This window comes from Carassius auratus, chromosome 13, assembly GCF_003368295.1.
Source record: "Carassius auratus strain Wakin chromosome 13, ASM336829v1, whole genome shotgun sequence".
Taxonomy (NCBI): Eukaryota; Metazoa; Chordata; class Actinopteri; order Cypriniformes; family Cyprinidae; genus Carassius; species Carassius auratus.
Window position 1 is genome coordinate 55,438 of NC_039255.1, and position 72,089 is coordinate 127,526.

Genomic DNA, 72,089 nt, shown 5'->3' on the forward strand with positions numbered 1-72,089 from the left:
AGAAATATCTGTCTAAGGACAACAAGAATGTCACTGTTGCTAAGGAAACAGAACAAAACATTGTTTTTTTTGTTTTTTTTTTAATCTGACCACCTGGAATGATCTTTGGATCCCACTAAACTCTCAGTAGGATCCTCAGGCATATTGAGATGGAGAAACATGTGAGAAACACATATTGCAACACTTCACAGACCATGGAACTATTGACTTTGGTGTGTGAAGTGCATTCCTAAAGGTTGTTTCCATTCTCTTGGCATATTGTTTATGAAATCTGGCATTTCTTTTTGTAATATTAGACTGGTGTTGACGTACATCTAGTGTTACTGTCTTATAGTCAGAGGACATTATCATGACTTCCTGAGAAGTCATACTTCAATATAAATCAAATTATAAAATGATATATTTATAATGCAAATCTAATGGATTAAATATGAAAACGAAATGCAAATGTAATGAAATTTTAATTTCATTCCATTTATATTTTTTATTTACTGTTCACATGAATAAAACATTTCTAGTAAACTGCATGGTTTGAAGTGTAGGAGTATTCCATTTACTTTTTACTTCAAAAACTTTATTTGACAATTGTATTGAAATGATGCCAACTAATAAACCAGATGGTGGTGCCAGTTAATACTGTAAATTAGTTTTATTTTCATATGAAATTAACTTTGTGCATCTGTTATTTGGTGACAACAGCAGTTTTGGCATTTTTCAGACTTTTCCTTTTTCAGACTGGAAAAACAATTTTAGACAGGACGAAGTGTGTAGCCAATCCAACTATGCAGTCCTGCAAATTTACTGTTTGGCCTTAGAAAGTTCTGGAAAACTTCAAAATTGCCTCTTTACCACTTTGAAAACATATTCCTTGTCAGATTTCTTATGATTGATTGATTAATTTCAATTTAGTTAGAGATTTTTGCAAGTAAGTGCAGTTGTTATTTATGCGTCTCTCTATCTCTCTCTCTCTCTGTGTGTGTGTGTGTGCCACAGGACTGGTCAGGCTCTTTGCCAACAAAAATATATTTTGCCTAACTGTTGACTTAACAACAGGAGGACATGGCTGCAATGTGATCCAAATCATGTTCGTCCCAAGAATGCAGGAAATGAGAATTCTGAAAATGCAAAAATAAAATATTATTAACTTGGAATTGTTAGAAAAGCAAATAAGCATTTAGAACACAGAGATCTAGTGAACTTTGTAACTTTTTCACCCAGACGTACAGAATTGGATGCAACTTATATGGGCAAGGCATGTCGTATTGCTTCATGAAAGTATTTGATGAGACAATGGACTCATGATATCTCATTACTCTGGCTGTTAATGTGTTTTAGAGAAATATGATGATTAAATGTTTCTCCTAAAATCCAATGACAACACTGCATGGGACCAAAGGAAAGCAACATCCACTCTCTAAGGAACACACAATCAGCAAGAGGAGAGAATGTGGTTTTGGATCATTTGATAAATGGGATTTGATTAGTCAAAAGTCAAGTCTGGCAGAATATACTGTTGCTAAAGTATTAGTGTAAGATGACGAGAAGACATTTGGCGCAAAATGAAACACTAGAGATAAATGTAGCAGTAGAAAGACATTAAATTAGTTTTTTCTCTCTCTCTCTCTCTCTACCTGTCGGCAATAATCACAAACATGACTTCTTAGCATAAGGAGAAGAGGTGGGCTTGTGGACTTTACACTCCACTGTAGGTCATCCAAGATCTAAAGATGTTTCGGTTACACTTTCTATGAAGCCTGTATTTATAACTCATTATAATGGTATTCTTAAGGCATTATAATGAATACATAATGCATTATGAAAAACCTTATAATATGTTATATCAAAAATATATATGGTAGAATCTAGTATGGTGGAATAAGTCGACTTACTTGCATATAATCAGTTTATCTGTTGGTTGACCATCAAAATAAAGCGTTAGCAAATATTTACAGTAGCAGTAATACTCTAAAGACTTCTAGTTGATATGTAGTTGTAGAGTTACTTATCAACAGCTGTCTAAAGGGTACCATCAAAATAATAACTGATGTTACAATAAAAATATAGTTTAAAGCAAATGTGTCATATTACACATTCATCTGATCTGATATCTGATCTTATGGCTGTTTGACAGAAATTGTATGATTATTATTATTATTACTTATAAGTGGTCTTTGACTGCTTTAAGTAGCATCAGAAAAATGACAAGATATGAGACTTATAATACATTATAACTATGAGAAATATAATCATTTGTAAAAATGGATGCATTGCTTAAAATTCAGTTCTGCTGTCAAATCAGTAAATTACATTAAAATATATTCCAACAGAAAACAATCATTTTAAACCGTAATATTTTTTTTTTTTTTACAATATTAATGTTTTTACAGCATTTTTGATCACATAATTGTGGCCTTGAAGAACGTAAGAGACATATTGCAAAAACATTAAAAGCAGCTTACTGACCCCAAACTGTATTGTATATATGCACTTACATTATTGTATTGTATACATGCAATTACAGAGCAACAAAATCAATATTCATATCAGTGTTTTTGTATTGCAACATTTGCAAAATTTCTACTTTTCAACAATTGAGTCACGCCACTAAAAAGAAACATACAGCAGAAGTGTTTACATGATGTCAGGGAGAAATGATAAATGTTTAAAGATTTCCTTTGACCGCATCCTTTGCACAATCCTGCTGCAACTTGTTAAATGCAAAAAGTCAATTAGACATTTAAAGGTCTAGGAGGAACTTTGGCAGATGTGTTATTATATGGCTGCTGTAAACCTATCAAAATCGGCATTGAACAGACAGTGACAAGCATCTTTACCAGGAAAAATAATTCATCATGACATCTGCTGTGACTGAAAAAGAAAAGAAAAAGAAAAAAAGAAAAACTCAATGACCTGTGATTTCCTTTTGCAAAGCAGGGATGTAGTTGGATAGGGAAAGCTGAGGCATAAAACTAAGGGCCTTCGAAAGGCCCCTACGGCCCATTTCAAAGGAAACTCTAACGCTAATAGAACTTGCATGCACGTATCTGTATCTATTAGGCCAGAGGAAGGGGTATAGATCAGAACATCTCCATACTTGTGCAGACAGAAACCACATCTTTAAATATATTGTCATGTGATATAGCCCTTAAAAACAGAGAAAAATCATTTTTCAATGGCTTACAGTGAGCATTTGATGTATCTGTTAGAACGATCTCCCAGCATGTGTTTCTGTCAGTCTCACCTCTGGAGGACAGACACCTCACCTACAGATATCTGGCTAAACTTTCTGTATTATGATCTGTAAATTGGCTCACCAGGACATTCTAAAAGCCAGTGCAACCCAGATCCCTTTTTAAATTAAGAAATCATTATTTCATCAGGAGGTCATGAGCCAGATGCAGTTCACATGTAACAACACGGAACAATACCCTTGGCAGAACATACTATAAATCAGTCAAAGCTGATGTATGTGCACTAAGGCATCACTGCCAACCTGGTAAAGCACACATAAGTGTGCACAAAAGTCTGTGTGTTTTGGCCAATGAGAGCTATTAATCTAATGGAATCAAAGGTACAATGTACCCAAAAATAAAAAAATAACTTTTTACATTAATAAACCCACTATTAATAATAATAATTATCAAGAAAAAACTTTGCTATTTTAAATCGTAATAATATTTCAGTTCACTTTTTTCTTTACCCTGTTTTTTTAGTTAATTCATCTTCAGCCTTTGCGAGCATAAGAGAGAAAAAAAACATACCATGGATTTTGAACATTAGTGTATGAGTTTCTTAATTGAATAAACATTTCAATCATGACTTTAGCAAGATTTTAGCATGCTGATGGATCTGAATGTTAATGTATTTGGTCTTGGCGGAAAGATATGCTACGCTGCTGCTGTTGGTTATTGCTGTTGTTGTAGATTATAGTACAGGAACTGCTACTGCCAGTGAATAAGGTGATATGGTGCTGTGAGTATATAAGACATACTGCTGCTGCACAAATAGCATATACAATAACCTGTAGAAGATCTATACAGGTGGAGCTGGGAAAGGTGGAGGGTTTAGATAAACTTTGAAAATGTGCTGCAGGAATCTCTAGTGAATGCTTGCCAGCCATATAAATGAAAGGTAGTAAACTCATTGGCTGCATATGCAGCATGAACCAATCAGCTTGTGCCAAGTCTTTTAACTCTCTGAATATAATCAGGTACGCTAACAACCCGTCAGCCTGTGCCATCTAGAGTTTCATGACTGAACTATATATTTCAATCATGACAATGCCCTGAAGATTTTAGCATGGTGATGGATATGACAGTGTTAATGTAATGTAAAAAGATAAGCTGCCAAGTTAGAAATGCTATAATGCAACGTGTGTTTATTAAATCTTTATCACTGTAAATCTCCAGAGTGGCCAGACTATAAATAGAGGTTTGTATGCATGCAGCATGGAGGTTGTAACCTCTACATTCACTCCTGGAAAACATCCAAACTGCCCACATCGAGCAGCTTACCCTGGGGCGACTAACAGACAGGGCCTTATTAATCTCATTCAGGCTGGGAGAGTTCACCAAAGAAGAAAAAAACACTCATTATTGAAGTCTAATGTAGAAGTGTAACACTAATATTCCCACAGCAAGGGAGTGAAATTACACCAACGTATATTTAAAATCCATGGAAACAGCATATACAGCGGTTTAAAAAAGTTATTTTTTCTTTACTAATTAGCGCTGTCATTTTAACCAGTTAATTTAGTGCAATTAATTATACAATAAATTGCGTATTAATGACATTAAATGTAATTAATCATTTCTTTCTGACTCATATTCCACAATTCAAGTACAGACTTTCACAGGAACTTGAAATAGTTTCTTAACAATATGTAAAAAAATCTTAACAACATGTAAAAAATAACAGGCAATGGGCCAGAGATGCCATATGAAAATAGAACAAAAACACAATAAATAAATGAAAGGAATTGAAATTAAGCCCTACTGTGCCGAAGGGATAATACAATTATGGAAATAAAACATACATTGACTTCTAAAGCCTCTTTTATAATCAGTTCCATAAATGTATATTCTACAATAATGTATTGATCGTCTATGGATTATTTTAATTTTGGTGTTTCATGTTATTAATAAAACAAATACAATAATTATTGTATTCACAGTGGTACTATTAAAGAATTGCTGACCAACCTTAGAGTTTGCATGCATTTCACAATGTTTTTTTTTTTTTTTTTTTTTTTTTTTTGGTAATTATGCGAATAAATTTATCCAGAGAATATTAAGAGTTGGGGTACAAATCTCTCAAACAAAACTATAACAATATGAGCTCAACTTTAGGGCCATGTGCTTCACAACAGTGAAATGCTTTGTGTAAATGTTAAAATATCAAAATTATATTTATTCCACAGACTGATGGATCTAAACAAAAGGATCCACCTGGAGACTATCATTGAACATATATGGAAAATACTGTGCTGTGATGCATTTACATCAAACAGAAATGACAAATGTTTCAAAGCCAGCCCAGATGAGACGACTTGAATTTAAGATTTTCAGTAATGAGGCACCAAGAGAACTTTGCACTTTGCTCTCGAATCAGCTGTCATATCCATTCAATTCCTTACAAAAGGTGTAAGTCATGGCTCTTTAACTCAGAGCTGGAATTCACATCATGGATTCTAAATACAGAATCCTTGCGAGAGTTACATGAGGGCCAGATCTCCTCCCTGTTCCCGGAAGCAATTTTTATTTTATTTTTTATACTTAATCAAGAGCTGAATACATTTTGCATACTCCTTCTTAACTGGTCTTTTTGCACAAAAAAGCCACATTATTTTTCTTTTCCACTCTTATGCTTTTAAAAAGGAGGTCCAACACCATATGAATAATGGGGGGAGGAAGGAATGGAACAGGAACAGCCAAAATATTAATAACTCTCCCCTTCTCTGGATTAACTTGTCCGACATTCCCTTTCCTTCTCCTGCTCTCCATCTTCTGAAAGATCTGCCAACGTCTTGATGCTTTGAAGTCAATTATGCTTTCCAAACTGTTATAGCACATCCCACCCTGCTTTGGCCCTTTTCTGCATGCAGTGGGCCAGAATCTGTGGGGCCTCATTATGGCAAAATGGTTGATAATCACATCAGTGTGAGAGCAGGGAAATAACTCTGCTCTCCTGCTCTGTGGGCTCACACAGATATGCCCTATGCTCCTGACCGGCTACAAACGCCCAGAAAGGAAAACACTGAAGGTATGTTATCATCTAAAACATTTTCTCAGATAAAACTTTCCTCTTTGCCGCTGTCTTGCCATCTGGAGGCCACACAGTAATCAATATCAGGAGAGCTATCACTCACTGATGTCAATGGACTAAGACTCTCCATACTGTAATATGAGGGGAAGATCCAACGGTTTGCCAATTTTTATATCTGTTAAACATCTGCTTCAGCACAGCAAATTAGCCCTCTGCAGGGAATAGCCAAGTTCTGGATGAGAAAACTTAATAAAACATGAAAAAATTTTATCAGGCTGTTTTGTTTTCAAACATCACTGCCAGGATTTCATAGCTGCAGGAATACCTGAACTACTTTGCAAAGGGTTTGTCTTGCTTGCTGGAAACTTAATGCTCTCAGCAGCAGTGAATGATTGTGTGATTTAACAAAAGGAAAGTCCAGGCCATTTATGCAGGATTGGAACGAAATGCTTCTGTGTGGAGTAAGGGTGAGAATCATTGGAAATATGGAAATACTGAAATGCTGGAACACTACAACTCTGGAAAACTGAAAGACTTATACTGTGCAAAACACACACACACACACACACACACACACACGTTTGTTTTTGTGAAAAGTGGGGACATCCAGTAGCAGATATCCATCATATCAGTATAATGGTTTTTATACTGTATAAACTGTATATTCTATGGCCCTTCACCAACCCTACACCTAACCCTAACCCTCACATGAAACTTTGTGCATTTTTACTTCAAAAATCATTCTGTATGATTTATAAGCGTTTTGAAAAACTGTCACTTTTATGAATAGAAAAAGGAAATGCATATAATCACTGAATCAAGGAAACAGCGACACAGTAGTTAACATGTTTACATCACCCTGTTTTATGTGCATTTTGAAGTATCACATCAGAAATGAGTGATAGTGTAAAAAAAATCACTTAATTCACAAAAAAGTTTTTATGCTCACTTGTTTTTTGACTTGTCAGACAAAATGGCAGATTCAGCTTTATGACTGGTCAGACTGCCAGTCAATCAAACTCCCAGCGAAGGGTCACTTGGCCTCCCAGAACTGTCTTACATGCCTGCTGTTTGCATCCAATTACAAAAGCTATTACATTTATTTTGTTTTGTCTGCTCATTCTGAGGAGCAAGTAATTATTACGTATGAAAATTATTATATCCAGTAGCTTTTCCTACTTTTCTAAGTGATATTTAGTGCCAGTTTATCAGAAAGGAATGTGCAGATGTTTAATGCAATATTGAATTGCATTGAATTTTTTTATATTTTTGGGAGTGCCCCTCTCTCTCACCTTTTGGGACTCTAATCTTATTTACTGGATACTGAGATATGTTTGACTGCTCACCATTTTTTCATTAATGACTTCTGGGACCTCCCCTTGTCCGTCAAAAAATATGTTTACTGTTAGCTGCTCTCACAGCAGCGAAAAAAATTGCTAGTCAACCGTTGGAATCCTTGGACAGACGAACCTGTGTATTGGCTGGACATTATCTTGATGGAGCTCTCATGAAACACTGAAAAACTGGATCACAAAGACACTAGAAACACACAAAAAAACATAAAACACTGGACTACTGGAAAGATAAAAACCATTGGATCATTGAAACACATGGGGACCAAAAACAAACATCCTGAAACTGAAACACAAAGTCACTTCAACAGTGCAGGCACTGAAAAAAAGTGAATCAATGACACTGGAAACATAAAACACTGGAACACTGGAAAGATAAAAACATTGGGTCACAGGAAAAACTTGAGACACAGCGATATTTACAAGTCAACTAGTGATACATTAACATTTTAGTTACTACTACCTAAAATGGAAAAATGATTAACAAACCACTAGAATGAGCAAACTGATGACTGACATGGTTTACTATCCGTTAATCAATAATTACAGAATCTTATTTGCCTCTTGAAGAACCACTAACTGTTGCTCATTAAAAAAGAAAAAATCACTGCTAATTAATTAGTTTCTAATTAATTTACAATGGTTTCTCCAAAATATGTCTGAAATGTAAACAATCATATTTTCCTGACTTAAAACAAAGATGTATCTTCAGAGAAGCAGGACAACATCCCTCTTGTGTTCTATCAGGAATAAGGGTAAATGTAACGGTACATGTATTCATCCTGAAATATCATGGTACGGACAGCCAGAAATTGAATGCAGTCATTAGTAGGTGATCAATCTAGAAGGAGGTGCACATGGTAATGCAATGCTAACTGTCACAACACAAAAGAGCAAAAGAAGAGACTATCTACGCACCAACCCAAAACAAGAACAGCGAGTTCAGATGGTACTCAAGCGCTCCAAGAACCGTCTGCTTGTTTTAAACCAACCGGCTATAAATCGGAACTGGTTTTTAGTTTTATTTTTGCCTCTCTCTACTTTAGAATTGCACACAAATCGCATTCCAATCATTTCCCTAAATGTAATTTATGTTAAATCTGTTAAGTCTGTGAAGAGGAGAAAATACAGATCAAGTTCACTGTTCGCAATGCTCAAAATATAGAAAGACAAATACTTGGCGGTTAAATGTAATCTACTTCTGAGAGGAATTTACCATCTTCAGAAATGTCTGATGGCATTTTCTTTTCCTCTAACCTCCATATAGCTAATGCATATTAAAGTAGTGTTTTTATGCACAGCAGAAACACTATATCACTACTGTTCCATAATCGCCACATGCTAATACAGAATAAATCTGGATTTTCAATTAGTCCATCTTCTGTTTTTGTTTTGTGCATGTGTCTTATGTAGCACAATTTCATAAATCTAAAGTCAGACCATTCTGTTTTTGCTTTAAATCTTGAAATTGTACAATTTATTTATAGTACAACCCGTATCGAACTGTGACCCCAAAACAGAACCATGACTTCTGTATAGCATTACACCCCTACTGGTAGAGTTTTAATACTAGCCAGACAGAGAGAAATATGGATCTATGTACTGTAAGTGTCTGTTTTCATAGGAATATCTCTTCTAATCATCAGTTATTTGTGTACATTATGGACTGACTGAGGTGTTGGAATTGCATGTAATAGTAAAATAAGCCCATTAGTCAAGGCACTGTGACCGCATTCTCCTGGAAGCAAGTTGGCACAGTGACATCAACTCAAAATCTATTTAATAATTAATTTAAACACACTTATTTTTCGGAATGCACAGACATGTATCTAGAATACATTCTGACATGGAAACAAATCATGTCATTAAGTTTTCATTAACTTTTGAATTACATACTGAAATCCACGGTTATTGAACAATTATTAAATGGAATTGCAAATGAAGTAGAAAGAGCAGAGGTTTAAATGGAAGTGGATCATGAATATGAAGTTAAAGACTGGATGAACACTGTGCTTACAGAAGTTCAGATCCCTTTCAATTTAGGGAGTTTTTCTTTTAAACAGAAGGCTATAACCATTGGGGCATTTTTGAAAAAGACTGACAGAATGCAGCACCATCAGATATAATAAAATCTCCTCTTCTAGAAAGAAAAAGTTTTGATTTACTCTTTTTGCTATTTACTCTCTAAATATTTGTATATATATATATATATATATATATATATATATATATATATATATCTCCACACACACACACACACATATACATACATGCAATACCACATGCACACAATTCTAAAATAACAAAAACTAATCAATACATTAGACCTTGATAAACAAAAGAGAGAAGATTCTTCTTCTGAGAGTGTCATCCAGGACATTGGACGATCTTTGTTGTCTCTGGGTTAATTTTTTATAGAATGACATCTCATGGCCTCCACTGGATTTAGGAGCACATTTTATGAACTAAGTGTCCAATCCCACAGGTCAGAAAGAGATCTTTGATAAGATAAGTACACTTCTCAAACATGAACTTCTAGATGACAGATCCAGCTCTGATTGGTGTAGCTGAAGTGCTGAAGTACTGAAGTGCTCAGATCACTTTTCATGAAGAGCTCTAAATTAGGACTCTGTCTCAGTCATGGTCCTGCTGAGATACAAGACACTGACTGATGCTCTCACTTCAGAATAACAGATTACATAACAGTTTCATATCCCACAAAGGCTTCATTCTGCTGGGAATATTTTTGAAATTTCATCAGATAAGAAAGACCTCAGTGTGGGATAGCCATGTTTTTGCGACAACAGTACAAGGCCTCAGCGCAAGGACTAGTTCAAGCTGTGACACAAATCTGTAGATTCTTGATCTTGCAGATTTAATAATCAGTCAACAAAATACTTTTCAACTTGTTTAAGGAATAAAACAGAGCAAAACAGTTAAATGTTAGGCAGTAGCATTGTTTCAAATTGTGTATGTTAGCAGTTTAACTGCATTTCTCAGAAGCATGGCTGTTGTGTTATTTTCTTTTTTTTTTATGTCAGTCCTTTTCAGTGATCAAATAGGTTAGCAAAACATAAATCAGTGACAGGATATTACAGTCAGTGAATCCAAACCTGAATTCTGCCTGCCAGTAATGAAGAACACACGCAGGGAATGATTCTGAATAGTTCAACAGTTAAAATTCGAATATCTATAAGATCTTTAGACCTTTAAACTTTCAAGAAAGGCTTTGTCAAACTAACTTTCAAAGTTTGTCTTAAAAATTGGAATTTAAAAAGCTATCTCAAATTAATTCTGAATGTCAAACAACCCTGTCAATAAATATTATATATATATATATATATATATATATATATATATATATATATATATATATATATATATATATATATATATATATATATATATGAAGTAGTGTAGAAGTAGCAAGCTATGTACAGTAGCTTGCAGCTTGTAGTGTAGTAGACTGTGTAAACTAATGTAACTATTGCTCTGTGAAATTCTGTAGGTGAAATCCAGTCATTTCATGCAGAGCTTTTTATTAAATTAAATTAAATTCAATTTGATTTGTATAGCGCTTTTTACAATACAAATCGTTACAAAGCAACTTTACAGAAAATTATGTTTCTACAATATTTAGTAGTAGCTAGTAGTTTGTGCACATTTGACAGGATTTTAGAAAAAATAAAAATAATAATAATAATAATACAAGACGTAGTCAGCTAGACGATGAACTATCAATATTATTAATTAAGTTATTATATGATGCAGTCACACATTTAGCAATAATTGTTAGTTCTGTTTGTTGATTCAGGGTTAGCATCATCTGAGGTCCTCTGAGGGTCAGCATCATCTCTTCTCAGGTGTTCCAGACTGGAGCTTGTGTAAATCCTAGCCGTGGCGAAACATAGAAACAAAATAGAGACATCATTAGCATAGCTGCTGATCCAACAAAGTAAAATTAGTTTAACCCAAGCTAATGAATAAAAATGCACCTTTGATCAGATGCAACTACACTCACAATTTAAAAGATACATTATTCGTATGCTTGGCGAAAGAGATGTGTTTTTAATCTAGATTTAAACAGAGAGAGTGTGTCTGAACCCCGAACATTATTAGGAAGGCTATTCCAGAGTTTGGGAGCCAAATGTGAGAAAGCTCTACCTCCTTTAGTGGACTTTGCTATCCTAGGAACTACCAAAAGTCCAGCGTTTTGTGACCTTAGGGTGCGTGATGGGTTGTAGTGAGGTAGAAGGCTAGTTAGGTATGCAGGAGCTAAACCATTTAGGGCCTTATAGGTAAGTAATGATAATTTGTAACTGATACGGAACTTAACAGGTAGCCAGTGAAGAGACTGTAAAATTGGGGTAGAATGATCATATTTTCTTGACCTCATAAGGACTCTAGCTGCTGCATTTTGGACTACCTGTAGCTTGTTTATTGACGAAGCAGGACAACCACCTAGAAGTGCAATACAATAGTCCAGTCTAGAGGTCATGAATGCATGAACTAGCTTTTCTGCATCAGAAACAGATAACATGTTTCGTAGCTTGGCAATGTTTCTAAGATGGAAGAATGCAGTTTTTGTAACATTGGAAATATCCTTGGATCCTTGTGGCACTCCATATTTTACTGATGATAAATGAGATGACTCCCCATTTAAGTAAACAAAATGGTAGCGATCGGACAGATAGGATCTAAACCATCTTAGAGCCTGCCCTTGAATACCTGTATAGTTTTGTTATCGATCTATGAGTATGTCATGATCTGTGGTGTCGAACGCAGCACTAAGATCAAGTAAGACTAGAAATGAGATGCAGCCTTGATCTGACGCAAGGAGCAGGTCATTTGTAATTTTAACAAGTGCAGTTTCTGTGCTATGGTGGGGCCTAAAACCTGACTGAAATTCTTCATACAGATCATTTTTATGCAGGAAGGTGCTCAATTGAGCAGACACAACTTTTTCTAAAATTTTAGCCATAAATGGAAGATTTGAAATAGGCCTATAATTTGCCAGTACTCTAGGATCTAGTTGTGGTTTCTTAATAAGAGGCTTGATAACCGCCAGCTTGAATGGTTTTGGGACGTGACCTAAAGATAAAGACGAGTTAATGATATTGAGAAGCGGTTCTTCGGCTACAGGTAACAGCTCTTTCAGTAATTTAGTGGGTACAGGATCTAATAAACATGTTGTTGGTTTAGATACAGTGATAAGTTTATTTAGCTCTTCCTGTCCTATGGTTGTAAAGCACTGCAGTTTATCTTTGGGTGCGATGGATGAAACTGAAGTGTTAGACGCTGTAGAATCTACATTCGCTATTGTATTTCTAATGTTATCTATTTTATCAGTGAAAAAATTCATAAAGTCATTACTATTTAACGTTGGTGGAATATTTGAATCAGGTGGCATCTGGTAATTTGTTAACTTAGCCACTGTGCTAAATAAAAACCTTGGATTTTTTTGGTTATTTTCTATGAGTTTGTGGATATGCTCTGCCCTAGCAGTTTTTAGAGCCTGTCTATAGCTGGACATACTGTTTTTCCACGCAATTAGCAGTTGATAGATAGATCAGGCAGGTTATTTGCGAATCTTTCTTTGGTGGCTGGAACAATAGTTCTGCCCAGACGGTATCGCTGCGACATATAGTTAATATCAGTTATACACAGCATGCACGATACAAGGAAATGGTCTGTAATATCATCACTTTGAGGTACAAGATCTATAGCAGTAAGATCGATTCCATGCGATATAATTAAATCTAGTGTATGATTAAAACGATGAGTGGGCCCAGTGACATTTTGCTTGACTCCAAAGGAGTTTATTAGGTCAGTAAACGCAAGTCCTAATGTATTATTTGCATTATCAACGTGAATATTAAAATCTCCCATGATTAGCGCCTTATCAACTGTAACTAGAAGGTCTGAGAGGAAATCTGCAAATTAATTTAGGAATTCTGTATACGGCCCTGGTGGTCTATACACAGTAGCCAGAGCAAGAGATACATTAGTTTCTTTTGCATGTCTGACAGAGTAACATTTAGCAGAAGTAGTATTTTTACAACTTTTGAAGCTGGTCACACGGATTCGCAATGTTGAGCAACCAAAATAGTGCTTTAGGGTACCCTTTCATGACAGGATTTTACCAAAAACAGAATTTTTTTTCTTTTCTTTTTTTCATGTGCCAACGACAACATTGTCAAAATGATTCACATTTACACCAATCGACCAGAATGACCATAAACATTGAATTATGCATATCAGACCGGGCATGTGACTTTGTAAAGAAACACTATTCACCTGTGCACACACCTATAGGCTGAACACACAATACACATAAAGACGTCTGCATTTTCAACAATTTTTTTTTTTTTTTTTTTCTGTAGCTTACTCTATGATAACAGAATCGTTTTCAAAAACGTGCACTTTAACCCATTTTCAAAAGTTTTATGTCTCAACACACCTTTGTAGTGAAAATGAATGGTCAAAATACATAAAACATTTTCTGTTTTTAGTTTAAAATTGTGTTGTATAAAAGCCCACTTATAGATTGCTATGCTACTGACAGTGGGCAATGCCTTTACTGACAGCAAAAGTTCTGTAATTGCACCTTAAATTATTACTTTTAGCTTAACTAACTTTCATGTGGAGTGGTCAGTAGCAAGACTAGCTACATATTTTGAGTAGTACATTCAAAACTGACTAGCAATAGCTTAAAAGCATCATTCTCTGGATAATGTCCAGTGAGAGTATTTGATTTGACATTTTTACAGACAGAAAAATATGACTGTGCAATTGCTTCAAATTGCTCAGAGTATTCTCCTCTAAAAGTCCATTCAACCTCAGCAGTTGCTGCTCTTGGAAAGTGCTGCATTTTGAAAAGGAAACGGATCAGTGAAACACAAGGCCACACATCCTGAAGACAAAAACATCACCCTGATGGTGGCCAGTTTAGCGAAGCAAAGGGAAAAAATAAAAGAGCATTCACATTTTCATCAATAAGGTTCTGTGTATTCTGAATATAAACTGTCAGAATGGAGCTTAGAACGCCCATCAGAACAGGCTGGATTAGTTTGGGTTCAGTTTCCTGCTGGTTTTGACGAAAAAATTACACCAAATGCTGGCTCTCGGGAAACATGTGCAGCTGTGACTGATCAAATGCCGTACAAAAGCATATTCAGTAATTAAACGTCAGAGTTCCTATGCTGATGTTCAAATGGACAGATCCTGTTGCACAACCCTGGATTATGTCAAACTGGCTTTAGTCAGTCTTAGGACATAATAGATTCAGTAGAAGTTTATGACTTCATATGCAGTAACCCGCACTGAAGCTTGACCAAATTTAATCTCAATTTATACAAAAGTTCTGTCCAGCACTTGAACCCTGCCATAAGGAGCAGCTGTCCCTTGGTAGTGTCAAGAAAGGGCTGCCATATCTGTCCTGTTTCCCTTCATGCTGTCAACCCCATCTTGTGGTCAGGGTATATATTCTGTAATCTCAAATAGCAAGACTCATGACTAATGGCACAATGTTTAGTCCAAACTGCATGCTACTCTGTCCAAAAAAAGCTAACTTGCAGAAAAAAAATTACCCATGTATAAAGCAACCCATTACAGTTCACAGTATGTTTTATGCCATAATAATAGACTAACACTGAAAAAAAAAACAAAAAAAAACAAACAAAAAAAACACTTCAAATAATTCTCCATAGTAAGTTGTACAAAAACACCAAAAAAAAAATAAAACTGAACAAATTAGTACAAATATTATGATCAGAATTTGTGTCTGCTTGTGAACATTAACTGGAAACTAAGCTTCCTAAACGAAACTAAACATCGGCAAATATTGTATGCCACTAATCTGGCAAATGTATCAAAAAGCACTTGAATGAACCAAGTACCTTGTAAACACCGCTTTTCCAGTTAGACCGGAGCTGTAATTACCAGAAAACTTCATAAATGCTAGCGGATCAAATTCTGACTGCCATTTTCTAATAGTTTTCTGTAAAATATGCATCATATGGTTAGTGAACACATTGTGGGCTGAGCCATCTGGGGCTAAGTCTATTTGTTCTGGTGTTGAGTGCATAATGCTTGTGACTTAAAATGAAAGTACAACTTGAAATCATCCTCACAGCCGCTTTCTGGCTCATCACACCACAACAGTGTTATCTTGTTTCACCTGGCAGCTACACCGAAATGCTACAAGAAAAATAAAGTGAAAAGGAAAAGAATGTCATCAAGAATACAATAGAATGAGGATGATTCTGTGTGGTGGAGGAAAACAGATGAGATCTGGCAGGCCTCTGGGAATCTGTAGTTGTTCAGCAAACAGCAAGCTTTACTTGCATTAGAGCTCATAATAGAATATGACAACCATGTATAGAAAAAGGATGTCTCCTTCAAACAAAATGTTCTGAATGCAACAAGGACATATTCATTATGTTGGAATTAGTATTAATTCATCAAAATCAAAAAGCGATATTTGATTTACCAAAAAAAAAAAAAAAAAAAAATTCCATTCATGATTTTACCAGTGTATTAATAAATAAAAAAATTGTATTAAAATTTTTATAAAAATTAATAACTCGTCCTTATGTTGTTCCAAACCCATAAGACCATTTTCAAAACACAAATTAAGATATTTTTGATGAAATCCAAGAGCTTTCAGTCCTGCATAGACAGCAATGCAACTGAAACATTCAATGTCCAGAAAGGTAGTAAGGACATCATTTAAAAGTCCATGTGACATCAGTGGATCAACCATACTTTTTATGTAACTATGAAAATACTTTTTGTGTGCAAAGAAATAATGACTTTATTCAACAATTCTTCACAGGGTCCACTAGCATTCATGAGAGTATCAATGCAAGCTCTCGGATTTCACCCAAAGTATCTTAGTTTGTCTTCTGAAGATGAACAAATGTCTTACCGGTTTGAAACTATATGAGGATGAGTAATTAATGACAGAGTTTTTTGAGTGAACTACACCTTTAATTATTATGCAGAATACCTTCTGCTGCTGTTTTAATACAATAAAAATATCTTCAACAATAAACAAAAAATGGATCATAATGGTGGACAAATGTTACAGTGCATATCACATTAAGAAAATACTAGTTATTCTCAAGCTTCATATTTAAGAACCAATACTTTCAACTGGTTCTAAACAGACATTCAAACAGAAGCTGTGTTTGCCTAAAGGAAAAATATTTATTATTATTATTATTATTATTAAAATTTACTATGAACAAACTTCAAGAACGAGGCTTATAAAAATATTTTATAAGGAAAGTGTGAATGTGGTCAGTGTGGATCAGTGTGGATAGAGGGCACAAGGGTTACACACAGAGTAAATGATTCACATGGTTTGCACTCTTGTGTGCTGGAACAGTCTTGAGAAAACTATGAATCATATGAGAAGAATCTTTAGGTAATTCATGAAGACAAGTCACCAAGTCCCTTTACACCTCATGGAGTCATTTCTACACTTGGCCGGCACCACATACTGAGCGAACGCAAACAGAGTAGATAGCAAGCTAGCTGCCGATCATAAATAGATTGCTTTTTTTAAAGGTCACGTGAAGACTGCATAAGGAAAGAGAAGAAAACCCGAGCAGCAAAAACAATACAAGAACCATCCAAAACATGTTTCTTACTATTTTGATCACTTTGCTATATTACAATTAAGTAAGCATTAAGCATCCTCAAATATCACACTGGTCTTTTTTACAGTGATCTCACTATTAGCCTCTAAGAAGACTTTGCCTGATGCGTTCTGCCTGTCAATCATTTTGCGCACGGCAACACCAGAAGCTGAGCGCATCAGTTTGCCGCAGGCCGCGAACATGTTATTTCGCTTCGGCTTCTTTTGCTAATTTACGTTATGATACTTGTACGTACAGTGTCAGCTTAAAGCAGAGTTCAGTGTTAAAGTTTGCTGATGCTGACATCAAAATTGCTTTTTTATTTGGTCTTCTCACCTGTGAAATGAGGTGATTTCCGTGGTTTCCAAACATTTCCGTGCGAGCAAGAACGTATTTGGGGCGGGGCTTTATATTGTATTGGGTGTGTCTAATTATAGCTAAAGGTGATGTTGCACTCATAGGTTGCACTCAGTAGGCTAAGGCTGTTAGGGGTGCGTCTCAATCAGCTCCCTACTGTAGTTTAGTATGAAGGGCACTAATCATGGTGTCGGCCATTTTAAGGGCTGTCTCAATCACAAAATTATTTTTTATAAATAATAAAGCCCTATTTAAAAACATTTATGACATTTTCTTATTTTATTTTTTAACTAAAATATTTTTTTTTATGTTATTAACAGTTTATTCTGCTTTTGTTTTGTTTGTGCATCTGCAGTATTTTCCCCAATGAAATTTGGATTGCAGAATTTAAGCTCTGTCACCAAAAAAAGTTTTTGATTTCCTGAAATGCATCATGAAAATCTTTACAAAACGTGCTAGCATTTAGGAATTTTGAATCCCAATTTAGCAATTGCTAAAATGTAAAAAAATAAAATAAAAGTTGAAATATAGTCTTAGACTACAGTCACGTGACTTCAGCATCACCTCCAAGCTTCTGATAATTTTGAGTAGGAGGTAAAGAAAGTAATAGTTTGAATAGTTTGCAAGAGTGTGAGTATAAGCACAATGATGCTGTAAAATCAGACGAGAATATGTTACATGCTTGGCATGATGATGTTTAATGTCCCAGGTAGCTTTTGTAGTCCCATAGCAAATTGTTAACAACCGCCATTTTCAAGAAATCTAAAAACTTTAAGAAATTATGAGTGAGGTATTACTATGTATTTTATGTTGTAGAATTACAAGTAAAATTATTTAAACCAAAAACCCATGCCCCCCAAAAAAACTGTAAAAGTGCAAATAGCCCATCTTGTTTGCTGAAGCTATTTACACTGAGTCTGCCCACCAAATTGTGATTCGGCTATCAACACTACAAAAGACAATTGAAAAAAAAAACATGTGTCGTTTTCATTTTGACATAATAGACCTGGGTTGGAATCTGCCTTTTGGCGAACTTTTTTCTCCCTTTTCAAATTTCAAATCACATCAGAAAAGCATTTATTTTCAATGAAAATGATATAATCAAAAAGTTGAAAATAAAGTATCGGGTAGGGTTAGGGTGTACTGAGGGCTTTGTTGCCCCAGTAAGGTGGCATTCGGTTGATAATTTAAATTAAAATGTCAATTTACACTCAATAAGTTAATATTGTATACTGTTGTACAATGTACTACAATCCCGAGGTGCAGATTTTAGGACTCTTTACTGTGGCAGTCTATTGAGCTTAGAGGTCAGTCTATGTCATTTACATTCTCTTTTGGCCAAATGTCTTTTCGACATACACATTTGTAAGTCAGAGTTGACCAAACTATACAGCATAAGTCAAAACTTCTATGCAGATGCTAACATTTCTTCTCTCACACACACACATGCCTATGAATGGAAGTAAAGTGATTGGATAAAGTCTCTTTTGGTGGAGTTCCTGAATAGCTAACATTGCTTACACTGCCTTTATAGCCTTCTCCGTTCCTCTGCTGCAGACTGTTATGGCAGCTGAGCCACGGGTATCCTTGCAGGGCATATAAGATGATTAAGAAAATCCTCTGGAGGGAACTTGAGTCTGGTTGTTTCAAAAACCACATTCTGTAGAAACATTTTGCCAGGGAGACAGTTAAGGAAAGTCTGAAATTGCCTGAATACCCATTTTGTTTCAACACTGCTGACACTTGTCATGTGAAAAGAAGACGGAGAACTTTGCAATTACTCTAGGCTTGGCATTAATCAATTGACACATGCTAGACTATTAGATATCAGAGATTTTGCCCAACACAAACTGTCATTTGTTTGCTAAGTTAATTTGCTATTCTAAGCCGAAGCAACATGCAAACTAGCATTAAGGAGTGATGGATTGATCTAGGACTGTGCGTGTTTCCTAAATATCTTCAGCTTCCAATGGCATGTCATTTTATTATGACAACATTACATACTGTAAATATTACATTTGCACAGAAAATGGCAGTAGTGTAATTTAGTACAGTACTCCAATTCTTCCACCTTGTGCTGACAAAATGACACTAATGCCAAGTTAATGGAAGCTTGTTTCCACCACAGGATACAAAATAAAATAAAAATAAAAAATACAATTTAGTTGTGTAATTAATTTTGAATGTTAAAGTAATTGTGACTTATCTCACAATTCGTATTTTTTTTCACAATTATGAGTGTATGTCTCACCACAATTCAGATTTTCATTTTCATGAATTCTGAAAAAATATGTGTCTGAGAGATGGATTTGCAACTGTAAGAAAAAAAAAAATCTGAATTGCAAGATTAAGATATCACAATTACCATTACCACATAATTGAGAGATGTAAACTTACAGTTCTGAGAAAGAAAGAAAAAACTTACAATTGCGAGAAAAATAAAAAAATAAAAAAATAAAAAATGGGAGATTCAAATTCAGAGTAAAAAAGTTTGAATTGCAAGATGTAAAAATAAATTTGAGAATTGCAAAATTAAAAATGAATTTTGAGAGTTGCAAAATGTAAACTAAAAATTCAGAGTAAAAAAGTTTAAATTGCAAGATGTAAAAAGAATTGAGAAAACTGAGGGGGAAAAAGTCAAACTTGCAAGATATAAAAAGTGCAGGAAACATGAATTCTGATATTAAAAGTCCCAATTACCTTTCTTTTTTCTTTTTTTTTTTTTTCTATTCCATGGCAAAATGAGCTTCCACCTGAATTGTTCCACATATTATTTTATTCTGGAGGTTCTCCATAAAACCTCCTTGTGTGAGTCCTCTAAGCCTTTTCATAAATGTTTTATTACTGTTATTATTAATTTCTTTGACATATAAATCTTGAACAGACTACTTCATTTTCATCTCTTTAATGTTTTGTTGCTGGTTTGTCAGCCCGGGCATGTCAGTGGAAGTTTCACATCATCGCCTGCATGTGCAGACCCCCAGGACTCACGGACCCTCCACCCTCTGCAGAACCTGGCTTTGAGGGCCCTTTATTCTCTGATCTGTCCCTTTGAATTCTGCTCCATGACCGCAATCTTTTCAAAGGTCTCTTAAAGACCCGCCTGTGATTGGGGAAAGTGCAATCCAAACTGAAGTGCGTTTCCCACAAGCATGCCTGACTCCATGGCTGCCTCGCAAGTGTGGCGTCCCTTTAGCCGTGCCAGGCAGTGAGCCTAATACAGTGAAAATGTTGCATTTCCAGGGATAATAAATAAATTGGTTCACAGTCCGGTGAGTCCAAGTGGTTTTGTGGAACTCATTTGCCAGCAAAAGTATTTATTTTGGGTCTATCTCAAATCTGTGGTAAGAAACGCACCTCTGTATTTCATCACATTTCAGCGACTCCATGATTTTTTAACAAACTTCCCTTTTGATACACTGTCAGTAGAAATGCATTTTTTGATTCAATCCTTTTAAGCGTAAATTGTAAAATTGTTAAAAAAGAGTCAAAGACCTCATTAGACAAGACACAATTTTTTACATCTTGGTTTTCACTTTTTATAAACAATATAAGACCTATTTATGTCCAAGTAAAAAAAAAAAAAAGAAGACAACAGAATATGTCAATAAAGTTATCTAAATGTAAATGTCTAGAGAGCACACAATGAGTTTCATTTTTAATTCAAATATTGAATAATATCAATAATTGATTTTTAATAAAATTCTTTTAATTCATAATAATAATAATAATAATAATAATAATAATAATAAAGTATTTTTTCGCATTAAACTGATTAATATAAATTAAGTTTATGGTTAAAACAAGAAAAATATCTCCCAACAGGTTCAGAAAACAACAACAACAACAACAAAAAAAAACTTAAAACTTATTTCAAAATAGAAAATACATTGTCATATCTCACTGATAGATATTTGGTCTTGTTTTAAACATAAACTCATTTAATTTTGTTAATTTTTGCAAAAAAATAAATAAAAAATAAAAAATCAAAACTACATATCTTAATATTTTCACTTTGAAATACACAAAACACATTGGAACTTTTGTGACATTTGACTCTATACATTACATCAGTTTGTAAGGAATTGCAATGCATGTGGCATTTGAAGTTAGCAACTTAGTTGGTTGGCAATGGGAAATTGTATTGCAACCAACAAAGTTGCTAACTTACTTAGCAACTATGGTTTTGGGAAACGCACACCAGAGCATTTTCTCCATTCTTCAGGGTTTTCTTGCCCGGCTTATCAAGAATTTACTGAGCATATCTGGGCAGCGGGCCACCTTTCCAGCACCCTAAAACCAACCATTTTAATAGTCACTTCACTTGGCTGGAAGTGCACTTCCAGCGGTGCTTGAACTTAATGCCGAGCCAATCACAAAGCTGGAGAAAGTTGAAGTGTAGAGTTGAATAGGCAATTAACACAGCATTGCATGCTGATGAAGCCTGCAGAAGGAGTTTGTCTTTTATCGAACTACAATTCCATCTAATGAGAACCTGCTCACACAGCAGTTTCCACTACCTACATCTGAGAGTAAGGAGTTATAGTCAAGGGTTATTTATTATAATATTGAAAATAAATCAAAGCCACAAAACTTTTATTGACTTTTTATAAATACCATTTTGACCCCCCCCCCCCCCAAAAAAAACAAAAACAAAAAATAAATGTATACATTTATAAATAAATAAATAAATAAATAAGACAGAAATGATGAAAATAAATGGCAGTTGATAAGAAATACTACTGCGCGATAATTCATTAATTAAAAAAAAAAACTTATATGTGAAATAAAACAAAGACAGACATAGATCATTTTTGATGTGTTATTTTGTCTCTGTCTATCAAATGCCACAAAATATTATTACGATGAATGCATAAACCGCACAAAGTCAGCTTTTTTGGGGATCTCTTGGTATCAATTGTATGTACTGATTCTCTTGGACACAAAATATCATCAGAATATTTTCTCCAATAACATTCCTCATCATCACTATAATCTCATTTATATCCGCTGTGGTGATTATTGATTTCTAAAGAGCGTAAAATTGTGCCTCTTTCAGTCTTTGACACAATCTGGGCAACACTAAACAGGACTGAATGAGTTTCCAATTCTAGAGAGAGAGAGAGACAGAGAGAATTATAGTTCAGTCCCAAAGAGATCTGTCCTGGCTGAAAAATGTTATGAACTTTGTAAAGAACCAACTATGTAGGCCTATCAGACAAAATTTCAACAGCCTTTCTACGAAAATAAAGTACTTCTGTATTTTTTGCAGCATTTGCTGTCTTATATAAAACACTGACATCTTCTGTCAGCTTGTAAAACTCCAAGTAAACAATCAGAGAGCCTTCTAACCACATTCTGTTAGCTTTCTAGATTTACTGTAACCACTGCTTGCTGTGTTGTTTGTATGCAGCCCATCTGATGCACTATTCTTGGCCTGTTTCCTTCTTCTCTACACTGCACTAATGTCTAAAGATAACTGATCAAAACTAGGCTTTATGTATACATACATACATATATATATATATGAAGCAAGAAAAGCTAAACTATCTATTTATCTAGCTATATAGTTGCTTTTTCTAACAATGACAATAAAAAAGCAAACCAATATGCGTATTCTGTAAAATATCAAGTATAAATCCTGAGCTGATAGATAAAGAGCTGTCAGTAAGGTTTCTCAATTTGGGCGGCTGTAATATGGCAGTAAGGCCCCCTGCTGCTGGGGTGGCTGTGGGTTGAATTTTGGGCCCCAGAGTGTGACAGTGAATGATAGAAGGAGACAGAGAGAAACTCGGTTTCTATTCACATCCAGCGGCAACATTAGCATATCTCAAACAGCATGGCCCAAAAGCCCTGACCACCTGTAGATGAACCTTTTTTTGCTTTCTGATTATTTCCCAATACAGTGGAATGTCAAAGGCCTGGGCAGAAGATATGTGTGAAAAATGTGTGTGTGTTCTCAGAGCTAAAAAGAAACTGAATGAGCCCAGCGCACTCCACGCACACATTGTGCTGCAGAACAGCGCGTGGTCTGCCTGTAGAAGTGTCTGCGAGGGGGGTGGGCCGCGGGGGTGCCGCCCACTGCACAGCAGTTGGCTGTGGCCGGGATGGGGGCGGGGCTTACAGTGGACAGGGGAAACCAGTGGGAGGTGTGCAGGCAAGATTTACTCAGGGGTTGTCAGCTCATAGGGCCCTGAGTCCACTGGATTTTATACACTATGTGCACTTGAGTCAAACTAGAGAAGAGCTGGGCTCTGAGATCTGCCACTACTGCCTGCTACCAGGAGTTTGCATTAAACTGCAGGACAACCAGACTCGAGAACGAGGGAAAACCCAACACTTTTTGTCCTTTTTGTTTTTAAACACACACACACAAAAAAAAAGGATTAAAATTCATCTTTTGAACCACTTCCCCCAATTCCTCTTCTGAATTACACCAGGACTTTAAAAGCATGGCAGAGCAGAAGAGGCAGGTGTCTCTGACCCAGGCTGTGACCCTGACGCTGGTTCTGCTCACCTCAGCAGCTTCGGCAGAGGAGTACGACTACTACAGCTGGCAGGACAATTACCCCAATGGCCGCTTCTATGCCAAGCAGCCACAATGTGTGGATATTCCAGCCGACCTGCGGCTCTGCTACAACGTGGGCTACAAAAAGATGCGTCTGCCAAACCTGCTTGACCACGAGACCATGCCTGAGGTCAAGCTTCAGGCAGGCAGCTGGGTGCCCCTCCTGGCAAGCGATGCCATGCTGACACCCAGGTGTTCCTCTGCTCACTTTTTGCTCCAGTGTGCCTGTACCGGCCCATCTACCCCTGCCGCTCTCTGTGCGAGGCGGTGCGGGACAGCTGCGCTCCAGTCATGGAGACCTATGGCTTTCCCTGGCCAGAGATGCTACAGTGCGAGAAGTTTCCCATCGACAATGATCTGTGCATTCCTATGCAGTTCTCTGTGGGTCATTCCACTCAGACTCCAGGTAGGACCTATAAGAACATTGTATTAGTGATTCAATTGGTATTGATTGATTCATTGAAAGGCAGAAATGCATTTCAACAGGTTACATTTCATTAGATTTTGCATAAATAAATTAGGGAAAAAAAATCTTATTTTAACAGCATTATATATAGTTATATTTCTTCATATCAACCTTACTTAAGCATTGTTTCTTAATGAAACATTTGTATGCACTATAACAAGCATCAGTGCTTCATTCTTGCCGATTCCAAAAACTCTCCTTTTTGTTTAAAAATTATAATCATTAAATCTCCATAGATCTATACACTAAGGCCCATTGGTGGATTTCCTCTTGCTCTATTTAGCCTGAGGCTCTTGAGAAAGTAAAATTAAGGAAAGCTCTTGGAAGGACAGAAAAGCTATCACTATCTAAAGCAAACATCTCATGTGGAATGTGGAGAGGAGCATTCATGCTGCGCCATGCCTCTCTCTCTTTATGCATTTACGTTTCCAATTAGCCATGCAGCCATACCCTTTGGAACACTAATTAGTCTGCAAAGCTGTACATTACTTTGTCTCACTGAGATGAGAAGGACTATAGTAATAGACAGAGGAAGGAAAAGAGAGGAGAAGTGGGAGTGTCTCTAGTGTTCAGGAAAGTTTGAGGATGGTGTTGAATCACACAAACAGGACAATAGACTATTAAAAAGATACATAAAAATGTAACTAAATAATAATAATAATAAAACATAAAAAGCTTAAAATAAATCTTTAAAGAAGTGTTTATTTTCTGAATCATTTGTAAAGTATAATTATAAAAAAAAGTTTAACAAGTGATGCAAAAATGACATTTCCCTGTACAAAACAATGATAAAAATATGAATGTATCATATGCTGTATACAAAATTAATTAAAAACAAATTTTCACATGATTCATGTAACAGCTTTTCTTAGACATATATAAATATAGAAGAAGAAAAAAAACTAACATAACAGTTGGACTATTGCCAAATAGTATCTAATGAATTTTCATTCATATGTTAAACAGAATAGAAAACTATGATATGTCTGTGATTTGTCTCCAAGTAAATGTTTGTGTAAACATGCACACAGCATCTCTTTTCTATACTAAGATTTGATGGATTAAAATGTTCTTAAATAAGAAAAAAAGAGGCTTTTGAAAAAAATGTGACTCCACAACACTTTTCATACTTCTAAGCTTGGCTTCTGTTGGAAAAATAAGCTCCTTAAAATAGCAGCAAACTCAAGAGCAAGTACAGAAAGAGTGGGACCTTTGAGACAATATCAATTACAAACCATAGCCATTCTGAAATGACATGACACTGAAAACTGAAAGCTAGAAAACTTGCAGAACTTAGTGAAATGTGCTATCCACATCACAGCTGGATGGGAAAGTAGCTCGCAGCCAAGCGTTTCCAGTCATGTGTGTTTTGGTGAGTGTGCACATGGACGTGAAACAGGACTCTAGAGGTAACATGACAGTACAAAACCCTCGCTTGACATGGCCAGTCGCTCCGGCCTGCATCCGTCAGCTCCAGCAGACCGGGGACTCAAAGAGCTGTTTTTTCCCCTGTGGTTTGAGGTGAAATCCTGGGACGTAGCCCGTCCACAACCAGAGCCACAGACATGCATCACGGGCTGTTTCTGGAGACTGATGTAAATGATGCATTCAAGTAAATCACACTGGACATTGAAGCAAAATACCTCTTTAAATATTATTGTCCATTTAACAAATATAAGACTTTCTCTTAACAGACAAATAGCAAAACAAAAACAACCACACTGGCTCCTCTGAAAATATGGATATATTTTAACATTACCCATAAAAAGTGACATATTTCATGCTTAAACTCTGTGATTATAACATTTGATTCAGTTTAAACTTGAAGCATGTCAGTTTTTTTATGGAAAATGTAAAAATGTAAAAACAATTTTTTTTGTATAATATTCTACAGTTTAATATGCAGAGACAACTTCTAGTTGTCTCTGCATATTGGTTCAACCAATGGTGTGTTTGGCAAAGGCTATTTGTTAACCGAGGGGAGTTTCTGTAGAAACCTGTCTGAAAATCATTATTTTTGCAGCTTTTCTTGGTGACACTGGTGGATTATAAATTATAAATACAGAGAGGATTACATTTTATTATAAGAGCAGGACTGAAACATTTGATTTCGAGCCACAGCCAGACGTAATAAGTTCAGGATAAAACAAACTTAGCGATTCAGATTAGAGTGAATGTGTATTCCATTGATTGCAGGATTCTGGTGAATGCAGAGGCGCTGCTGCTAAGGGGCGATTCAAAGAAACATGTAAATCTGTCTCTGACTCCGATCACAGCTCATTTAAATAGACATAAATCACAGCATACATTTTTTTTAATCCTGATTAATGTTTGGATTATGTAATGTAATGATTAATGTCCAAAGTGTTGATGCTCATAACTTCAAGGGTCCAAATGAGCCATAAAATGATGACCTGTGCATAGTTTAAACTGAACATTTCCCTCATAAACTGTGATACAGAAAGTCAGCGATGCAGAAATCGTTCAGACACGGAAACACATGTAGGAAGTCTCTCTTAGAAAACTGTGAGGACTTGCAATGCACTGGTATATCCACAATGACAAACTGTGAAAAGTGTTTTGTGATGAGTTTTAGTCAAGTTCTTTTCAGTAATAAAGAAGACCAGGGCCAGTTATCAATATTTACTCCTGTAAAAATATCTCAATGTGGGTATATTAAAGCAGCATGCTTTAAAGTCATGGCTACAAAAAAAAAAAAAAAAAAAAAAAAAAAAAAAACACTTGAATTACATGGTACTACATGAACTACTTTTTTTTAGGTTACCTGGCAACAGGTTTTACATTGCATAAAACAGTTTAGGATTAAGCAGCATGTTCAAAGTTTTCTTTCAGAAGTAGCTCTGTTGATTCCTTTCACGTTTCAATGAACATGAGAAGGAATTCAACAGGAAATTTAGGGAATAGATAAAAAAAAAAAAACAGTATTTCTCTGATATCACTCAGTCTCAGAATTGGCACTTATTGCAGAAACTCGGTTTGCAGATTTACCATTTCTCAGTCTCCTGACACATGCTTTGGCTGTGTTTCCACCAGGCATCCTGCCAGTGAGCCACCCTGCAAAACAGAATAAATCGCTCTGGAGTGCAAATAAGACATTTCAGTTTCAAGTATGCAGTTTGCAGCCTGCAAGAATGAAACAAAGTTTCCTCCACAACACTCAGTGTGCACAACTCACCAAACACACCATGTCTCCGACTTTCCGAATATTGAATGTATGGGAATTTCTGCTCAGGGTCCAATTGGTGGTTGAAAATTTCAGACAGGTTCAACTCCCTATGACCCGTGCACTGAAGCCTAGTGAACTATGACCCCTCTCCTCATTATCTAGTGCTATGGTTTTGCTTGAGGCTGAGGTGATAAACTTTGACCCTTGGTTTTTATCATGTTAGGGGGAGTCTGGAGATGAGCCACGTAAGTTCTTGCTACCAGATGCTTTTGTTTTGTGAGCTCGAGGGAGGACCAGCTCTGAGTGAATGATAAAATCATATTCACCACCTTAGAGATCAGATCCACATCTGTGCAAAGCAAAATTATGAAGATAAAAGTTATTAGGTTAAAAGTTATTATACATATTTGCCAATGGGGTATAAGAAAATTCCCAAATTTGCTTCTCACATAAATTAATAGTGTCTTATTTATTTTATCACAGGAAAACAATGCAAAATACTCAATATAATAATGATTTTTGTTTTATACTGATAAATGTGAAATTCTAAATATCTAAATATGTGTACAGTATGTGTGTTATACAGTAATATTAAAGACCACTGAACAGAAAGTTGATACTGCAGTAGGTGGCACAATAAACATCTGTAGCTTCACCCGCTGTGTGTGACAGCTTTACAGTTAAAAATAAGATCAGCAAATAACTATCAGCTTCAAGAAGGTCACGTACAGCTGTTTGCATGTTCCAGTGAACATTTCCACCATCAAACTGCTGAGAAGTATGTTTTCACAGTGGCCTATTAAAAGTTTACCCCTGCATTCGTCTTCGTATGTCTGCAAAGAGTGTGAAATATTCAGGTTTCTATAATATCCTGAGACATCCTGTTTTGGAAAGGCCAAAAATATTTTCTCAGTTCCAGTGATATGCAGTCGAACTGGAAATACACTAGTGAAACTAAAGATCTGTAGGGATATGATTTCACGGTGATGAATCACTGAACGTCTTAATCTAGTTTAATCTTCCTCTGTGAAAAAATAAAACTAGTAGCTGCCAAACCTCTCCCTCTCATGGCTCCAAACGCTGCAGATTAAGCTCCATTAGCACTGGCCTGTTGCCCTCACATGAGTCCAGCAGTCCAATGAAACTGCACGAAACCAGGAGTTTTAGAATCAACATAATCTCATCATTATAGTAAATATGTTTTGTTTGTTTGTGTGTGTCTCCTGTGGTTAACTAACGATAGGCTTCACTGAGTACATCTTTCACTGAACTCATGTATCATTACTGCTGACCTCAAATTAACAGCTACAAGTAAGCAATTTGTAAGCGATTTCACAAAAGTGTAAACAGCAAAATACATGGTCTATGTCAACTAGACTGAAACAGCAACACTGAATCAACCAACTGCACAGGTTTAGGGGCGGGACTATCGGTTTGTTAGACAAACATACATGCAGGCAGGTTAAATTATTCATTGGTAAATAATATTTCTGAGTTATTTATGATGTTACTACCTGAAGTATGCAATATTTTTAGATTTCCCAAAAGATTTTCCCCAAAACAAGTCTTTCAGTATTCTTTAAATATCAAAATGTTTTGGCTAAATGTTCAAGACACTAACTTTTCTCTTTACTCTGCAGTTTCAAAAGTGTGTCCACCCTGTGACAATGAGTTAAAAGCCGACCCCATAATGGAGCACTACTGCGCCAGTGATTTTGGTAAGATATTAACTTTTATTGAGACATTCAATTTTACAACTTTAATAACTTGTCCCTAGAGGAAAGATCTCTTCATAATGTGATGTAATATGTGATGAAAAAAAAAAAAATATGAGAAAGTCTGCAGTTTGCTAGCATGTTAAAGTGAGCACTTTAATATTTAGGGTGAACATAACAAGGTTACCTCATGAGAAAAAAAAAACAAAACAGGTTGTTCTGTTAATTGCATTAACATTACTGTGCAATAATGAAAAGGAATATATTTTTAATAATAATAATAAAATTAGCTATTCACAATAGTATATTTAATATTTTTTAACTGCATCAAAACACACACCCCCCCCCCCCCCCCACACACACACACACACACACACACACATATAAGTATATTCCCATTCATATTCACAATTTTGAGCACTCCAGCATGATTATAAACATGAAATTATCCAGCCATGGCTTCCTGTTTCGCAGAAATATAAAGAGGAGTGAAAACAAAGCCCAAATTCCCTTAATAATCCATTAAAAGAGAAAAAAAACAAAGGAGAAAAAAAAACAAAGAATATATTTCTGATGTGCAGCAAAAGATAATTGAGCTTGACAAATTAGTGAAGAAAAGAGCTAGACGAGTGAAAATTCCCATTTCCACCATCAGGACAATAATTAAGAATTTCCAATCAACATAAAATGTTACGAAACTGCCTGGAAGAGGTTGTGTGTCTATATCATCCTAATGCATGGTGAGGAGGTCAGTTTGAGTGGCTAAAGACTGTCCAAGGATCACAGCTGGAAAACTGCAGAAAATAGTTGAGTTTCTGGTTCAGAAAACCTTTTAAAAAAGTGTCAAACAGAACCTATATCATCACATGTTGTTTGAGAGGATTTCAAGAAAAATTATCCTAACTCATCCAAAAACAAACTAAAGCATATTCAGTTATCAGACACGACTGGAACTTCAAATGGGACTGGCTTCTATGATCAGATGAAACTAAAAATTAGCTTTTTAGCAGCAAACACTCAAGATGGGTTTGGTGAACACAAAGATAAAAAGTACCCCATGTGTACAATGAAATATACTGCTGTATTTTTGATGTTGTGGGCCTATATTTTTGCTGGAGGTCCTGGTCATCTTGTTTAGACACATGGCATCATGGATTCTATCAAATACCAACAGATAAAAAATCAGTAAGTGACTGACTGTGTTAGAAATCTTATAATGGGCCATGTTTGGATCTTCCAGCCGTACAATAATCCAAACACAAACCTAAAAAACAACACAGAAATGGGACACTGAGCACAAAACCAAGCTTCTGCAATAGCCATTCCAGTCCTCTGACCTGAACCCTATGGAAAATGAGAGGAATGAACTGAAGAGGAGAAGCACCAACATGGAGCTGGGAATCTAAAGGGTCTGGAGTGATTCTCGATGAAGGAATGGTCTCTGATCTCTTTTCAGGTGTACTCTAACCTCATCAGGCATTATAGGAGAAAATGTAGACGTGTTGAACTGGCAAATGGAGGATTCAAAAAGTATTGAATAAAAGGGTGTCGCTAATTGTGGCCAATGTGTATTAGAGAAAAACATTTATTTCATAATGATATTTCCCGCCATTTAAAATTTTTATTATCCAATGAAATGATACATTTTTGTGATTTTTCTTTTTATTAAAGATCAAAAGGATTAACAATGCAGATTAATTTTCACAGCCTTCTTTGATCATATTTACCAAGGGTGCCAATATTTTTGTCCATGACTGTATCATAACATAATAACAACACATACACACATTTTCAAAGTAGAGAATTTGAATTCAGTTAGAAAGAAATCAAATTGCACAAAACATTGTATTACGGTAATAGACTTCAAAGCATGGGACAGACACACATGAATTTGCATGAAAGGACATCCAGTTTTATATGGTTTCGGAAGATTCCTGTTGTAATAGTTTTGTATTCTTTATGGTTCATTTAAAGTGATGTATTCCGACTAGAGCTCCATAGATCTATCAAAGGTGAATCTCTAGAATGAGTCTCTGGCATTGAATAAAAGAGTTTCAAGGTTAAAATTCATTGAAAGCCTTCCCTATAGAGAACAGAGGATTACAGCACAGTAAAGCCACACATATGCCTGACTTATCTTTGGCTGCCAGGCCTGTTGCTCTTGGATTTGCATGTATTTTCCAGATGACACTAGAAATATTGTTAGTAGTAGTCTGAGTGTTCTATGTTGTAGATTTTACACATTATAGTCAGAAAGCGAAGTTCAGACATCACAAAATGAGTTATAATGTTTAAAAAATTCCACTATTTATGGCTCTTGAGATCTAACACTTTGCATATTGAAAGTATAATGCATGGCAGGATATTACCACTTGATACATTTCTTCCCTGATCTTTATCTAACGTCATTGCACTGGTATCTGCTCACATGACTTGTTGTTTGTTGACTAGTGCTGTACAGTTTATAATGACTGTAAGTTTAATAGTTCACTCTATTAGTCTTACTCAGATGTTATGGCCACCTTTAAAAATGTAGCAGTAATCAGTGTATCAACACAGTCTGGACAGTAACACACTTGTCATATGTTAAGGGTTTATGCATGTGCAGACCACTGTAGAGAAGACTCTTCATTAGAGTGTATTACTGGCTCTGAACACAGCTGATTTTAATTTTATCTAATAGAGCTAATGTAATTCATGGTTTATAATTTGTTTTTGAGATTTAAAATGGCCCAGTTTTATATGTGTGATTCAGTTTTTTTTTTTTTTTTTTTTTTTTTTTTTTTTTGTGATTTGTCATTCTCCTTTTTTAGTGAGAGCCATTTACATCAGAAAAGTTATCAGGGGCTCACAGAATAAATGGAAAAATAATAAATTAAATATTTTATGTAATTAATTTCCTTCAAATGATTGTTATTTAATATTAGTGAGTGATTTTTAAATGATGTTGGTGATCTACTTCTTTTACGACAGAACAGAATATCGGCCGTATTATAAAAAAAGAAAAAAAGAATCTGTGACCTCAGTGGTTTTAACTTACTTTATTTCCCTCTCTAATTGTGATTTTGGGCAGCCTCAAAGACAAATGTTTTTTAATCACGTTATATAAAGAATACCTAATTAGGGTAAAGTGCAGAAATAGAGACTCATCACAGATTCATCACAGCCCTGCACTGACAGGTCTTTGAGTTGAACAAAAGCCAGCAATAATTAGAGCATTACCAAGAATCATCTAATTGTATATAATTTCTAACTTAATAAATGCTATTCAATTGTCCAAAATGACTTAAGTGTTTATAATGGTCTATCGTTTTTAATGTCTTTCACAGGCTAGGTTAAAATGTCATCCATTTCAGTTAGAAAATAAAGTAGTAATTTTGTATAATAATGCAAAACAGTAATGTGCATTGACTATTTTGATGTTACCTGCCAGTTCAGAATATTTTCATGACTAAATGTTACCAATTCTAACGTTCTCTATTGATAACCACTGGCCCCAAAAGCTCTATTCAAGTCTATTGCTTGGCTCTGGCTTTGCACACATAGGCAAGGTTTGATTTCAGAATTATTGAAAGAAGACTGCAAATGCTCAGGGTGACACTTTTCCTTCTTGCCTTCCTTCATCTGCTGTCAGATCTAGTGCCAGCAATTTAAAGCAGCTCTTGTGGTCTTCGGCACTACGATATTGCACAGTCCCCACAAGCATTATAGGTCATGAGAGATCACCTGAATCAGAGTGAAAAAAAACCCATATGCCACTGAACTACAGTTAGCCAGGTACAGTTATTTTGTAGTTCTACTTAGCTGTGACTTAAAGTGTGTGTGCATTTATATAGTGAAATATTTTTAAATACATTAAACACATATGGTATATAAAGAGAGACATGCGATTTGAATCCTGACTTCTTCAAAAAGTGTAAATAAACACTTTGGCTCTATAGGAGACTTCAACATTTTTTGTTTGTTTGAGAGTCCTGACACAGCAACAGTATGCCTACTACTGAAGCAAGAACTTACACCATATTTAGTCATAAAAAAATATTTAAAATGTAATAAATATTTGACATAATATTTATGCCAATACCAAACATCCCCATGCAGATGAACTAAAATCGGTGAAACACTTTAAATATACATTCCGGCACTTCCAGAGAAGCGTGAATGTTGATGATTGTAGATAAAAGAGCAAAGCTTACACTGATAATGCTTTTAAAAACTCCAGGTGCTTCAGGGAATAAAAGAAAAATGTCATTGATGAATGTGCTCTCAACAATCTTGCAGCATAGTTCTCAGCAGCATCAAATTACAGGTTTTACTTCCAATTTTCATCTTTAATATCAAATGCAACATAGAAACAAAAGAACCTGAGAATGTGGATCACTGTTCTTTTTTTCTTTCTTTCTTTTCTTTTTTTTGGGGGAAGGGGGGGGGGGGGGGTTGGGGGTGTTGAAACAGAGGTTTGGTTTCTAATCGTTTAAATCCATTAAATTGTTTAAAATCATGTTTATTAATTAAATTATATATATATATATATATATATATATATATATATATATATATATATATATATATATTAGAAATAACAGGAAGATAAGTTAAGTCCTGATAAGGAAAAGTTACATATGACATTTTAAAACAATTTAATAATTTGAAAACATTTAAAATTGAGGCGAAAAAAAAGTTTTGGGAAAGCCACAGCCATAAAATAGTGCTAAAAAAAATATTGTATTCATTTGAAATGAGGTCCCAACATAAACAAGACCAAAAGAAAATGAATATAGGCCTACAGTATTTCCAATTTTTTAATTTTTTAAAATTAATTATTTTTTTTGCTATAGAAATTTTGGTGGTTTATGTGGTCGGGCTACTGAAGGGATGTTCGCTGTTCACATGTCTTTGAAACTTTCCATTCTACTCTCTATCCTCTCCTGGGTGAGTGCAGTTAGTGCCATCCATGTTTAAATTATACTCCTCTGGGGAGGTGAAAACTATTCCAGGATTCTGGAAAGCCTTGGTTCTTCCTGTGTGCTTGTTATGAAAGGTCTTGTTGCTTGAAACAGCAGAAATATACAGGAGAACGTGAGTGTGACCACAGGTCCCATATAAAATTTCCCATTCTTTCCAATGGATAAAGTTAAATGGCGACAAAGTCTCTCTGGTCTTTCCTTGGTGATTTTAAAGGGATATTTCACTCATAAATGAAAATTCTGTCATCATTTACTCATCCTCATGTTGTTCCAAATTGTATACTGTTAGTATTTCTGTCGAACACAAAAACAGAAGTTTTTGAAGAATCTGACACAAGAGAATGACAAACATTTGATTTCCCAAACTGGGGTTGACAAGAGAACTGCAGGGGGTTCACAAATTATGAAAGGCTGATCATTTATTAAATTATAAAAATATAAAATAAAAATAAACTCTTTTAAAATTAAAACAATGAAAATAAACCACTAAAAAGGTTAAATATTTAACTTGTTAACCTGCATGTCATGTGATTATTAATCAAATGCAAATCTGTTGTAAATAGGGTGGCCATATGCGCCTTTCATACGGGACATGTCCCAGCCAGGATTTTAATATTGCCTAAAACATCAAGAGCAGTTTTACCAATAACATGCAGGTATTGTACATAATCGACCAATCGTGGGGCTGCGTGTGAGAATGTGAGATCTAGAGGGAACGATCAAAGCGATGCAAATATGTGCACGTGTTTGTTCTTTTGATTGACTTGAAACATTGCTGTGCACAAATCAAAAAAAAAAAAAAAAAAAAAAAAACTAAGTGCGCCACAATGCTTCAAGTCAAACGAACAAAAAAACACGTGAAAGCGATTCGAAAGCATAAGGAGCCATCTGCTCTGCTCTTTATAGCTCTTATGAATGTTACACAATGATCACAGTGCAAATAGCCAAAACCCTGGATATTTTAGGCATTATTAAAATCCTGGCTGGGACGTCTCCCATATGAACGGCACATACAGTATGGCCACCCTAGTTGTAAATTACTGAAAATTACTGTTCAGCTGACAAAAAAAAACAATGGGAATACCTGCTCTAAGTCTCTTTCTTTCTATATTTCATCTACAGCACTCAAGATGAAAATCAAAGAGGTGAAAAAGGAAAAAGGTGACCGCAAGCTCATCGCAGCACAAAAGAAGAAGAAGGTTCTGAAGATGGGAATACTGAGGAAGAAAGACTTGAAGAAGCTCACTCTATACATCAAGAATGGAGCAAACTGTCCCTGCTCGCAACTGGACAATCTTGGGAGCAGCTTCCTCATCATGGGCCGCAAGGTGGACCAGCAGTTACTGCTCATGTCCATCCACAAGTGGGACAAAAAGAGCAAGGAACTCAAGTTTGCCATTAAATACATGAAGTCTCATCAATGTCCCACTTATCACACGGTCTTCCAGTGACCAATGACTCTTTTGTCTATAGCAGGCCCTGCGTCTTCCAATAACTCTCTCAGAGACCACATCCATGCCTAATTCCTACAGTTAGAACAGATGTATTTCATTAATCAAGAAATGGCTTTTGGAAACTGTTTAGGACTTAATTCATCATCAAGTACAGCTACAATTTGTTGGCAAGTGTATCTACATCAGATTTATTGTTTATGAAGCAATCAGCACATTTATGATGCTCAAGCATGTTTTAGTGAAATGTTCCTGGTTTCCTCATTCAGAGCACAAGAGACTTTTCGGAGAACCCTTTCAATCAATGTGAGAAAAAGAAAATTGTGGACAAGAGCTTTAAAGAGTGCACCAGCTTAATGAGCACATCTTTGATTTAAATGGCCAGATTCCACTAAAACAAAAAAGAACAAAATATTGCCAACTGTTTTTTTTTTTTATTTGTAATTTTTTTTTTGTATCTTTTATTTTGTAGATAAGGAATAAAAATGTTTTATTATATACTACAGAGATACAATCGTGATCATTAGCACCAAGATGGGACACAACTCCAGCTGTGGCTTGAATCGTTGGAGGTAAGAAAGATGAAGGATTGTAAAGTGTTGGTCAAGACGGCAGAACAAATAATTCAACCGTGACCGTGTGAGCAAGTTCGGACTATTTCTCTGCTCAACATATCAGCCAAGCTTATGACAGACTCTGGACTCATTCAAGCAATTTGGTTGGTGAGGTGTTTCGTCCTTCTCATGTTTTCTATACAGTATGCAACATTATTTTTTACTAAAACTATTATATATTGCTACAAATATACATACATGGTTTGGAAAAATCCTTCCACCGTTACATCTGAGTTCACTGTAATAAAAGTTCAAATCTAACTCTGCTAGTTATGTTTAATCAGAGATCAGGAACTGTTTTAACAATAGGGCCTTTCGCACCAAATTAACCTTTTCATAGTACCAGAACTAATTGTGGAACTACCCACTTTTGATTGTTTTTGCACCGCCAGAAGTGCAATTTTAGTACCGCACTGCCTTTTTTGAGAACCTTTTTAGGTCCTAATTCGGAGCAGGATCTTAGCAGCACAACTGGTATTATCTGTGATGTATAGACATTGATTGGCCAGACGTGTTCGAAAATGCCCTCATCCGCCATGATTTAAACCGCTGTGTAAACATACTGTAAACATTGTGTCAATTTATTTTGCAAGTATGATGAACCATGATAAATGGGTGGATGCTGAAGTGCAGGCATTTATAGCAAATGTAGCACTGCCAGTTGGAGATTCCTTTTTTCCATTCTTTCAATCGCTTTATGTATACGTCAACATTCCATTTCCATTATTATGAAACCCGCGAGACACAACAAACGGAAATAACCCTATAAGGTAAAACATTCATTTAAAATAATGACATTGCTCAAAAAAAAAAAAAAAAAAAACCCACAAATTTAGATTCGATGCACACGGTCTTAAACAGGGAATATTTATCAGACAGCTGAATCACTAAAATCAGATCATGACTGACAACGCTACAATAAATGCATTTCCTCTTGCCAGCAGCTGCTCTTTAGAACAAACCTAAGTGCCAACAAATCTAAGTGCCAACCTGTTTAAACAAGACAGAGCAAAGGACCAATTCAGTGCCAATTTTTCTAAGAGTGAATAGGAACAAAAAGCCATGAAAAAGCAGTGGAATTTATCTGCGGTCAGGAAGCAAATGCCTCCTCCAGCGTGTACTGGCATTGAGAATCATGGATGAGCAACCCTTCATTACTGGCCTATTGTCTGTGGAGACCTGCGAAGCCATGAAAAAGCAGTGGAATTTATCTGCGATCAGGAAGCAAATGCCTCCTCATGCCATCCCCACTTCTCACATTCAAACATTCGCCAACACAGCTTACATCACACCAAACACATCACACACACATACTAAGGCCGTACAATTACAGGATGTGCACCACTATGAAACTCACAAATTGCTATTTGCACCACTCTTACCAACTTTAGTTAGGGTTCCCACATCTTTTTGACCAATGAATTTTGCTCAAATTACAATTGTAGCCAACTGGCATCTAGTTTTTATACATATACTGTAGTGTATGTGCATGTGTTACTGTATAAAGAAATATGTACAAATACACCAGATTTCAGTATACCTTTGGAATGAAAAATTCACCCTATCTATTTTCTAAATGCATGCTATTCATCCGTGAATATGCTTCATTTATAAAAATAAATCTGTGATCATGTAATGATAATCAAAATGTCATAACTGGTCCTTCCAGTGAAACAATAGACTTCTTCAATCATTTGAATCATCCTCATCCCCCTCCATTTTTGAATGCAGTGCTTACATCTTAAAATCCAGTCAGCAAATGATGCATAGAACCAAATACCTGCCTGGCATTTGATTTTTGATTTTTTGATAACGTTACACCTGGATGTACATTACAATAGTCAAGAAAAGATATGTCATTGTTCTTACTCATCACAACTTTAAAGGAAATGAATCCCCCTCCCCCACACCCCAGCGATATTTCAATGAAATTTCAGCTTGTTGCACATAAAGTTATAGAACTAATTCCTTGACTTGGAATATGATACACGAGTCGTTTTGACCACTTTTCTTGTCATTTTGAAGCTTGATCTTGCCCTGGTCCCATCCACTTCAATTCTATTGAAAAAATTGACATATTCAATTAAATTCAATTTTTAGGGCACACTAAGAGGTGTTTTTTTTTTTTTTTTTTTTGCCAAACAAATTCAGAAAACCAGTGCCATACAACACTGAATCAGATTCTACAACCTGTACAATTTTTAAAGTAAAGGAGATGTACTCAATTAGACTGAAAAGAAAGAGAGGAAAGATCCAGTAAGACGTGAACATGAGATAACAGTGCAGGAGAGAGAGACAGGACACCAGAAGAGAAAGAGTCTTCTCAGAGAAGCTTATCAGATAGACAGTCCTGGCTCCTCACTCTCATCCTTCTGTCAGCATCACTGCAAAGGTCACCTGACTGTAATTAAAAAAGGCCTGACGGCAGCAGCCAGGGGGAACAGGGCTCCGCTTTGTGCCAGCTGACCGATGATGTAAACAGCCCACCACACTAGCAATCTAAAGATAAGTTAGCCCCTCTCTCAGTTTCTGTGTCATACTGATTTCCTTGAAAGGTTAATATCACCGGGAATGCAGGGCCTAGCCAAGAGTGGCCCCCAGACCCTCACTCTCTCTGGTTTTATCTCACCCCAGTAATCTCGGATCCATCAGCAGAGATGGAGAATGGTGCCTTTGTGTTGTTCAATTGCTGCTACTGTGCTTGCGCATTGTTGATTAAAAACTGGCTGAGAGATCAGCAGACCCTCCAGTCCCTTTGCAGACATGGATGGACGAATTCAAAGCACCTCTTGCGACACTTTTTGGGTACTTCAGAGCAAAAACTAATCTTAGTCTTAATCATAATCATCTGCAGTCTTTCTGAAACCAACCAAAACGCAACCAAGGCTCATTGTCTTTGGCAACATTTGTGCAAGCGCATGATATTATCTTGCTTCTTGAATAATTTCACATAATTTCAAAGTGTGAAAAGTGTGAAAAGTTTTATCTGGAACAGATGAACATGAATCTGGCAATGTTTTATTAAGTTCGCTATTATACGCACTTATTATACTCTAATTATACTCTTATACTTCTATGTTTAGAAATGAGACGTTCAGTAAGTGGCACTAAAAGGTTAATACTCTACCGTATTTGAAAGCATCATACTACCTGCACTAAAGTCTAACATAAACAAAACCGATTGTATAAACGAAAGCATACGTGAGATTAAAAACAAATTTTCTGTGGCAACCATGACATTTGAGCTTGCATTTACAAGTCTTTGAGTACTTATTTCACAGGAAACATACCCAAGCACTTGCTGTACCAGGTGCGCTAGCAAGCAAGTTTATGATGTATGATGTGTTTACGAGAAAAATCATACATATAAAGCTAATAATGTGATGCAATCATTAAGATGTGTTAGTGTTTTCTGACTGTGTTTTACTGCCATTAGCAGTCATTTTAGATTAAAATTGACAAAGAATTGTATGTATGGGTATATTTCAGATTTTTGTTTAAATGCAGGCACTTTTTGCCAAAGTCTTCGTTGCTCCCTATTAAAATATGACGAACAACAACAAAAAGATGAACATGACAAAATACAGAAGCGATTCTTGAAAAATACAACAACCATACAAACAAAAACCGGACAGCATCAGGTTCTACAGCACTGACAGCTTTTATTAAAATCATTTAAATATGTACACATACATACCACACACACATTGGGGCTCAGTCATGCAAATCATTCATAAACTTATTCTCTACATAGATTTTTGGATTGAACTGAATGGGACAATTTATGTAATAATGTTTTTACGGATGATTTACACCAAAATTTGCTCTGCTCATGTTGTATGTGTAACGACAGATAAAAGAGGAGGAAGCAATTGCAGGCGATCAGATGTAATTTATTGAGAAAGAGAGTCCAGGATGTTGGCAATGGCAAGGAAGGTCTACGGTGGCGTGAGAAGAGCTGGGTGGTGAAGTCGGCGGTGCAGGTGAAGGTGGTCAATGGTTGAAACCAGGAACAGACCGGAACACTGACACGAGGACGACAACACTTAATCCACTCCAGCACACGAACACGGAAGACGGTAATCCAACTAGGACACGAAGACATGAGAAAGGATCTGACAACAGAGAGAGAGCGAGGTGAGTATAAGTAGCTGAGGTGTGATGAAGATCAGCTGGAGCGAGACAATCAACACCCAGGTGATGACAATCAACTAAACGAGCACATGGAGACAACGTAAGTACAAAAACAATCACAAAACATGACACGGAGGAAACACTGGATTTCCTACCGTGACAGTACCCTCTCCCCTAGGACGTCACCTGACGTTCCCAGCCTGCTTTACCTGTAGATTGTAATCATCTATAAGGTGGTGATCCAATATGTCCCGAGCAGGAACCCAGCTTCTCTCCTCCGGACCGTAACCTTCCCAATCCACCAAGTACTGAAAACCGCGTCCCCTCCGTCTAGAGTCCAGAATACGATTAACCGAATAGGTGGTCTCCCCATTAACGAGACGAGGCGGGGGGGGAACCGGAGCAGGCGGATTAAGACGGGAAGAAATCACCGATTTAATTTTGGACACGTGGAACACGGGATGAATCCTCCTGTACGCCGGAGGAAGGCTAAGACGCACGGTTACCGGATTAATAATCTTGGTAATAGAAAACGGGCCAATAAATTTGGGAGCAAGTTTGTTAGAAACGGAACGCATAGGAATATTCTGGGTAGAAAGCCACACTCTTTGACCGACGACGTAACGGGGAGGCTTCGACCGGTGGCGATCGGCCTTAGCCTTGGTGCGCGACCTAGCCTGGAGCAGAGCTCTGCGAGCTCTGGTCCAGGTGCGGTGACACCTCTGGACTAGTGCGTGTGCGGAGGGGACCGAAACCTCGGATTCCGTACTGACAAAATTAGGTGGTTGGTACCCTAAACTACACTTAAATGGAGACATGCCCGTAGATGACACTGGCAAAGAATTGTGTGCGTACTCCACAACTGAGAGTTGCTGACACCAGGACGAAGGATTATTGGAAACCAAACATCGCAAAACCCTCTCGACATCCTGATTGGCTCGTTCGGTTTGACCATTGCTCTGGGGATGGAACCCGGAAGAAAGACTAACAGTCGCTCCTAACAATTTACAAAATTCTCGCCAAAATTTGGACACAAATTGGGGACCCCTGTCAGAAACCACGTCTGTCGGGAGGCCATGTATGCGGAAGACGTGGTCAATGACAGCTACCGCTGTTTCCTTGGCTGAAGGTAATTTGGGCAAGGGAATAAAATGAGTCGCCTTCGAGAACCGGTCCACTACGGTTAAAATCACCGTATTGCCTCTAGAGGGCGGGAGGGCGGTGATAAAATCTAGCGAAATGTGGGACCAGGGTCTTGAAGGGACAGACAGCGGTAAGAGTAACCCATCTGGAGGTCGATTGGAAGTCTTACCAATAGCGCAAACCGAACAAGCCAAGACGAAATCGTGGACGTCACGAGCCATACCAGGCCACCAAAATCGTTGCTTGACTAGAAATCTAGTTCTACTAACCCCTGGGTGACAAGCAACACTGGAACAATGACCCCACTGGAGAACGTCTGACCGTAACCCCTCCGGCACAAACAATCGGTTCGGTGGGCAACGAGCCGGGGGCGTTACCCCTTCTAAGGCAGTCAACACCTTCGATTCGACCTCCCATCTGAGCGCGGAGATAATGATGGTCCCCGGTAAAATGGGCTCGGGAGTAGCAGTACGATCGGAACGCTCAAAAAGACGGGATAAAGCATCGGGTTTGATGTTTTTGGAACCCGGCCGGTAAGAAAGTGTAAAATCGAAACGACCGAAAAACAATGCCCACCGAGCCTGCCTGGAGTTAAGTCTTTTGGCGGTTCTAATGTATTCGAGATTCTTATGGTCCGTCCATACAATGAAAGGTACACCCGACCCCTCAAGCCAGTGACGCCATTCTTCCAGTGCAAGTTTGACTGCCAACAACTCTCGATTGCCAATGTCATAATTAACTTCTGCAGGAGATAAACGGTGAGAATAATACGCGCACGGATGCACCTTTCCGTCTGAGGATGCGCGTTGGGATAACACTGCTCCTACCCCCACCTCTGACGCGTCGACCTCCACTATGAATTGACGTGAGCGATCAGGGGTGACGAGAATGGGAGCTGAAACAAAGCAGCTTTTCAGTTTGGCAAACGCAGCCTCAGCTGCGTCTGACCACCTGAACGTCAAACTAGGGGAGGTCAAGGCGGTCAGAGGAGCGGCTAGTTGGCTGAAATTGCGAATGAAACGCCGGTAAAAATTGGCGAACCCCAGAAATCTCTGCAGGGCCTTGCGAGACTCTGGGGATGGCCAATTTACCACAGCCTTAACCTTCTCAGGATCCATGCGAACACCCTCAGTCGAAATGATGTGTCCTAGAAAAGAAACAGACTGTGCATGAAAAACGCATTTCTCCGCCTTGACAAACAATCCATTCTCTAGCAACCGCAGAAGCACTCGTCGTACGTGTTGCACGTGTTCCTGGAGAGACGAAGAAAAAATCAATATGTCATCCAGGTAAACATATATGAACAGATCTACCATGTCTCGCAACACGTCATTAACGAGTGCTTGAAAGACTGCCGGCGAGTTGGTTAGCCCGAACGGCATAACGCAGTACTCAAAATGGCCTCTAGGGGTGTTAAAGGCAGTCTTCCACTCATCCCCCTCCCTGATGCGGACCAAATGATAAGCATTACGTAAGTCCAATTTAGTGAAAACGGACGCTCCCTGCAACCTCTCAAAAGCTGAAGACATAAGCGGTAAAGGATAGGTATTCTTTACCGTTATGTTGTTCAGCCCTCGGTAGTCAATGCAAGGTCGCAAGGATCCGTCCTTCTTCCCCACAAAAAAGAACCCCGCCCCCGCTGGAGAAGAAGAAGGGCGGATAAACCCCGTTGCTAGAGAACTGGATATATATTTCTCCATGGCCGCCGTCTCTGGAATAGACAAGGAATATAACTTGCCCTTAGGCGGAGAAGTACCTGGCAATAACTCTATCGCACAGTCATAGGGACGATGAGGAGGAAGAGAATCAGCACGAGACTTACTGAACACCTCCTTCAGGTCGTGGTACTCCGCGGGCACGCTAGCCAAATCCACTGCTTCCCCCTGAAACACAGACTCAGAAACATTAACACCAGCAGACAAAAGACAAGACAAATGACATTCCTCGCTCCAGCTAACCACAGATCCAAGGCGCCAATTGATCCTGGGGTTGTGTTTCTGAAGCCAGGTGTGACCGAGAACGATGGGGGATTGAGGTGAGTCCGTGATGTAAAATGATATCTCCTCAGTATGGTTGCCAGATGTGGTGAGGGAAACAGGTAAGGTGGTCTGAGTGATGACTGGTAGTCTGTGTCCGTTGAGAGCAAAGGGTGCAATGGGGTGTTTGAGGGAGGTGAGAGGAATGTTAAGCTTACAAGCGAACTTGAAGTCCATGAAATTACCCTCTGCCCCAGAATCCAACAAGGCGTGATGCTCGAGTGCGTGGGTGGACCACCGTAGACTCACCGGAAGGAGTGTCGATGTAGATGAGGTCTTCCTGGCAGAGATCCCACCCGATAGTAGCCTCCGTTTTACTATCGGGCTTGGTCTTTTTACCGGACAACGCTGGATGTGATGTTCTTGACTGCCGCAGTATAAACATAGTCCCACGGATCTCCGCCTGATCCTCTCCTCCCGGGAGAGCCGAGCTCGCCCCACCTGCATGGGTTCAAGATCTCCCGGTGGGCTGACCGCAACATCTGAGCGCTGATACTGAGCCTCCGGTCTGTTCGCGAGAACTGTTCTCCCCCTCCGTCTGGCGGCTTGATCGAGTCGATTGTCAACTCTGATGGTGAGGTCAATCAGACTATTGAGAGAAGTGGGGAGCTCGACGGCGCGGATCTCCTGTTGGATGCGGTCAGCCAACCCATGCAGGAAGTGATCCCACTGCGCCTCTTCGTTCCACTTACACTCCGCCGCCAGGGTGCGGAACTCAATCGAGTAATCGGAAACGGACCTTTCCCCCTGACGTAGGTCCGTGAGAAGGCGAGCCGCTTCCCTCCCGGCGACGGAGCGGTCGAAGACCCGTCTCATCTCTTCCGAAAGGGCGTGGAACGAGGCACAGCAGCTGTCTTGGTTTTCCCACACCGCCGTCCCCCAGAGGGCAGCCCTTCCCGTAAGTAGTGATAAGACGAATGCCACCCTCATTTCCTCGGTGTAGAACGTGCGGGGCTGCAGGGCGAAGTGCAGAGAACAATGAGACAGAAATGATCGACAGAATTCTGGCTCACCCGCATATTTCTCCGGGATGGGGAGGCGTGGTTCGGGCTGGAAAATCCCCCCGGAAACGATCGGCGGTGTGGGTGGCGTGGGAGGCGCAGCGGGTGACGGTTGTTGTTGGTGTAGCGTCTGGAGAGCGAGCTCGGACACCTTCGTCACCATTGCTTGGAAGGCTCGACCCATCTCATCTATCGCCTTGTCTTGGCGATCCATACGACCCACAGCTCGTTGCAGAACTTCTTCCAGATGAGATGGGGAGCGGTCGCCTGCTGCTTCCATGATGGTCAGATCCTTCTGTAACGACAGATAAAAGAGGAGGAAGCAATTGCAGGCGATCAGATGTAATTTATTGAGAAAGAGAGTCCAGGATGTTGGCAATGGCAAGGAAGGTCTACGGTGGCGTGAGAAGAGCTGGGTGGTGAAGTCGGCGGTGCAGGTGAAGGTGGTCAATGGTTGAAACCAGGAACAGACCGGAACACTGACACGAGGACGACAACACTTAATCCACTCCAGCACACGAACACGGAAGACGGTAATCCAACTAGGACACGAAGACATGAGAAAGGATCTGACAACAGAGAGAGAGCGAGGTGAGTATAAGTAGCTGAGGTGTGATGAAGATCAGCTGGAGCGAGACAATCAACACCCAGGTGATGACAATCAACTAAACGAGCACATGGAGACAACGTAAGTACAAAAACAATCACAAAACATGACACGGAGGAAACACTGGATTTCCTACCGTGACAGTATGAATGTGGTCTGATGAGTACATGTAAGACAGGGAATTATTGACAGGATGCTTTTGAGCTTTGGCAACAGATTTTAGCTGAAGGAAAGCTCAGCAAACGCTGAGATCAGACCTATCTTTTTCATCAAACGTTTTAACAATGCATGTCTGGATGGTTTAAAAAAAAAAAAAAAAAATCATAATTTACCATCTGGCCAAACTAAAATGTTTTATAGGAGCTTCAAAACAGTTTTATATATTGTAGGAACTAAGCATCTTAAAAAAAATGTTGTCAGTGTTGGGGAGAAAAAAAAGAAAAAAAGAAGTGCAACAATAATTTCTATAGCATGAATGTAGCTTACCTGATTTCTCACTGTACACAATACCGTATCGCACAATGCAATCACTTCACACAACCTATTTAAAGTGTCACAAATTATTTTTATTCTTCCTCTAATTATGCCTGAAAAGATTTTTAAATTCACTGTATATTAACTATTGTTACACTGAATCCATTATTTTCTTAATAAAAAAGCAGCATACATTATGGCTGATATATTGCTATTTATTACTGAAAAGATCTATAAATCTAAACTGCCTCATGGAAAGCATAAAAGTTTTTAAGTGATATGCAAACATAACATTCACTCCTGAACTGATTCACTTAAAGGTGCTGTAGGGAACTTTTGTAAAAAAATATTTTTTACATATTTATTAAACCTGTCATTATGTCCTGACAGTAGAATATGAGACAGATAATCTGTGAAAAAAATCAAGCTCCTCTGGCTCCTCCCAGTGGTCCTATTGCCATTTGCAGAAAGCCATGCGCTCCCGGTAAAAAACAACCAATCAGAGCTGTGGTCCGTAACTTTGTTTGTGTTCAAAATGTAGAAAAATGAACATAATAAGTGAGTACACCATGAATCCATTTTCCAAACCGTGTTTTTAGCTTGTCCTGAATCACTGAATCACTGAATGACATGAAGGTGTCTGCATTCCTGGACAAATGGGATGTGTGTGGAGAGACAGCTCTGCTTTGAAAGATGGGTGTTAATGGGAGCTCTGTTTCCACAGGATACAGCGAGACCCTCTGCAGTGGAAGAGCTCATTGGCTTCTGACTTGAAAAATCATTTGAGGCAGGTTGACTCTCATCAGCAGCACAGACGTTATCATGAGCACAGGAGCTGAGAATTTAAGAGAACAGCATCTGTAAAGTCCATCATGCTGGTGCAGTCCCATCGACCACCTCGCAGAACAAACATGTCCACTGGGGAGATTTATGCCTCTATGGCAAAACAACTGAATCGGATAAATTCATCCATTTCCTTTGCGAATCATGGGCAGTGAGGCTTATCTGTCACTGTTTTGTGAGAGGAACCGAAAGAGGGACCCCTGAAGTGTCAAGGTTGTACGAAAAGGTCACAGAGGGCGACAAGCCTCCATGTTTTGAATGCAAGATTATAAACTTTGACCTCTAGGCCCTGAGAGCCCAAGCCTGGGAGGGCCGTACAGGCAAGAGTTAAACTGGGACCACCGTCTCATGGTAATTGACATAATCTGTAAACTCTAGTATCTGCCCCTATTTTTCAGCCGAACGGGTGGGTTAATCAATAGAGAGGAGACGGTGAAGGATGAGAGTGGGCCAGTGGCCTGAATCCATTCATCCTTTCCAAAAGCTCCTCTATATATGGCTTGAGGAATCCTTGACAAATAAAGCTATTCTCTGGCATTGTTCATTGGGAATGGCCGGCTGCCATGTCTGGCTCTTGCGACCCATTTCCTACAAGACACACACTCATAGTAATTTCCCATGAGGCAAGTGGATGTAAAGCACAAAGCCCCTTTAGCAAGAGAAATACAGCTTTTTATCATTGTAGTAGAACTGGGGTCATTAGGGTTGTGCCACCCCCACACTAACCTTTACCTCCCTCATTGCTGTAGTCAAGCCCACCCTCCTTCCTCCAGAAGTCCCTCATTCATATGCATAAGTGGCCTGAGAAAAGCTGCTGGGGAGCTCAGCCACTGATGACCTGCCAATCAATCTGTCACTCACAACTGTCAAACAGTATACCATGGGCTATTGGACTAAATCACTATGCTGGAGGCCAGTGTTAGGCAGAAGAATCTACAAATACCAAAGCTATCAGATGAGCTGTGTTTCTTAATAGTGAAGTGGTAGCATTACAAAATTTTAACCATTGTTTTTCTTTTTAAGATGGATTGAAATGACACTACACTGTTAAAAAATGACTGTGATTTTAATGGTAAAAAACTGTGAAAATGCTACAGTACAAACCTGTTAAATGGTTAAAATTTACAGGTAACAAAAACGTAAACTAACATTCCCAGAATTATCTGCATTGTATTTCAAATTTAGTTAATCAGTTAAATTACGGTATTAAACTGTAAATTTAAGGTAAACCCGTTAAACCTAGAACGTTGCCACTGTATTTTTTACAGTATGAAATCATTAAACCTAAAACGGTGTTACCGTATTTTTGACGGTATAATTCTGGCAATTGTAAATTATTTAATGTAAGTACTTTTAAAATAAGAATATAGGACACTTCAATGTTAAGAATATTTAAGCTATTGCAATGATTGAACAAAATATGAGGGTTATATTTATTTATTTATCTTCACTTTTAAAACAAAGAAAACAGTAGAGTGAATACTGGATGTATCCTACAATCAGCTAAAACCAAATCTGGACCTTTTTGTTAGCCAAACAATGAGGAGGATCTTAATTAATTTCAACACCTACATGTACAGCTTGTGATTGAGTGCTTCAGGTCACTCTTTTAAAACAAGAACAATAATAAAGTGGCATTATATCACAAAAATGTAGCTTAGCAGTGTCACATTGTAACTCATAGCAGAATGATATCCTTTCTCTGCAGGTTTGTCTTCATCTTATCTTAACATTTGCTGGCACAGCTAGCTACACTTTTTGCCCAACACTGGCTAACACTGCAATGCTTGCTGTCTGAACTATGAATTCAGTGTCAGAGAAAATAACAAGCAACACTGATGATGGCAATGATTCAAACAGATGGTCTATTCTACACTAGTTTCAGCCAGACACAAAGCTGTAACACTAATCTAATATGTGGCAAAAATCATGATGAGCATGTGAAACTACATCTACATAAATGGAAACAGAAGATAAAATCAAGTCTTCACTGAAAAACATGTTTGTGTGTCAAATTAAAGACAAACATTTATTTATTGCTAACAGCAAATGCATCTATACAGTCTTCCAGAGGAAATACACATGTTAAACATCTGAATTGTTTTTTCCTGGACAGTAATGAGATTATTATTATACTTTTTTTTTTATCTTAAATTGATTACTCGTATAATGTCATGTGTCTCCAACTTGTATGTCTCAGATTTTCCAAGATACCAAAGGCTGCAATCAAAATTCACCAGTTAAATTTTTTAAGAATTGAAAAACCCATCTTTGTCATCCATTCACAAATGGATATATTTTCCTATTTGTTATAGACATAATTGCATGAATGCCCTTATCAACCCATTCCCTCAAACCGCCTACTTACATTCAGGCATATAATGTTCACATTTCACAGTCCAATCAATTCCCAATGGATCAAAGTCCAACTTTCTTTCTAGTTGAATATCCAATCTCACTCAAAATACATCAGACTAGGTTAAGCTAAATCTATATTTTATCTTAAAAATATAAAAATATGTTTTTTTTTTAAGTTCTCCTGTGTTAACGAATCCAAAATAATCCACACAAATATTAGTGAATGAGAATGCATTGTCTTTCAATACAATATCATCTTATCATCTGATCGTGGGTGTATCTCTCTATTAGTTTTATTGGATCTTAGTGCTGCGTTTGACACAATTGACGACAGCATTCTTTTGCATAGACTTGAACCTTTTGTTGGCATCAGTGGAAGCGCATTAGCATGGTTTAAATCGTACTTATATGACCGCCATCAGTTCGTAGCAGTGAATGAAGATGTATCATATCGATCACAAGTGCAGTATGGAGTACCTCAAGGCTCAGTACTAGGGCCGCTACCCTTCACGCTTTATATGTTACCCTTGGGAAATATCATCAGGAAACATGGTGTTAGCTTTCACTGTTATGCTGATGATACTCAGCTCTATATTTATTCGCGGCCCGGTGAAACACACCAATTTGAAAAACTAATGGAATGCATAGTCGATATTAAAAATTGGATGACGAGTAATTCCTTACTGCTAAATTCAGAAAAAAACAGAGGTGTTAATTATAGGACCTAAAAACTCTGCTTGTAATCAGTTTTGGGCAAGTTACTTTTAAAAAGTATTTAGTTACAGTTACTAGTTACTTCTTCCAAAAAGTAACTAAATTAGTTACTCAGTTACAAATTTTAAAGGTAACTAGTTCCTCTTCAGGAACTCGAGCTGCGTCAAAAGCGCTTTTGGGGAACGCGCCCAGCGTGCGCGACTCTGAATATCGTGTGAAATCAGACCAATGGAAGAGCGTGACGTCACCGGCGGAGTGACGTAAGCGACCAGGAAGCTATAAAAGCACGTGCCACGCAGCTGGCGTCAGCTTCGCGTCTCTCAGCAAGCGCTCTGTGTGTGATTGTCAAACTGTTTGTCTGTGAGTCTTATTTACTGTTGTCTGTCCAGTTTAAGAGCTCCTAGACAATGCCCAAAAGCAAGGCGAAAGTTAAGCATTCTGGCGATTCCAAATCGCGTTTTAGGCTGTGTGTTCCTCCCTGCCCGAGATATATAACGGGTGGGGATACACACAACCTTTGCGTGGTTTGCCTGGGTTCGAAGCACGCCGAGTCGGCTCTCGAGGGGGCCGACTGCCCGCACTGTTTGCGGATGTCGGTGCGTATGCTTCGTTCCCGGAGGGCCCTCTTCGAGGAGGGGGCCTTCGCCAGCGTTCCCCGCGGTGCTGGTCCCGCTTCTGCTGAGGCAGAACGGCGGCTGCACTCGTGGGGTTCGCAAGTGGATCTGGTGGAGGGAATGGAGACGGGCCAGTCCCTATCTCCTTCCACTTCTGCCAGATCCGGCACCCAATCCCTAGAGTCGGAAGCACGCTCAGCGGTTCCTTCCACTCAGGGAGAGGGGTCGACGCTTCGCCTCTCTTCCTCCGAGGAGGAAGTTGATGTGGAGTCGCTCGACAGGGATTCGCCACCCCACTCGCCGCAGTATGAGGAGCTCTTGGAGGTGGTTACTCGCGCGGTGGCCAAGCTAAACATCGATTGGCCCACCGAGAAAGCAGCTGAACCGCAGAGAAGCAAGCTTGATGAACGCTTCCTGCGCGCGAGTCAGCCACCTCCCAGCCGGGGCCTGCCATTCTTTCCCGACCTGCACGATGAGATCTCCAGGTCGTGGAAACGCCCATTCTCGGCCCGCCTCTACATCCCCTCGTCAGACTACTATGGGAACGTAGTGGGGATGGGAGAGCGCGGTTATAGAGCGATGCCCCGGGTGGAACAGACGCTCGCGAGCTATCTGTCCCCCGGTGCGGCGTCGTCTCTAAAGGCCCCGGCATTGCCCTCAAAGCCACTAAGAACAACTTCGGCTTTGGTGGGCAAAGGGTATGCGGCAGCAGGTCAGGCTGGTGCGTGTCTGCACACCATGGCGGTGTTACAGGCGTACCAAGCCGATCTGCTCAAGGAGCTAGATGAGGGAGAGGAGATCAAGTCCCATGATATCTCTGAGCTAAGAAGGACCGCTGATCTCTCCCTCCGCGCCACCAAGGAGACCGCTCGAGCGATTGGGCGGTCCATGGCAGCTATGGTGGCCGCGGAGAAGCACTTATGGTTGACCCTGTCTGATATGAAAGAGCGGGACAGGGTCTGCCTCATGGACGCCCCGATCCAGCCGACTGGCCTGTTCGGCGACGCAGTCAATTCTGTCGTCGACAGGTTTCAGGAGGCCCGCAAACAAGCGGCGGCGTTCCATAAGTTCCTCCCTCGTCGCTCCCTCGGGGCATCTGGGCGGGAGATGCCCCAGCCGCTCCCTAGCTCCTCGTACCGCGAGGCTCAGAAGCAGAGCGTCGCCTCTCGTGCTCCTCCGCGTCGGGAACGAAAGTCTCGACGACGCTCTCGGCCGAGGACTTCCCAGCCCAAACAAGATCTCAGGGCGGTTATTGAAGCTAAGAAGTCCTCGGCCAAGAAACCCTGACGCCAACAACCCAGGGTTTCAGAGGGCAGCCTCTGCTGGGGTAGAGCGGTACACACCGCAGTACACGGTGCCCGTCTCCCCTCAGCGCCCTCTGGGGGCCGGTCTGCTAACCCTGCCAGTGATCCAGGGCGCAGCAGGTCCCAGCGAGCATCGCTCTCAGTATCTTCCGCCCGTGCGCGTAGCGGGGCTGAGACGCTCGCCGCCCCTGCGGGGGCCTCTTACACCAGAGATCAGTCTCGAGAGACTGATTCCCTTAGTAGATTATTTAGCAGCGTGGAAACTACTGCCAAATGTATCTCGATGGGTCCTGCACACAGTAGAAAAAGGCTACCGCATTCAGTTCGGCTCCGCGCCGCCAGTATTCAACGGGGTCGTTCAGACAGTAGTCGGCCTCAGGCAGGGTCTGGTTATGGAACAGGAGGTGAAAACCCTATTAGAGAAGGAGGCCATCGAGGTGGTCCCTCCTCAAGACAGGGAGTCCGGTTTTTACAGCCGGTATTTCATAGTTCCCAAGAAGGATGGGGGGCTGCGTCCGATTATAGACTTGAGGGTCTTAAATCGTTCAGTTATGAGACTAAAATTCAGAATGCTTACAATCAAGCAAGTTGTAGCACAGATCAGGTCCCAGGACTGGTTTGTCACGATAGATCTCAAAGACGCATATTTCCATATATCCATCCTTCCGCATCACAGGAAGTTTCTGAGGTTCGCTTTCGGGGGCGAAGCTTACCAATATCGAGTACTTCCCTTCGGCCTTGCACTCTCACCCCGCACGTTCACAAAATGTGTAGACGCGGCTCTGGTCCCCCTGCGCATGCAGGGCATCCGCATTCTCAACTATATCGACGATTGGTTGATCTTAGCTCAGTCAGAGCAGGCTGCGGTTCGGCACCGAGATGTCGTCCTCGCACATATGGGGGAGCTGGGTTTGAGACTGAACGCCAAGAAGAGTGTACTTTCTCCGGTTCAGAGAACCACCTATCTAGGCGTAGTATGGGATTTGACCACGATGCAGGCACGATTGTCCCCTGCTCGTATCGAGTCGATCCGCATCTCAGTCGAGAGAGTCAAACAAGGCCAGTCACTCACTGTCAAACAATTTCAGAGATTGTTGGGTCTGATGGCAGCTGCGTCCAACGTGATACCTCTTGGCCTGCTGTACATGAGGCCCCTGCAGTGGTGGCTCAAGACCAAGGGTTTTTCCCCGAGGGGCAATCTACTCCGCACTATCAAGGTCACGCGGCGCTGCCTACGTGCCTTAGATGTATGGAAGAAACCTTGGTTCTTGAAACAGGGCCCGGTGCTGGGAGCTCTTTGTCGCCGTGTAACGCTAGCGACAGATGCATCCCTCACTGGTTGGGGTGCAGTCATGAGTGGCCACCCTGCCCGTGGTCTGTGGAGCGATCGCCATCGAACATGGCATATCAATTGTCTAGAAATGCTAGCAGTTTTTCGTGCACTGAAGCACTTCCTCCCAGACCTAAGGGGTCACCATGTGTTGGTGCGCACCGACAACACATCGGTGGTCTCCTATATCAACCACCAGGGAGGTCTGCGTTCGCACCCTTTGTACAAGCTGGCGCACCAGATCCTGGTGTGGTCCCAGAGCAAACTCCTCTCACTAAGAGCAGTATATATTCCTGGGAAACAAAATGTGGGAGCAGACATACTGTCGAGGCAGGGGCCGAGGCCCGGGGAGTGGAAACTTCACCCACAAGTAGTGAAGCAGATATGGAGAATATTTGGCAGGGCTCAAGTAGACCTATTTGCATCTCAAGAGACGTCTCAATGCCCCCTTTGGTTCTCTCTAGTTCATCCAGCTCCTCTGGGACTGGACGCTATGGTACAGACCTGGCCGAGGCTTCATCTGTACGCATTTCCCCCTATTGCTCTGCTCCCGGGAGTTCTGGCGAGAGTACGCCGGGACGGGGTCCGTCTGTTGTTAGTAGCCCCGTTCTGGCCGGGCCGAGTATGGTTCTCAGATCTAGTCTCGCTCCTCGACGGCTCTCCGTGGGAGATACCGATCAGGACAGACCTCCTCTCGCAGGCGCAGGGTACGATAATTCACCCTCGCCCGGAGTTGTGGAAGCTGTGGGTGTGGCCCCTGAGGGGGCACAACTGTTAGCAGCCGGTCTCTCAACCGAGGTTGTTGAGACCCTTCTCCAATCCAGAGCTCCCTCAACGAGGAAACTGTACGCCCTGAGGTGGAAACTCTTCACCTCATGGTGCAGAGACCGCCAGCTAGACCCAGCAAACTGCCCGATTGGTACAGTTCTGGAGTTTCTACAGGCTAGGCTCTCTGCAGGGTTGACCCACTCCACGCTGAAGGTTTACGTGGCGGCTATTGCGGCCTACCACGCCCTTCTCGATGGCCAGTCTTTGGGAAGACACCCCTTAGTTACACGTTTCCTCCGCGGTGCGCTGAGGCTGAAACCTCCAGTACGGTCCCGTATTCCCCCGTGGGACCTGGTGGTGGTGTTAGAGGCAATGTACAGACACCTTACACTTAAAACCTCCTTTCTGTTGGCTATCACCTCTCTGCGGAGAGTAGGAGACCTTCAGGCCCTCTCTGTGGCCCCTACTTATCTTGAATTTGCACCAGGCATGACTAAAGCGTTCATATACCCTCGAGCGGGATATGTTCCTAAGGTTCCCTCTGTTACACCACAACCTGTCGTACTGCAGGCCTTCTGTCCTCCTCCCTTTCGGGAGCCCGACCAGGCGAAGCTAAATTGTATGTGTCCAGTTAGAGCGCTGGACGCATACGTCCACAGAGCTGCCCTGTGGAGAAAGACCGATCAATTGCTTGTATGCTACGGTCCCCCCAAGAGGGGTTTTCCTGCTTCTAAGCAGACTATCAGTCGTTGGATAGTCGAGGCTATCAACGCTTCCTATGAGTCCTCTGGTCGTCCCCCGCTGTCGGGAGCCAAGGCTCACTCTACCCGGGGTATGGCGGCCTCCAAGGCCTTCTTAGCAGGTGTATCCATGCTGGACATCTGCAACGCTGCGGGATGGTCCACGCCCTCCACGTTTGTCAGATTCTATGGCCTAGACATGCCAGTCACTCCAGGCGCTTCAGTCCTCCTGACCTAAGCTGTGCTCTTCGGATACACACTAGGCAGGGGTTTGGTAGTCTGGCGGCGTTGGTACTCGTTCCCCAAAACGCTTTTGACGCAGCTCGAGTTCCTGAAGAGGAACGTCTCTAGGTTACGTATGTAACCCTAGTTCCTCGAGGGAACGAGACGCTGCGTCTCGGAGCCATACCCCCCGGCACCCCTGCCGGCGCTTGCTGGTACTCGAAGCTGACGCCAGCTGCGTGGCACGTGCTTTTATAGCTTCCTGGTCGCTTACGTCACTCCGCCGGTGACGTCACGCTCTTCCATTGGTCTGATTTCACACGATATTCAGAGTCGCGCACGCTGGGCGCGTTCCCCAAAAGCGCTTTTGACGCAGCGTCTCGTTCCCTCGAGGAACTAGGGTTACATACGTAACCTAGAGACGTTACTTAAGAAAGTAACTATTGCGTTACTTTCAAGTAAAATTAAATTTTAAATGCTCAAATGTGACCCCACCTCTACCCCTCTTTAAAGGAACTTAAAATACATGTGCATGTTCAATTATTTATGATAAATCTGAATAGTATAATGAAATGGACAATTAATACAATACATTATTAACAGAAACATGAAACATTGTACACACATCTGAAGTGAGACTAGCCTCCAATCAAATGCCATGTATGTAGATATTATGTTTATATAGTGGATCAATGCAAATACCACGATAGATTTTTGGGAACTTTTGATATTTGCTTTTATTGTTTCTTTAATTTCTTGAAGGAAAAAGTAATGTATACTTCTATTTAGAGAAGGCTACTGTTGGATTATTTGGGCTCGTCGCCATACCTGTCTCTTGTTGACTGACTGGCTTGTGTTGTTCCTTGTGTGTCCTGTCCTGTCCGACTATGCGTTATGATGGGTTGTTCGTAATTCATGAGCGTTAGTGATGATGGGTCGTTCGCGAATGAGCGTTAGTGATGATGGAACGACTCGTTCGCGAATGAGCTTTTGATGAGTCGTTCTCGATTCGCGAATGAGCCGACTCAAGAGCCGGCTCTTTTAGTTGAACTTCGGGAGCTGGCTCGCATATCTGAAGAGCCGACTCTATTTTTTCAAATTTAGCCTATAGAAATTAAATAATTATGTAATAAAAATTGAAATATTATAGTCAAAGTCATTTAAAGAGCCGTTTGTGAGCCAAAGAGCCGGCTCTTTTCAGTGAGCTGAGTCAAAAGAGCCGAATTCCCATCACTACTATGCGTGCTTTCGAACACCCGCCCAACTCTACCTCTGATTGGCTTACAATGAAATTGTACTCTACCTCAGCCAATCGTCAGCATTTATGCGCTTGTCTCGTGCTCTGCCCACTAACCAAGGAAGAACAGTAAAAAAAAGTATTTGCCTCTCGCTCAAAGATCAAGTTGGTCTGATGAAAAAAAAGAACAGCTTCATCATCAGTTATAGTAACGCGCCGCATTTTTTGGCAGTAACGGTAACGGCGTTATTAAGATGAGAAGAGTAATCAATTAGATTACTCGTTACTGGAAAAAGTAATGCCGTTAGTAACGCCGTTATTTATAACACCGTTATTCCCATTACTGCTTGTAATAACCTAGAACACTGTCTAAGACTTGATGGTTGCTCTGTCAATTCTTCGTCATCAGTTAGGAACCTAGGTGTGCTATTTGATCGCAATCTTTCCTTAGAAAGCCACGTTTCTAGCATTTGTAAAACTGCATTTTTCCATCTAAAAAATATATCTAAAGTACGGCCTATGCTCTCAATGTCAAATGCAGAAATTTTAATCCATGCATTTATGACTTCAAGGTTAGATTATTGTAATGCTTTATTGAGTGGCTGTTCTGCACGCTTAGTAAACAAACTACAGCTAGTCCAAAATGCAGCAGCAAGAGTTCTTACTAAAACCAGAAAGTATGACCATATTAGCCCGGTCCTGTCAATGCTGCACGGGCTCCCTATCAAACATCGTATAGATTTTAAAATATTGCTTATTACTTATAAAGCCCTGAATGGTTTAGCACCTCAGTATTTGAATGAGCTCCTTTTACATTATACTCCTCTACGTCTGCTACGTTCTCAAAACTCAGGCAATTTGATAATACCTAGAATATCAAAATCAACTGCGGGCGGCAGGTCCTTTTCCTATCTGGCGCCTAAACTCTGGAATAACCTACCTAACATTGTTCTGGAGGCAGACACACTCTTGAAGGCTGCATTAATTAGGTAAACCGGAACCGGAAACACTTCACATAACATGTACCTTCTACATCATTAGAAGAATGGCATCTACGCTAATATTTGTCTGTTTCTCTATTGTTCCGAGGTCACCGTGGCCACCAGATCCAGTCTGTATCTAGATCAGAGGGCCACTGCAGTCACCCGGATCCAGTACGTATCCAGACATGATGGTGGATCAGCACCTAGAAAGGACCTCTACTGCCCTGAAAGACAGCGGAGACCAGGATAACTAGAGCCCCAGATACAGATCCCCTGTAAATACCTTGTCTCAGAGGACCACCAGGACAAGACCACAGGAAACAGATGATTCTTCTGCACAATCTGACTTTGCTGCAGCCTGGAATTGAACTACTGGTTTCGTCTGGTTTCGCCTTTCAGAGGAGAACTGGCCCCCCAACTGAGCCTGGTTTCTCCAAAGGTTTTTTTACTCCATTCTTTCACTGATGGAGTTTCGGTTCCTTGCCGCTGTCGCCTCTGGCTTGCTTAGTTGGGGTCACTTCATCTACAGCGATATCATTGACTTGATTGCAAATAAATGCACAGACACTATTTAAACTGAACAGGGATGACATAACTGAATTCAATGATGAACTGCCTTTAACTGTCATTTTGCATTATTGACACACTGTTTTCCAAATGAATGTTGTTCAGTGCTTTGACGCAATGTATTTTGTTTAAAGCACTATATAAATAAAGGTGATTGATTGATTGATTGACAATAATGATCCAACAAGAATAAAACTTGTTTGACTTTCAAAGTCAAGACTCAATCCACATTATTCATTACCCAAGCTAAAACAAAACATGCAGACCAGATATATTACAAAAATGGAGGCAATATATTTGTGCTGAATCAGAGGCTCCGCCTGGAGGAATCTTGCAGCCCAAATTTCCTGGCAAACAATCTAGTATGATGGGAAGGGCCGGTTTATATGCACCTTTCATTACACACTCAATCACTGTCACAATATCTCCCTCTCACTTTTTAATTTACACAACTACCTTACCCAAACACATCCATCCATTCTGTGGTGTCACTTCAAGGTTATCAGCTGCCAAGCTATAGCAAGTCATGATTACTTCCCTTGCACAATCACAGGTGGGAACTTCCAAGGAAAATGTGTTAGATTCTTGGACCGACCAATCTGGGAGGAATGTTGCAATTATTGGTGTTTCTTGCTTTTAAAACTTTATAGGCAAGACACAAGATGTCACATTTTACCTGTGAATGTGAGTCTGTAGAGTCATTTTGAAATGTTATGCAGGAAAAAGATTGTGTACTGCCAGACAAAACGTCTTATCTGTTCTATCTATTGTGACTAGTGTAGTACAAATCACGACAGATGTCGATGTTTTTTTTTTAAGTGAATCAAAAACATACAGCACAATCAGTGTCTAATTCAAGAATTAATGACTGTTATGAGTTGATTCTTTTTAGTGAATTAAAAGCAGTGCAGCCCGCTACATAAACAAATTAATCTTATTTGATGGTTATTTTCAGTGGTTCAAACATACATAACAATCAATGTGGTCAGATTCCCGAACTTATGACTCATTCACTGAACTGAATCGATCAGAATGATTACTGAATCAACATCTGATTTTCTCAGGGAACTGCAATCTATCATTATTATGTTTAAATTAAGGTATATAAAGTTTTGTGTCAATATCATTAACATCACCTAAATATGACTGACTATCCATGAAATGCTTTTGAAAGCAATAGTGTGCTGCTGAATTTTTACATCAGTTAACTATGCTGGTTAATGCTAGACTATCATGTTTGTGACAGTTTGAATCATTAGTGAATTGGTTCATCCAAATGGCTCTCTAAATCTAATATTGCAAAGTTTGAATTATTCTAATGAATTGGTCTGTTGTGGTTCTATCTCATATGTAGCATTGGAAAGTTTGATTCTTTCCAGTAAATGAATTCATACAGACAGTTGTTTTAACTACACAAATTGAAAATGTCTCTGTGTGATATTTTTTGACTAGCTTTAATCTTGCAACCATTTTTTCAATGCATTCTATTGTTTGTTTGTTTGTTTTTTTTTTTTGTTTTTTTTTTGTACTGTAGTGAAGTTGAATGATTAAAATGTGTTCATTAATTTAAAAACAAAACTATGGCCCTGATTAAATGATGAACTATATAAATGAATGTTTATGCCCTTATTTAAATTCATTGTAATGACTTTTTGTGAAACATAGGAGAGATGGATTTGAAACTGTGAGGATTATGTGTTTGTACAGCAGAGCCAAGTCACAGATTTAAATGATTTATGAGCGACTATGTGGTTTTCTGCTCAGCTTTCAGAGGGTTTGGAAGCCTAATACTCTAATCAACTCTCAATTGTGAATTTGAGATCTCTGTTCATACATGCCATGATCTCTTTCCTAAACAAGCAGTCATGCACTTCAAAATGAATAAGAAGGGCTTATCACAGTAGTGTGCCCCTCTGTTTATGAGGCAGGCAAGAAATCATGTGACAAATTTAAAGTCCCAGGAGAGCCGTTCCCAGCAACAACCAAAACTAGATCTAAGAGATCTGAGGTTTAGCTGATATCCTTGGCAAATGAGCACCGTGATACATCTCACATCTCACGTTCCTGGTCCTCGATCAAATGAGCAGTTGGCACAAATTTAGCCAAACAGCCTTTCTTTCTCAATACAGGAAAGCTGTTTGACTGTCACGTATGAGAATGTAGAAAATGCGGTGGTGTGTAAGGTGGACATTCGGGCATGTGTAGCTCTGAAATAAAAAATAATTAATATTTAATTTCTGTTTTTATTATTATTTTTTTTTTTTGTCCAAAGATTTTCAGTGCAAATAAAAATAAAAAATCGAATCAAAACACATGCTTCTGTTTCATTAAATATCTTTAAGTGCTTCTCAATACTTTAAATTAATGCTTTACTGGTTTTCTTTCTGCTCTTTTCTCCAGTACTTCATGATCTGGAAATCAATAAAAAGTCTGCCTGCATGAAACACTTATCAATTCTCTAAATGCACTGCCCTAAATTAAACTCTCATTCATTGCTTCTTTGCGGTGCATTTAGAGAATTAGCTTCTGTGGTAATCAACAACTTGTCACAAATGCTGCTGACAGAGTTAAACTTGTTTTGAACTCAGGACATTTCTTTAAGAGGACCCTTTAATACAGCTGGTAAAGCACATACATGTAAACAGTATTATACATATTTTATACATTTAAAGGAATAGTTCACCTAAACTTCTGAAATATGGCTCACCCTCAGGCCTTCAAAGATGTAGATGAATTTGTTTCTTCATCTAAACAGATTTGGAGAAATGTAACATTACGTTATTTGCTTACCAATGGATCCTTTGCTGTGAATGTGTGCCATCAAAATAAGAATCTAAACTGCCGATAAAATCATCAAAATAATCTACAAGTAGCCTACTGTATTCCACATGACTCCCGTCCATCAGTTAATGTCTTGTGAAACATAAAACTGTGTTTGTAATTGATTTCAAAGTTTTCTGAAGTCAGTAGAAGACTTATGTACTCTTATGTTTAATTAATTCGGGAGTCCAATGTTCATTGAAAATGTTTAATTAGTCTGCTGTCTCAGCAAAGACACAGCATGTTCGATCCATGCACTTTGAGTAAAAAAAAAAAAGAAAAAAAAAAAAAAGAAAAGATAATTCAGGGCTGCATTCAGGAGCAGGTCCAAACAGGATCCTCATACATTCATTCTCTACTGTACATACATAATGTGCTATAAATGACATCCAATTGAAAACAGCAAACAACACAGATATAGGACTCATATCTGTAACAAGTCACATGTACTGTATTCTGTGGTCTGAAAACCTCTCTATGTAGCAGTGTTACATCAGGTGACTCATTCCATCATGATATCATAAAACAAAAATTTAGCATAAGAAAAAACAACAACAAATGTTTAGAACACACCTTACACCGGCCCTACCAATTGATTATTTTTGTAATCCAATAAATGATGTGATATGCTAATTAATCAAATTTATCTCAATTATTCGCATATATAAATTTTCACTAAGAAAAGTCGTCAAATTCAAAACATTTAAGACACTTTATTAGTGTGGCAAATACAGTTTTGACGAAAGGTCTAAATATTTGTACGTATTAATTTTCTATATTGTTTTGTTTCATTTATGTGTATATTAGTGGCCTGCAGTCCGTAGCAATAAAATAGTAATAATAAAATTTGTAAAATAGCATGACAAGCTATTATTTACAGAAAACAAAACAAACAAAAAAATATCAAAAGAAAGAAATTGGATACAGAAAGGGAACAACATGAGTCAGAAGGAAATGTGATGCAGATAAATGCAGTCTGGCAAGAAAAACAGGAAAATTAAAAACTGAAGAATCTGAAAATTTCTGTAAATCAAATTAGATGGGAGAGGAATCAATAATCTAATGTTATCTGAATGCAAAATATGAGTTTTCAAAGGCTTTATGAAGTCAAAGGGGGGAAAACCTTCATTGAGCTTCTGAGCAATTTGTTACCAATAAAGGTGCTATGTGTTATTTTTTTGACTCTACTGAAGCATACAAATACCATACACTGTAGTTTGTTTGCAGATATTTAAAACATGCTAAGTAAACGTACTTGTTTATCTGAAAAACAATGCTACAGTCAGTTATTCCCCTTTGAAAATGTGTGTTCCGGGCCGGAATGTCTGTCATTATTTTGGTTTGCGGAACCAAACCACTGCCAGTTTACCCAATTGTATATAGCCAGTTGTCAATCTGGCAACCTGCATGTGCATCAAGTCTTAGCAGGAGGGGCTGGGTGAAAAAATCCTACATACAGCACCTTTAACATGCACTTTTGTGTTGATGGATCGTAACAAACCTTCACATTTTTGCCATTAAACTGAATGTTTTATTATCATGGTAGCTAGCTGTAAACATGCAAAATTTTACTTGATCAGCAAGACAGATGTCCTCAGTACGAAGCATGAAGTTATGGAATAACATGAAGATGAGTAAATAATAAGCAATTTTTTAAAATTATTATTACTTTAAAAGAAACTTGCATGAATGTTTCTCAGAAACTCATCAAATGGAATTTTCCTCAACACTCTTACTATTTTTCACTGTTTAGCCAACTCAGATAGTCCTGCCCCAAAATTGCATCTCAAATAATAGAAGGTAGAATTTTACCACAGAAAAAATGACAGTGGTTTAAAACTATGTGGATCTGAACTGCTTTGAATTTTCTCTTTGATCCAGGGACACCCAACTCCTTTTAAAAAGGTTATCTGAAATTCACCACTATGCTGGAGCCAGAGGTGATTCATTTACACCAAAGCATCTGTCATGAACTACTTTTTTTTCTTCTTATGACAAAACCCTGTTTGTAGGTCTGTTGCATAGATAGCCCTGCCTCTGTTCCCTGGATCTTAAATCACCGGGTCTTCGCTTTGTCTCCAGCACTCAACACCTCCGTATAAAGTGAGAGTGATATTCTGCTGGCAGCCAGAAGCCGGTGAGCTGATGGTCTCTTTATTTGTTCAAAGCAGTTCATCAGTCAGTCTTCACATGGATGTCACGAACAAGTAAATTCAACTCTCAGTCATTTATGAGTCCACATGTGAGGTGCAGTATCACAGCCAAGGACACGTCCAACCTGCATTTGTATTGTGCTTTAAACTGAGCTCATCCCAGGAGTTCACAGACAAGTGATTCCACCGGGTGATGTAAATCCTTGGAGAATTCAGCTGATTGCTGAATGTGACAGCAGTGTGTCTTTTGGCAGTTTGTTTCTGGATAACACCTGGGGGAATTGGTGGGCAGCAGAGTAACTGTCATTTCCTGGAAACATGGAACATGATGAATTCCATCACAATAACCACATTTCCACTTGCTGGGTTAAGTCTGTAAGATATGAGACTTGATTCAAAGGTCAGGAGTGAGTGGAGAGATGTCCAGATCTGGAGACAGTATGTTCAGCTTCACTGTGTTATCTACGGCCAGGCCTGGCTCTCTGTCTTGGAATGTTTGGGAATGTCCTCACCTCAAGGGTATATTTTAGGGTTCATTTAGAATGATCTGAAAGGATTCAAGGAGGCACTCCCAGTTCATAATCATTAAAAATCAATGCATTACTGTTTTTATACAATTTCAAGACCTAAAGTATGATAATTGTGAACTTAATAAGCAATATACTGTACTGTAGCCCCTCTCTTAGCCCCCCCCCCCTGTATATATATAAATCAAGTTACATGTTTAGGACAGATTCAATAAAATACTATTTCTTTGAGAATACAGCTATAGGTTCCTCCTACATTCCAACACATTTTGTGATGCTTCCACCATCACCATTAAATCACAAATCAACAAATCAAATCAACTCGGTGACCCTTCCTCAATCTCCATAAATCAGACTGCTAATGAGATCTGACCCGCTCATGACTGGCACAGTGACGACTGAAAAATGCTCCCTTTTGTCTCACCTGCTCTCACCACACTACTATAAATCTTCTGCTCCGTGTCTGAGCTGACTGTTTCTCTGATGACCTGACTGATGGGCTCCACGGAGGGGAGCTGGGCTGAGAGAGAGAGAGAGAGAGAGAGAGACTTCTGCTGTCCAATTGTAGCTATCTGGCCAACAGACTAATACATAAACATTCATCATGAAAGAGAAGCATTCTGGGCCTGTAGGGTTAGACAGCAGATAATGACACCATCAGGAACTGGGATGGACTAAATCAAACAGGAACACCATCAGGACTAAATTAAGAATTAAACTTCATGTTTAATACATGCACAGATACAAGTTTTCAGTCCTTATTAACTTAAAACTAAAATGTAAAATGTGCAGGGACTAGAGAGCATCTGCAAAATAACAATGTTGGTAAAAAGAAATTGTAGATTTTACATGTCTGAATTGTTATATTAATAAAGTTTTAGTTTATTATATATTGCAGTTAAATATATATATATATATATATATATATATATATATATATATATATAATATATATATATAGAGAGAGAGAGAGAGAGAGAGAGAGAGAGAGAGAGAATTTATGATGGAATTTTAGACTGTATTAATCATAATAAACAATTTTAACAATTCTTTACTGTATGAATGTCAAATGGATATTACTGCCCTGATTCATAACTGCTAATTGAAATGATATACTTGCTTCTTACTAATTTTGGGAGATGCCGACACCAAAAATAGTGCTCGTTTTGCTCTAGCACATAAGCACTTTCTCACATTTTTACTTTTGGGAAGAATCCAAAATCATAATAACATTTCCTCCAGAGAAATGTCCATTTCCTCTGCTATCCTGTCACATCAAAATCCAACTGTTTTTACTTGAAAACAGTACTTCATCTGTGCATATTTATCTCCTGTTTCAGATAAGAGTGTAGAAAGCAATATTAGGATCGCATTTTAGCTGAAGACAATGATTTGAAGTTAAAAATGTCTTGATGGATTTATTACAAACATGCAGAATTTCACTTTACAGTATGTTAATTGATTGACTGGAAAAATTGATATTACTTGTGGATTATTGTGATGTTTTTACCAGCTGTTTGGATTCTCATTCGGTCGACACCCATTCACTGCAGAAGTGAGAAAGTGATGTAATGCTAAATCTGTTCAGATAACAAAATAAACCCATCTAGACCATGGATGGCCTGAAGGTGAGCAAATTTTCATTTTTGGGTGAACATTTTTATTTCATTTATTTTTTATGCTGATACAAGTATAATATATTACATACATAACTAAATCCAACTGTATATGTTGGAAAGTTTTTATTGCTATTTTTAACTCACCATAATCAAATTTGGTAATATTAGGGCTTTTTTTGCAAATCAACAGAAATATTTTACCAGATGCAGGGCTGTGTATTTATACAAAGACTTATGTGTACATGTGAAAACATTTCTTTCTTTTTTGTAACTTTGTCATATGAATCACACTGATTCTTTTGAATTCATCAGTCTTGAGCTGGACCTCCATCAGTGTATGGCTCTCTTGTGCCTGCTGACTGCTGGCTGGCCTGGACGTATAGCTGACCGCGATTTAATCGTGCCGTCTAGTTCATCATCTCAGAGTGAAAGCTCAACAGATCTGTTGATGGAGAGGCACATGTAAACAAATCCGCTGCTTCCTGTGAACGCTGAGTACACCGCCAAAAATATGAGTACAAGCCTGCACACTTTCATCCTCACACACTAAGTCTCTCACACACAAACACACAGTACACACACACACACACATAGATAATTTTCTGTACATTCCAATTTTAATGCAACGTCTTCCAGTTTGACTTTGGAGAGGCTAAAAATCTGTGTTCAGACACTCGTCAGCCAAGGCTAATATGAAAATTAAACATGAAAACAAGAATTGTTAAAGGCACACAAACAGACTTTCTGCTGATGCTGAACTTCTGCTAGTGCTGAACTCATCTAAAAAAAAGTTTATGGTGTTGAATGAAATTAGCTTAATATTATAGGGCTATCAAACTAACAAAATAATTGAATAGCACATGAAAAAAAAAACACAATTACAAGTGTCCAATGCTTTTAAGTATAATAGGCTTACATTAAATGATATGGAAATAGACAATGCATTGACTTTTAAATCCACGTAAGCCACATTTTGTTAATTAAATGCCTTTATCTGTTACAGTAATGTATTTGAATTATTTTCATTTGAAGTGTTTTCTTTGCACAACACTTCAAGTGTGTGTGTGTGTGTGTGTGTGTGTGCGTGTGTGTGTGTGTGTGTGTGTGTGTGTAAAGAAAATGTATAATTATATGGTATAATTAGAATTGGGACACATTACATTTTTTAACATCATTAGATTGTCTTTAACATCCTGCCTGTGGCCCAGACATTAAGTGTTCAAAGAATGTCCCAGGCTTGTTTTCATAGCACAGTTCAATCAAGTTAATAATTCCAGTGATGACTTTTGTTCTGCCTCAAGGGGTTAGTTTCTGCCGGCTGATTAGTGACTGTCTGTCTTTGGTCTCTCTCCTTTCATGCTGTCATCTGTCACCAGAAAGTGACCCCTCTAAAACAGGAATTAGGAATTAGAATTAGTTTTGCTGTAGTCGTGTGTAACACTTAATGCATGGCTAATCTTTATGAACCGCTCTTATGAAATAATGCCCCAACGTTGGAACCAGTTATTTGGATCTGCCATTTCAAAGCATTTACCATTCCTTCACATTTCTTTCAGTGGATTAAACCTACTAAGTTACACAACCTTATTTGCTGTATCAACCATTTCAACTGGATGGCTAAAAGCTAGAAATTATGAAATCTGCATCTCATAATCCAGGCTGATTGACAAATGCATCTGAACTTTATCACCATGCAGCAAGAAAATAAATATTAAATGGATCATATCGTGAGGAATTGCATTTTCATCGATTTTGAAATAAAATAATAGTACAATCTTAATTTAAATTTACTTTCAGAACCTAAAACATCCTATGCAGTTCAAAAAGATAATTTATAGAAGCTAAAATTGATACTTTTGAAATATGCTGACATCACGCAGATGAATGCATTTCAACAAATAACCACTCACATTCAACTAAGACTTTTATTCACAATGTAATGCATCTTTGATCAAGTCCAGTTTTAAAATTATACTGACAAACCTGCGCCTCTTGAATTCTGTCTAATTCATGTCTAATTTTGCATGCAAAGAGGGTGTTTACATAAAAGTCTACAGCAGCAGAAAAACTGCCTGTTTCATAACTAAAGGTCAGAGAGAGTGGAAAATAGTCTAAATTATGACTTTCTGGTGCAAAAACAAACTCGCTAGCATTATAAGTGAAAAAAAATTAGTTGTTGCAACATTTGCCATTTCAACTAGATGACTGAATGCTTTATGAAATATACAGCACATAATAGACTAATCAATTTGTTTAAGCTGTGCAATATTACTCGGATATAAATTTTGGTGGGCTGTTTTTTTTTTTTTTTTTTTTTTATTTATTTATTTTAATTTACTACATGCCGAAAAAATGAAATAAATTCTCCTGTCTTTCCTGCTTAACTTTCCATCACTAAAGTTATGTGAGAGTCTGTATTATTAATAGAGAAGATGAACTTGCTCAGAGAGTAACAACGAGAACACCACCTGTATCCATAAACCGGTCGAGGGGATTTAGTGGATTTATCGATTTCAAACACTTCCGACAGGTTCCTAATTGTTTTACTGCTCACGTTAAGGGAGGGGCAGTCACTGACTCCTTTATCAAGAGGCTGTTGAGTAACACCCAGTTGCTGTGAAAGCCAACATACCTCCTAACAGCTCCCGCGGTGAAGGAGCTTCAAGGAGAGCCAGGTCTGAAGTAATCATCGACTTATTCACTTAAATAAATGATGACTTTATTGGTTTCCTGTCAAGGGCCAGAGCCTTTGAGCTGGATTTATCTCTTTCTGAAGTAACCAGCAGATAAGATATCTGTGAAACCACCATCTCTACATGACTAGTGATCTGTACATATTTCACCATATTTTTGTGTGTTATGAGAGATTCTGAGCTTTTAATAGCACTTTGTGTCATTGACAACTGTCCTGAGGTTAATCAACAGCAGGAATTGATCAGAAAGTGTTTGGAGCACAAGACACACAAGGACTCGCTAACTTTAACATGTTAACCTCTTGATGGTCAGAAGGGCTTTTCAAGAAAATAATGATACAATAGGTTATATGTTAAAAATGGAGCATGCATTAATAATGTATTCAATATGATATATCAGCTTTTGAAGAACATTTATTTGTACATCTCTCAACCATCATTGCATTTTATAGCATTATATGATTCGCCCCAGCACAATAAAATATTACAGAGCTTAGATAATAAAACTAAGCATGTACATTTTTTAAGACTTACTATTCAGAGTGACAACTGATATTTAAATCCACTTTATGTAAGTAGTCTGCTAAACTGTTATGAAGATATTCATGATTTCCATTACCAGCTCTCAGAATTTCATCTTACTTTTTGGACACACAAATAACAGCAACTACTTTAAATGGCATATTTCTTCTCAGTTTGGTATTCCGAATAAAACTGAGGTGTTTTTCCTCTTGAATATGAGCTCCACTTTCTCACTATATCATAGTATACAAACCATAATGGCCTGATGTAATAAATATAATAATACAGAAACACACACACGTATACACACACACATGTACTGTATACGGCATGTCAGTATACGTATATATATATATATATATATATATATATATATACAGTATGTATATGTATATAGTAATTCACTTTTAAAGCATTCTTAAATTTGGAAAGAGACTTAGAAAGTGCCAAATGAGCATTTTTTTTTTCTTTCTTTTTTGCAGCTTATAAACGTATTTTTGGACTGGGGAGGAAGTTTTTAGTTACACAATATATTTGATCTCTTATAAATTTGATTTCTCATGATGTGACCACTTTATATCACAATGCATTTTTAGACCATTTTAGCCTTTTAACAAGGACTCTGTGAGGCCTATTGCAAGAGAAATAGGAATTTTAATCCTCTTTGTGCTTCTCTCAGCTATGATTAATCTTTTCAATATTAGGCGCAATCAGAAATAATCGGTCTGAAAGGGTCCACAGAGGAGGAGAAAATTTCTTTTTTTGAGGTATCTGTTGATGAAAGTCATACTTTAAGCTGAAGGGGACAAAGGTTTCGTGGACCTAGTAGAAGCAAATACCTCTTAGCATTTATTTTCATCTGTTTAAGAAAATCCAATAAGTTACTTCAATGAATATCTGGAAATGTTCACTGTCAACACACGGATAAACTGAGTGTCAAATCAATTGAAATGAAATAGCCTCTATTCCTGTAAGTGTTCAAAAAAGCATTGGCAAAATAATGTACTCTAACAAAGAACAAAGTCCGTGTTGATGAGTCCATGCCAGCATTCTGAAAGAGTCTCTATTTCCCGCTCACACAAGGTTATTGGATGGACACCTGTGCTGCCACTGAGCTGTTGAGATCCAAAGCTAAAGTCCCAGACACTTAGTGGATATGCAGTGTTGAAGATTGTTCAAAGGCCATAGAGGACTGTGTCCTTAACCTCAGTGTTTCCTGGAATTTGGTTGGGAGCTGAAGGCATGCACGTTTTTTCCATGGCCCTGAAATCTCCCACTGCAACTGGTGAGAGCAGCTGAGCACAGTCAATGCAAACAAACCCATACACACAATTATATGTTTTTAAAGTCAGAACATTGTTACATGAGTACATATTGGAGTCCATCAAAAACAGAACAGCCCATGATGGCATTCATAAGGCTGGTCACCTCAAGCTATCTCAGCCCTCACCTGATTACAGTATACTGACATGAAGGAGGTGGGTAACAGCACACCTCGGGGTCTTGAGAGGCTTTCAGATAATGTGTTGATTGACCGCTTCCAGTTCTGAGGGTGTAAATCCTTCTTGCAATGCATAAGTGTGACGGGGGAATCAGAGGGCTGTAGGTCATCTGAGGAAGTGTCATATGATTCTAAACCAAAAGGGAAGACTTGAGGAGACGGAAAGCAAATTTTCTGGGCCGGGTTTCCCAAAAGCTGCGATCGTACGACTGATCTTAATATTACGGTCTGTTTCCCAAAAGCATCGTAACTTAAGTAGCACTTGAAAATCATCATGATCTACGAGTGCTCTGGAGTAATTAAGACCTAAGTGCATCGTAAGAAAACAGATTTATTCTGTCACCTGCAGGACAATCGGCAGAGTACACCTTTAACTTGGTTCAAGCGCACTGTGATTATAATATAATGATTTGATTGTGCTTTATTGTACACTTTATGACTCGTTTTCTTATTTTTGTTTTATTAATTTATAAATAAAATAATTAAAAAGGGCAGAAATATAGAAATATGGGTGGTTTTGGTGCAGTGGATCAGACACGTGCCTTTGGTGTGAGAGACCTGGGTTCGAACCCACTGTGAGACACCAATGTGTCCCTGAGCAAGACACTTAACCCCTAGTTGCTCCAGAGGCGTGCGACCTCTGACATATATAGCAATTGTAAGTTGCTTTGGATAACAGCGTCAGCTAAATGTAAATACACATTTAAATTAAATGACTGAAAAAAAAAAGAATAAAATAAATAATGTAGGAAATGTTTCAAAGACTGGGGGAAAAAATATGTCAATTACTTGCTGAAGTGCACGAAAACCAGCTATGTATTTGATCCGAAATAACATCTCACTCTCTCTCTCTATACTGTGTATAAACAAATTAATTTAAATAATTTTATGCACTTAGCAGACGCTTTAATCAAAAGCGACTTACAGTGCATTCAGGATAACATTTTTTACCTTACATAATATATAAATATATAAAGTATATTATATATTATTATGTAAAATATAATATTATAGACTATAATATAATATAATATTGTGTTGTGTTATAGTTATTATATCCAAGTTGTCTGTCTGGAATGCAGCATTAGGTTAACATCAATAAATGATAGTGTACTACAATTAAAAGCCATTCTATACCGTGACATTTCAGCACTTGTGTGATGAGTGGGGTGGGGCCGAGAGACGTGGGAATGAGGAGGGAGGCCAGGTGTAGTGATTGGAGATGAGCTACACCTGCGCCCCACCGCCGGTATCGAGTCCCACGTAGGAGATGGAAGGATATAAAACTGGAGCGACGACCGTGAAGGACGAGAGAGAACCAGGCCAGGACCTGGTTAATGCATTAAAGTTTCTTTATAAAAAAAAAAAAAAAAAAAAAAAAATAATAAGAAAAAAAAACAAGCTTTTGAAACTTCTTGCATCAGTGATTTTTTAGTATCACTGTGATTTTATTATCCTGTGAGGTTTTGGCTTGATGATTGTTCTCTCAAGTGAGAGCTGAGCAACTTTTATCTGAGAGTCTAGTATTACACCACAGGATGAAATAAGCTGAAAATAGCTATATATTGTAGTCTACAACAGAGCACACTGCACAGAATACTGGATCCCATAACGCATTCCACTTAACTTGAACTAAAATGTAATATGCTTTTTTTTCTGCTTTTTGTACTTATTTTTGAAATCCATATTCATCCATATCACTTTTGCTTCATTTCAAGTCACTAATTGCATAGCCATAATATCATTGATACCTATTTAAAAGCAAGAAAGAAACCAGGTGGCGTTTTTTCAATGATTTTTTAAAGAAATGTTTAACCATTCATGAAATGTTAAATGTTTCAATTGTTTCAATTGTTAAGAGTTTCAAATGGAAATGTGTGCACTGGTGCAACACATCAGGATAGTTTGCAGAGAGCATTTTATTTTGGGTTTTTAATGGTTTACATTCTGCTGGGTAACTGAAATGAACAATATTCACCCAACATTAATTCAGAGAAATATATTTGCATCTTTATATTTCAATGCATCCAACTTTACATTTCCATGGTAACATGTCTATGAAGTCAGCAAATCAACAATAACTCACTATGTGGTGGTTTCAGTGCCTTCAGCTGTCCAGCCCTCCTCTCCCCTCACATCTCTGGGTCCAGCTGAGAAAGTCATTACCTGCCTGCTGTATTGACCAGCATCCTCAGCACTTCAGAAAGGAGCACAGTGACACCCCATACAAGAGCCCAAGTAGGTCAAATACTAATTCACAGCACAGATTTTTTTCAAAATGTTAATTAGGCAGTCTCTGAAATGGCTTGGGTATGCAGAGCATTCACAACTTATATGGACAGAGCTGCACATTTATAATGTGTGAATAATCAAGCATTGACAAATCAGTCATATTGTTGGCACCGAGGAGCCACCAAATAAAATTCCGGCCCTGTTATAATTTATTGTATTATATTTATAATTTTACAGTGACACTCTATGAACATTTAAGCCACAACAGATAAATTGCATTATTTGCATTGCTGCATTATGCATTGTACAAGTGTAACAGGTCCCTTTTTCATGACAATCTTTTTTTTTTTATAAATATCTAA

The 72,089-nt window shown here is 38.5% G+C and overlaps 1 pseudogene; it reads left to right on the forward strand.

The window, feature by feature from the left end:
* Nucleotides 1-23,365: 23,365 nt before the first annotated feature.
* On the forward strand, nucleotides 23,366-37,316 carry LOC113112273 (secreted frizzled-related protein 5-like; annotated as a pseudogene).
* Nucleotides 37,317-72,089: the final 34,773 nt, after the last annotated feature.